This window comes from Choloepus didactylus, chromosome 8, assembly GCF_015220235.1.
Source record: "Choloepus didactylus isolate mChoDid1 chromosome 8, mChoDid1.pri, whole genome shotgun sequence".
In the NCBI taxonomy this organism is placed as follows: Eukaryota; Metazoa; Chordata; class Mammalia; order Pilosa; family Megalonychidae; genus Choloepus; species Choloepus didactylus.
The window spans coordinates 145,818,031-145,890,119 of NC_051314.1; the positions used below are offsets into that span (position 1 = coordinate 145,818,031).

A 72,089-nucleotide genomic window follows, 5' to 3' on the forward strand; every position below is an offset into this window, starting at 1 on the left:
AACAAACAAAAAAAAAACCAAATGGTAAGTTTCTGTTTGGAGTGATGGAAAAGTTTTGGTGTTGATGGTAGCACAAGATTGTGAATGTAATTAACACCAGTGAATTGTGTACTTGAAAGTGGTTAAAATGGAAAATGTTACATTGTGTGTATGTTACTACAATTAAAATATATATATATTTATATATATAACTGTACAACAGAGGGAACCCTAATGAAAACTATGAACTTCAGTTAATAAAATACTTTTAATTAAAAAAAAAAAAAAAAAAAAAAGAACATGGCCTTTTCTGGGTACATAACAGCGGCAAACTACCAAAACTCCCTATTCCCTATCCCCAACCCACCCCGTTAATGTATGTTCTAGATTCTTATTTTGTGTCTGGCTTATTTTCACTCAACATGATGTCTTCATGTTATCACAATTATCAGAACATCATTCCTTTTAATGGCTGCATAATATTCTATTGGGTGTAGGTACCACATTTTTAATTGAGGTTTAATTTACATACAGTAAAATTCATCCTTTTTTGCATAATTTCTGAGTTTAATATGCACCAACAATCATGAATCCACCACTAGAATCAAGATATAAAAAAATTTAACCCCCCCTAAATTTCCCTTGTTTCTCAATGTCATTGTCTGGTTTTGATTATTAAAGTTAGGCTGTCTCATAAAATTAATTCTGAAGTATTCCTCCTCTAAAATGGTTGGGTATCATTGTCATTATTTTTCCCTTAAATGTTCCATAGATTTAAGCATGAAAATAATTTGGGCTGGTGTTTACCATATGAACATTTTTTTAATTACAAATTTAATTTCTTCATTAGGCAATTCAGACTTTTGGCTTCTTCTGTCAGTTTGGTAGTCTGTATTTTAAGGAAAATTTCCATTTCATCTAAATGATTTCATTTAGTTGCATAAAATTGTTCATAATATTCCTGTACTTTTCTCTTAATGATTTTAGTTCTAGTTATGTTCCCTTTTCTCATTGACAAAACTGTTATTGTTTCCTATCTTCTTAATCTGTCTAGTTAGATGTTTATTAACTTTATTCATTTTTCAAAGAACTAGCCTTTTAGGTTTTTTCTACTTCATTTCAATTATTTCCACAGTTATCTGTATTATTTCCTTTCTTTTATTCTTTTAGATTTAATTTGCTTTGCTTTTTCTAGCTTATTAATGGAAGCCCAGAGCACACCCACCCTTCCCGCCTCTCCCCTAGAGGCCACTGTTTTGGGGCTTTCCCCTCAGCTGGTGGCTTCTGTGTGGGTTTGAGGTGCCCAGGGATCCCAGCAAGGGGTGGTCCAGCCTGGGCTCCACCATGGGCTCTCCCAACCCTGGGCATCCATTGGCACCCCCACCAGTGCTAGACCTGAGAGAAGGGACTGTGCCAGCACAGCTAGCCCCAACCAGGCCAGTGCCCTCCAGGGGCAGTGACTGTTCACAACACCACCCCGCCTGAGCCAAGGGAGGGTCTTGCCTCCTTCATGAATGTCTGGGAAGGTATTTTTTCTTTTAATGTTATCACTGTTTTGCTGAAGACAGACTCTGAAAACCAAAGTATAGAAGAAGTTTATTGAACTAAAGTAGCATTAATGTGAAACAGCAACAAAAGGTCACTGCTCAAAAGGCAAGTTTGGGGCAAACAGTATATGTAGCTGCTAGGAAAAAGAGAGGGTGTGGGGGAATAGGGAGGGCCAGCTAGGGACAGTGAGCTGCATGAGTTGCTTGGGGTGGGATGCCCTTGAGCTATGTTTCATTAATTTTGCAACTTGGACAGGCAGGGTATCTGTGCAGGTGCAGGGTTATCTAGTGAAGAAAAGTAGACTTGTTGGTGTCAACATGGCTTGTTTCTTTTCTGCAGGGGCAGAGGTCTTAGCACTGTGAAGGATTTTTGGTATGTCAGCCTGACTCAGTTGTTCTGTTCCTTCTTTGTAGTTTCCTGGATAAAAAGGAAGTTCAAGAAGATCAAAATGATTAGTGAAGCTATTAACCATTCCATTTTTACACTATTTTCTTAATTTATCCAGTTAGATTTTATTCCTTTTTCAAAGAACCAACTTTTTATATATTTTTTACCTTTATTTCAATGATTTCCAGTTATCAGTACTATTTCCTTTCTTTTATTTACTTAGAATAAATTTGTTTCTTTTTTTCTGGTTTCTTAATGGATGTTGGGAGCACACCCACCTCCCCTGGCTCCACCACTCAGAGCCTCTGGCGCTGCGTTTTGTGCCCAGCTGGCTGCGCGGTGCCAGAAGGAGGCACCCAGGATCCCCCAGGTGTGGCCGACCGGGTTCCGTGAAGCTTCAGTCCTGGCGTCCACAGGTGCCCCAGCCAGTGCGGGGCACTGCGACGGGGACTGTGCACCTGGCTGGTCCCGACAAGATCAGCGCCATCCCGGGCGGAGGCTGCTCACGATGCCTGCCGGCTCCCGGCCACAGAAGGGTCCCGGTGGCTCCTGCCTCTGGCACCTGCGTGGGGACGTGAGTCTTTCTTGTTTAATGTAAGCCTTTTTAAGCTGTAAAATATCCTCTCAGAACTGCCTTTGATGTAACCCAAAAGTATTGGTACATTGTGTTTTCATTTTCATCGCCTTAAGACACTTCCTAATTTCCCCTGAGATTTCTTCTTTGACCCATTGTTTGTTTAGGAATTTATTTCCACATATATGTGAATGTCGGTTTCTACCTCAGTGTGATTTCTAGCTTCATGTCATTCTGGTTAGAGAGGGTACGTTCTATGTTTTCGAATTTACTGACACTTGATTTTTGATCAAACATATGGACTATCCTGGAAATGATCCATGAGCACTAGAGAAGAATGTGTATCACGCTGCTGTAAAGTGTTTTCTCTCTCTCTAAATATCTGTTAGGGTTAGTTGGTTTACAATGTCTTTCCAGTCTTGTATTTCCTTACTGCTCTTCTGTATCCATGTTCTATCCTTTTTGAAAGTGGTGTATTGAGATCTTCTATCAATGTTAAGTTACTTCTCTCTTCAAATCTTTCAATATTTGTCATATCTTTTGCCCTTAAGTGCATACATAAGAATAATTGTCAAGTCTTCTTGTTGAATTAACCCCTTTATTATATATAGTAACATTCTTTGTTCCTTATAACAGTTTTAATCTGATAATAGTATAGCTACTCCATCTGTCTTTTGATTCCTGTTTGGGTGTTATATTTTTCTTTCATCCTTTCACCTTCAACCTACTGTGTCTTTCAATTTAAGGTGAGTTGTCTTATAAATAGTGTTTAGTTAGTCATGCTTTTTCATCCATTCCACCAATTTCTGCCTTTTGACTGGAGAGTTTAATACACTGAAAGTAACTACCAATAATGCAGAACTTTAAACTGCCACTTTGCTATTTGCTGTTTTTAAGACATATATTTTCTCCCCCAATTCTTTTCCTTAATGTCTTCTTTCTTATTTATTTGATTTTTTATTTTGTGTCATTTGAAGCCCCTTCTCATTTCTTTCTGTATATATTTATCATGTATTTTCTTTGTGATTATCAGTGAGTTAAATTTAATAAATCTATAACAATAATGTTTCATATGATACAAATTTAATTTTAATAGACCACACCTACAATTTCTATACTCCCCTCCCTTCACCTTTTTGTTTTACTTTTTACAAATTACGTCTTTAGATATTGTATGTCCAAAACCAAAATTGTGTTACTTTTTACACATTTGAATTATAGGTCCTATAAAAAGTAAGAAGTGGGGTTACAGTCCAAAAAATTCTTCAGTAGTAGTGACATTTTTAGTTACCCATATAGTTAGAGGTTTTTATTTCTTTGTGCTGTTTTGAACCACTGTTTAGTGTCTTTTCCTGCAAGTCTGAAAAACTTCCTTTAGTACTTCTTGTAGGGCAGGTCTTATGGTGATGAATGCCGTTAGCTTTTTTTTTTTTTTTTTTTTTTTTTAATCTAGGAATGTCTTAATCTGTCCCTCATTGATTAAAAAAAAAAAAACAGTTTTGTTGAGATATATTCACATATCATGCAGTCCACTCAAGGTGTATAAAATGGCTTTTAGTATAATCACAAGTTGTGCATTCATCACCACTATCAATTTTAGAATACTTTCATTACTTCAAAAAGAAAAACCCCATTCCCCTTAGTAGTCACCTCTCACTGTCTCTTTCCTTCCCCATCCCTAGATAACCACTGATATATTTCTGTCTTTATAGATTAAATTATATTTATATTTTATATAAATGGAATCATACAATATGTAGTGTTTTCTGTCTAGTTTCTTTCATTTAGCATAATTTTTAAATATTAATTTTCTTTTAATTAGAGAAGGTGTAGGTTTACAAAAAGTCATGTAAAAATTACAACATTCCCAGTACTCCCTATTGTTGACCCTTTGCATTAGAGTGGTACCTTTGCTACAACTGATGAAAGAATATTGAAATAGTACTATTAACTGTAGTCCATAGTTTACATTAGGTGTATTTTTTCCATATACACCCTATAACTAACACCTTGTAATAGTGTCATATATTTGTTATAAATTATGAAGGAACATTCTTACACTTGTGCAATTAACTCCAGTCTGTCACCCACAACAAGGTTCATTGTGTTATATGTTCACGTTTTATCTTCTTTCATTGTGCATATATGATGCAAAACTTCTCCTTTCAACCACATTCACATACATAGTTTGGTGCTATTATTTACACTCACAATAATGTGCACCATCACCACCACCCATTAGCAACATTTACAATCAAACTAAACAGAAATTCTTTACAAAATAAGCATCCACTCCCTTCCTCTACCTCAAGCTGTCACCTGGAACCTATTTTCTATATTCTATCTCTATGAGTTTGCTTATTATAGTTAGTTCATATTAGTGACATCATGCAATATTTTTCTTATTGTGCCTGGCTTATTTCACTCAGCATAATGTCTTCAAGTTTATCCATGTTGTCACATGCATCAGGACTTCATTCCTTTTTACACTTGAATAATATTCCATTGTGTGTGTATATATACATATACATATATATGTGTGTGTGTATATATATATACACAACACACACCATATTTTGTTTATCCATTCATCATTTGATGGACACTTGGGCTGCTTCCATCTGTTGGAAATTGTAAATAATGCTGCTATGAACATTGGTGTGAAAATAACTGTTCCAGTCCCTGCTTTCAATTCTTCTGGGTATACACCTAGTAGCAGGATTGCTGTGTCATATGGCAATTCTATATTTAGCTTCCCGAGTGTTCCAGTTTGCTAAAGCTGCCATTATGCAAAATACCAGAAATGGATTGGCTTTTAAAAAGGGGATTTATTAGGTTACAAATTTACAATTCTAAGGTCATAAAAGTGTCCAAACTAGGGCATCAACATAAGGATACCTTTGCTGAAGAAAGGCTGATGGCATCTGGAACACCTCTGTCAGCTGGGAAGACATGTGGCTGGTGTCTGCTGGTCCTTTGCTCCTGGGTTCTGTTTTCAAAATGGCTTTTCCCTAAATGTCTGGGCTTCTTTCTTAGCTTCTCTCTCTTGCTCCTATGCATCCTTGCTTATTCTCCCAGGGCATTTCTCTCTAAGCGTCTAAGGGCCCTCTCTTAGCTTCTCCAGGGCAAACTCTAGGCTTCATCTCTTAGCTTAGCATTTCCAAACATTTTTCTGCCTGCATCTCCAAGTGTCTAGATTGTTTCAGCTCTTGGCTTCTCCTGGGGGAAAACTCTGGATTACGTCTTTTAGGTTCTCTCCAAAATGTTTCTCTCAGCTTCTCTGAGCTCTTTGTTTATGTGTGAGCTCTCTTGAAGGACTCCAGTGATGTAATTAAGACCAACCCTAGATGGGTAGGGTCATATATCCATGGAAATATTCAATCAAAAGGTCACTCCACAAGATTGGATTAAAGGATCATGGCTCTTCTGCAGTCCATAAAAGTTTCAAATTGGCACACTGAGAACTGCTAAACTGTCTTCCACAGAGGCTGCACCATCTCAAAATCCCACCAAAAATGAATGATTGTTCCTATTTCTCTACATCCTCTCCAACACTTGTAATTTTTTTTTTTAATCATAGCCATGCTAATGGTTGTGAAATTATCTCTCATTGTGGTTTTGATTTGCATTGCCCTAACAGCTAAGTGATGTTGATAATCTTTTCATGTGCTTTTTGGCTGTTTGTATTTCCTCTTTGGAGAAATATCTATTGAAGTCTTTTGCCCATTTTTAAATTGGGTTGTTTGTCCTTTTATTGTTGAGTTGTAGGATTTCTTTACATATTTTGGATATCAAACCCTTATTGGATGTGTGGTTTCCAAATATTTTCTCCCATTGAGTAGGTTGTCTCTTTACTTTTGTGACAAAGTCCTTTGATGCACAAAACTTTTTGATTTTGAGGAGGACCAACTTATATATTTTTTCTTTTGTTGCTTGTGCTTTGGATATTTACCACCTCTGTCAGTGACTTATGTGTTCTTCTTTTAACTGAAATATTTTGGCCAATAATTGTTAGCATGAACTCAGGAAATATCATGGTGTGTGTGTGTGTGTGTGTGTGTGTGTGTGTGTGCGCGCGCGCTCATGGAGAGAGAGAGAGAGAGAGAGAGAGGAGAGAAAGAATTAAAACTCTCTTTAATAACCATAATCCTTCATCCACTTTGGATTGTCAACTCCCTGAAGGCTAAAGAACTGTGGTGCCCAGCACAGTGCCTGGCACAAAAACAGTCCTTAAACATCTGTCAAGTGAATGAAAAGATGTGGATTGTCATCATTCAGTTGTCCACCATACAGAGTGACTCATGTCACTGTTGCTCCACCCTTTGATTGTTAGTTTGGTCTTGTCTAAAAGGGTGTTTACGAGAGAATATCCTAAATGCTTGAGTGCTATTGTCCACAAGCTGTGTATTAAAATTAACAAACACCTAGACAGGTGAGGTAGCAGTGAGCTGAAGGAAATCGCTCACTCTTTGGGTATCTGTATATCTCTATATTGAGGACATGAGGCACTTTTGGTGAAGTTTGGAAGTGGAAGCAATGACTTGCTCCTTTTGGGCCATTTTCTGGCTCTGTTGGTAGCTTTAGCCTTGGCTTTATGTATGCCCAGTGGCAGCAGGTGAACCTGTTCTACACCTAGCTCAGGCCTCTTCAATTTCTGATAGTCTGTCTTGGCCTCCAGCCTGTGGGGACCTCTATCTGTTTCCTGGACCACTCTCTGGACAGGTCTCTACCCAAGCCACACCTGAGGAACTAATCCAGGAAGAGTCTGGTGTTAGTTGGCTGGCAGGTGGAGCAGAATGGATGTGAGGACATTAGGATATTATGGAGGGACTGGTCTGCTTCGAAGGGGCTAGGTTTCCTGCAGTTGTAGTGGGCTATTACTGGCAGTTTAGGGTTCAGTTCAGGTGTAGATTGTGGCTGGAAGCTAATGAAAGAACAGCAACTACCGAGTGTCAGAAATGCATATGCAAAGCAGAGGGATGACACAGCAAGTAGGGCTATAAGGTGGTGGCTGGAGGTTTAGGAAGCATGATGCCTGCTCATACTCTTGTTTCCATCCTGGACATGTCCAATGGAGCACTCTCTCTTGTTCTTGTCTCTCCCAAACTAACGAAGTGACCCTTGAAACAGCAGCTACAACTGACAAATGAGCATCCTGTATTGACAGTGACTAGTTTGGGGGTGTTCTGCAACTTGGAGGGCACCCAAAGCCTCCAGAGAGGTTGCTCTCCTCTTGTTTATTCTCATGCTTTGTCTTTACTGATGCTGCCGCCTCTGCCTGGACTGCCCTCTTGTGTCCTCTTCCTCTCTCCAAACCCCAGCCTTCTTCAATCCTATGTCCCAGGTCTACCACTGAAACTGCAGCCCATCCCGAAGCTCCTCACCCACACCTGGGAGTCAGTGATACAATTTCATTAGTGTGGTCTGTTTTCCATTGCTGGTCCTCTTGGTCACATGTAATATGATATAAATATTGAAAGTCAGTTTCCAGCCTTTTGCTTGCCTCTAACTCCACATCACCCCAGACCTAGAAGTGGATGATATTTGGGGGACTCATGGGTATTTTGCCCACTTCCTAAGATGAGACTGTGTTTCAGGGAGCTTTGGGGAATGCATTGGCCTATTTCTGTGACTAGACAAATTTAACAGCTCTGAGAAAGGGGCTGCATCATGACCTAATCTGCTTCATGACAGAGTCCAGAAGATCTCTGATTTCCGTCCAGAGTCTCAGAGCCCATTATGCTGGGTATTTGTTTATTTATAATAGTTTCTTCATGAATTCTTTAACATTTAATGAGTCTCCTCAGTATCAAGCTCTGGGCTGCTTCCTGATAGTAAAACAATAATTGAGACACATCTATGTTCTGCCCTAACAGTGCCCAGTTTAACGGAGGAAGCAGATAATTAAAGAAGCCAGTGCAGCACCTGGGGATGTGCTGTGATGGGGCAGGTTCAGAGCAGTGGTATCTATCTGGCCTTGGGGCAGGGAGATTTCCTGAAGAAGGGACCACTGAGTTCATGCCTTGGAGTCAAGAAGGTGTCAGTCATATGGTGACAGGAAATGGGAAGAAGTTGAGCAGGGGTGATGACAGAGTGCGATGTAGGACATGTGAAGGCTCAAGATAGCTGCTCAGGACGTTACTGTGGAATAATGGATGAATATGGCCAAGCAGAAGTTATTCTTTTTCCCAAACTGGCATTACAGGGAGTTTCAATTTCCTTATTTCCTTCTTTATACACCTAGATTTCAGGATTGTTTTCATCTTTCTTTCAGTTACTCAGATAGCTTTTTTTTAAAGTTTAAATTTTTTAGTTGGTGCTCTTTTTCCTAAAAAAAATTAAAAACCAGTAACACTCATATCAAAGACCCAAAAGCATGACACAAAGGCAATTAAAAAACTTTATCTTCATCTTAACAGAATTCTGTTCCAAAATATCCAACAGCTATCCACATTTTAATGAACACTTTGTGAATAAATTATTTCATTCAACAAATAGTGGCTGCATGTTTTCTAAATACCAGGAACTCTGCTGGGCAGTGGGAGGGTGAGCACAAAAATCATCAAGATGAAGATACTTCTGAGCATTGAGTGCTAAAGATAAATTATATATATATATATATACATACATACATATATACTTAAAAATTTTACTGCAAATGGTTTTATTGTATTAAAAAACTAAAAATTCCATTCAAAAACTATTTTAAATAAAATCTTAATAATACTTTGTTAAAAAATGAAAAATCCAGGCCCATGCTAAAAGAGACAGGACACCAGGCTGCCACAAACCAGAACAACAGTCACCCTAGACCTTGGAATAGGTGGCAGGAATGAGGCAGAGATAGTGTCCACCCTTGCTGCTCTCAAATGGTTTTCATTTCATCCAGAACCTTTGATCAAATGAAATCTAGTTTCATTCTTGCCCCTGCACATTTATGTCTGCCTGTGGATGCTAGCTTCTTTGTTTTTTAGGAACTAGAACATAGAGGTTATGAGCACCTGCTCTGGAGTCATACTGCATGGATTTGATCTGGTTTCACAGTTGACTATCTGGGTGGCCTTGGGCAAATTACTGAACATTTCAGAGGCTCACTCGCCTCATGTGGAGAATGAGGGGTCATCATAATATCTGTCTCCTAAAGTGAGGATTAAATGAGTGAATACACTTGAGGTGTCTGGGGCAGTGCCTGGCACACAGGGATAGGCTGGTGTTGACAGTTCATTGGTGTTAGTGTGAACTATGTACCAGACACTTTTGAGTATAAGCAGGGGTGTTCAAGAGCTGGATATAGCTCAAGGATTGGTGGTGCTTATATTGGTGGTGTTTTAAAAACTTTAAATTGAGAAAAAGATAAAAAAAAGTCAGAAGTTTCATATAAAAATCCAGATATCTGGCTTTTCTAGAAAAATCAGAATGCTACTGTGCAGGAGATAACCAGCTGCCCATAGCAGAATTCAGCTGCTCAGTCCCAACCACTCCCGACTGCTTCACTTCCCATTTGTAACTGCCCTTATTTTTTCCTAGCCAACAACTTCATCTATTCATATTGATGAGCTGGCCCCTTGTACACATTTGTGCCTGCAACCTCCTATGCAGTGATGAAGGAAAAAAAAACGTGGTCCCCACTCTTACAGGGCTTAGAGCTGCTGTCCCAGAATATAATGAGAGTAATGTCTAAGGAGGCCCTTTACCCAGAGACACCTGTAGAAACCTTGCTGGGTGGCAGAAAGAGTAATCCACACCCTTGCTACTCCAAGTGTGGTCACGAGGGCTCCATAGAAAACTCTCAGTCTTACCCCAGATCTACTGAGCTGGGATCATTTTAAGGAGCTCCCCAGGTGTGTGCAGAAAATTCTGAGAAGCACCGTCAGAGACCTCAGAGCCCTCCCTGGGGTAGGTGAGGCTGTTGACCATGCTGAAGTCGTACAAGGGCCTGGCGGAGTAAGAGCTTTAATAGGAGAACTCTGGCTGTAAGGTGTCTGGAGAAGCCTCCGAGCTGGAGCGGGGGAGGGGTGTGTGTGTGTGTGTGTGTGTGTGTGTGTGTGTGTGTGTGTGTGTGTGTGTAGGGGGCGGGGGCGGGGGAGACACGTGTTGTTGGGGGGCAGCTGGACTCCCCGGACCCCGTGTGTGTGTGTGTGTGTGTGTGTGTGTGTGTGTGTTGAGGGGGCGGGGACGGGGGAGACACGTGTTGTTGGGGGGCAGCTGGACTCCCCGGACCCCCAGGTGGCGGCTGCCAGGGAGGGCTTGCGGGGGGGGGGGTCTCTCGCTGCTGCCGACAATCAAGGTGCTGAGGCTGCTGAAGAAGGAGTGGAGAGGAGACAAGGGCTGGAGATGAGCACGGCTCCTCCGGGCGACTAGGCAGGATTCTTCGTGCCTGCGGAAGGCCCTGGGGACTGGGAAGTCCTCAGCAAAGAGGAAGGGCTGTCTCCTTCTGACCCCACGCTCACGCCAGCCCCCAATCCTGAGGAGAGCCCTTCTGACCAGGATGTCCCTGTGGCCACCGTGGAGCTGCCGCTGACCTCTGAGCGGCGCTTTCTCTTCGGCGGAAGTTCTCATTGTCCAACATCCAGGATCCAGTAATTGCCCTTCCCTGGGTCATCCTCGTCGTGGGACACCTTCTTGAAGCAGTCGGTGAGCGACAGATTGTGGCGGATGGATTTCTGCCAGCCGGCCTTGCTGCGCTGACAGAATGGGAAGCTGCCGGCCCCCAGCTGGTAGCTGTGGCCGAGTCTGAGCTTGCGCTCGGGCGCGCTGCGGGCTACCACCGCGATGAGCGCCGAGTGAGAGTAGGGCGGCGCGCCATCTTCACGAGGTCCTTGCGGCTGGCTTTGAACAGCCAGCTAAGCTCACCGGTTGCCCCGGGCCCTGCCGGCGAGGCGGGCGCGGGCTGCGCGAAGTGCCGCTGCGCGCAGCTGAAGGTGCGGGCGGCGGTCGGCGGCTGCAGGGAGGGCCCGGCCGCGCCCCGGGGCGTGTGCGGAGGGGTGCGGCAGCGGCGGGCGAGCCTCCCACGCCGGGCCGGCTGCGCCACAGGTAGGGACTGGCGGTGGTCAGCGGCGGCGTGGCGTAGTCCGCCAGCCAGTAGGGCGCCCTGGAAGCGGGAGGCGCACGCGGGGGAAGGTCGGGCTGCGGGTACACGCTGAAGCTGTTGCAGTAGAGGGCCATGTCCGGCGGGTGCGGCGCGTCGCGGCCCGGGCTGGGGGCAAACGGGGCTGGCCTCACCGCCCTCGTGGGAGCATCTCTCTGGGGGCCAAGCCCGCGCGCGGCCTCGCCTCGGCCCTCACTGGGTGCCGGCTGGGCCGGGTGCGCCGGATGGTGATTGGGCGAATGCCTGAGATAGCTTTTTAAAGGCCTTTTAGACTGTAACATTAAAATTTTGTAAATACATTCATTTATAGTTAACTTCCTATTCCTGTGCACAATTCATTTGATCATAGGCTTTCAGAGGTCATGCGTAAAAAGAAAAGTTCCCATTACACTTTGACAGTTTTATTACTCCTTTTTATCCTGACCTGTTTTTTATTGTTTATAATATTTATCCACTTTTTGCAAACACTTTATCTTCAGGTATCTCCAAGTCCCTTACAATATTTCCTGCATCTATGATAAGAAGAGAAATGTAAGAATAAGACTCAGGTGGTTTATTTTCCTGCTGGTTTGCTCACGGTAGGTAGTGGTGGCCATTAGGTAAGGAGTTGTGGTTGCCAACGCTGTATCTGAAGGACATGAGTCATCCATCGGAACAGTACTCTTGGATTTTCTCAGAAGAATGGGTGTGAATCCAAGATTAGAGTTGAAGAACTAAGCTTTGACTGTTCACAGACGTACTGTCATTAGCCTGTGTCTGATTACAAAACAGACCACCCATCTCAGAAACTACCAGTAAATACAGTAGTCTCCATTCTTGGCAAGACACTGTGTGGATTTTGGTTTAAGTACCAGGCTTCTGCACAGGAGCACAGGTGACTGTCACATAAGTTTGCATAGCATAAATTCCCCAAACTGTGCCCTGAAACAGGATCTCAGCATTGCTCTGAGAAGATTCTGATTTTTGAAATACAGAATTTATTTTATTTTCCCACATTCAATCCAGTCTGTGATTCTTGTGATAAACTCATTCTTTGCTCTTTGGTATGAATCCCAGCCCATTTATGTCATGATCTCTGCATCCTTACAAGGTCATCATCTTAATGTCTGATCACCTTTGGTCACATCAGGCCTATGGGCAGGAAGGAGGAGTAAAGTCCTAAGTGGATCTTTCTCTCAGGTTTCTCTCCCTCTCATTTCTGGTTCTTCTCATTTCAGGAAAGCCTCCAGTGATTTTCATGCTGGTCCAAATCATGCCTTCTGCTAATTTAGGAATCTACTTTAAACTCCATGGTGCAAGAGTCCAAAAATGGCTGACAAGACAGGATGGGCTGTAACTTCTTCATCCAGCCATCTTTTGATCTTGTGCCACTGTTCAGTCTTTAGCCCTTATTTCCTGAGCCATCTCATCCACCCTTCTCTGATGGATTTTCTCATTGTTAACTAAACAGCCCACCACCAGGAACTGAGGCTGCAGACAAATAATATCAGGAAACCTTCTCTCCAAAATATGACGTTGATTTGCACAAAATTGACCAAAGCAACCAATTCAGCACTCTTGAGGAGTTCAAAGGCGTACAATAGTCTTCTTAGCATTTATGCTTCCTAGAGTAGTGGGAGTCTGTGGCATCTGATCCAGGGTTTTTCCCATTCCCCTCCCCACCCCAGCTTGGTCAATGTGGAGGTCCTGACAGGGCAGGGAAAGCCATGATGACAAGGAGCACCTCTCCCACAGAAGACGTTCGTTAAATATGGGACAGTGAGTGCATCCATTCCTAGCAGGAAATTCAATGGAAGTGACAAACTCAGAGAGAGGAAGATGGGGAAGGCTAAGGATGCTATTATCCTGGGGATGTGTTGTAGGGTAAGTACAACTGAGGCTCCATGCAGGAACAGTGGTGGCCAGATAGGGCCCCAGTTATTCACAGGGTCCTAGAGGATTCTGAGGCTGCAGACATGCATTTAGGAGATCTGAGAAGGCTCACCAGACAGGAAAGCTCGTCTCCTGCTGTCTCCACCACAGCTGCCCTTGCCAGCAAGCCTCATCTTCTTTTTTCCCACCTATCACAATATTGTTTCCCTGCACTCTTTCCGTAGAGATTCTGCAAATAAAATCCTTATTTATCATGACCTCCCAAGGCCCCATGACATTTTTCTTCTGCCTGATTCTCCAATTGCATTCCCAATGACTCCCCCATTCTCTCTTGTTCCTTGAACTGAAAAACTGCTTCTCCCTCCTGAGCATTTGCCCTTCCTGTGACTGCTGCTGGGAATGCTCTTTTCTTAGCACTTTGCATGGCTGCTTCCTTCTCATTCTTCAGGCCTGAGGGTCACTTCTTCTCCTCCCTTGAAAGGAGGTCTATGTAAAATAAACACCCATCCTTTATCAGTGATCATAATACTTTTTTTTTTTTTAAATTGAAATTGTTCACGTACCAAAGATCCAAAGTATACAATCAGTTGCCCATGGTACCATCATACAGCTGTGCATTCATCACCACAATTAATTTTTTTTTCAATTTTTAGAACATTTTCACTATTCCAGAAAAGAAATAAAGAAAAAAAAAAAAAGGAAACTCAAATCCTTCTATACCCCTAACCACCTCCCCCTCCATTATTGATTCACAGTTTTGGTATAGTATAAATTGTAGTATATAGTTTGAAATAGGTATATATATTTTTCTTATACACCCCTCTATTATTAACTTATAGTTATGGTGTCATGCATTTGTTCTAGTTCATGAAAGAGGTTTCTAATATTTGTACACTTAATCATGGACATTGTTCACCACAAGATTCAGTGTTTTATACATTACCATCTTTTAATCTCCAGCTTTCCTTCTGGTGACATACGTGACTTTGAGCTTACCCTTTCTGCCACATTCACACACCATTCAGCACTGTTAGTTATTCTCACAATGTGCTACCATCATCTCTGTCCATTTCCACACATTTAAGTTCACCCTAGTTGAACATTCTGCTCGTAATAAGCAACTGCTCCTCATTCTTTAGCCTCGTTCTTGTATTTCATGTCTATGAATTTACATATTATAATTATTTCATATCAGTGAGAACCTGCTATATTTGTCCTTATGTGTCTCTTATTTCACTCAATATAGTGCCCTCAAGGTTTCTTCATCAATCCATTTTTTTAAAGACAGTTTTGTTCACACACCATATGTTCCGTCCTAAGTAAACAATCATTGGTTCCCTGTATAGTCACATATTTATGTATTCAGCACCATCACCACTATCTATAAGGACATCTCCATTTTTTCGACAAAGAAGGAGGAAATATCAAAGAAGGTAGAGAGACAAAAGAGAAAGAAAGAAGAGAGAGAGAAAAAAACATGACAGCTAGGAAGCAACAAAAGGAAAGACAGTATTAAACTAATGTAGAATAAGAAGTCAGACAACATCACCAATGTCAGGAGACCCATACCCTCCCTCTACCCGCCCCCCCCATATGCATTTAGCTTTGGTATATTGCCTTTGTTATATTAAAGGAAGCATAATGCAATGTTTCTGTTAATTATAGTCTCTAGTTTGCATTGATTGTATTTCCCCCCCAATCCCACCCTATTTTTAATACCTTGCAATGTTGACATCCATTTATTCTACCTCATGTAAAAACATATTTGTACCTTTTATTATAATTGTTGAGCACCCTAGGTTTCACTTAATTATACAGTCCCAGTCTTTCGTTCTGGTGTCTGACATGGTCCTAACCTTCCTCTTTCAACCATACTCGTAGTCATCTTTGTTCAGTGTACATACATTGCTGTGCTGTCTCCCAAAATTGTTTTCGAAACCTCTCACTCCTGTCTTTTCCTTTCTGTCTGCAGTGCTTCCTTTAATGTTTCCTGTAGAGCAGATACCTTGTTCACAAACAGTGTCATTGTCTGTTTGTCAGAGAATATTTTAAGCTCTCCCTCATATTTGAAGGACAGTTTTGCCAGATATAGGATTCTTGGTTGGTGTTTTTTCTCTTTCAGTATCTTAAATATATCACCCCACTTGCTTCTTGCCTCCATGATTTCTATTGAGAAATCCGCACATAGTTTTATCAAGCTTCCTTTGTATGTGATTGAGTGCTTTTCTCTTGCTGCTGTCAGGATTCTCTCTTTATCTTTGACATTTGATAATCTGCTTATTAAGTGTCTTGGCATAGGCCTATTCAGATCTACTCTGGTGTACGCTGTGCTTCTTGGATCCATAATTTTATGTCTTTCATAAGAGATGGGACATTTTCATTGATTATTTTCTCTGTTATTGCTTCTGCCCCTTTTCCCTTCTCTTCTTCTGGGACACCCATGACATGAACATTCCCGCATTTCATGTTGTCACTCAATTCCCGGAGATGTTGCTCATATTTTTCCATTCTTTTCTCTATCTGTTCTTCTGTGTGTAGGCTTTCATGTCTCTTGTTCTCCAGTTCCTGAGTGTTTTCTTCTGCCTCTTGAGATCTGTTGTATGTTTCCATTGTGTCTTGCATCTCTTGTGTTGTGCTTTTCATTTCCATAGATTCTGCCAGTTGTTTTTTTGAACTTTTGATTTCTACCTTATGTATACCCAGTGTTTTCATTGTACGCTTCATCTCTTTTGCCATATCTTCCCTAGACTTTTTGAATTAATTTAGCATTAGTTGTTTAAATTCCTGTATCTCAGTTGAAGTGTAAGTTTGTTACTTTGGGCCATAACTTTGTTTTTCTTAGTGTAGGTAGTAGTTTTCAGTTGTTTAGGCATCTGGTTTCCTTGGTTATCTCAGTCAGGTTTTCCCAGACCAGAATGCGCTCAGGTCTTAGAAGGAGGCAATAGTGTCTGGTTTCCCTGAGGGAGTCTTAGAAGATTGATACACCCTGTGAGGCCTCAAGTCACTGTGCTTTTCTGCCCAGCAGGTGGTGCCTGTCAGCCTGTAACTCCCAACTCGTGTAAGGGGGTGTGGCCCATGGCTGTTTTCCCCCAGGCTCTGGGGTCTGGTTCTGAATGGAATGTGCGTAGTAGAGCTTGGCACCACCTTCTTCCTCTTAGGGAAGATATACCCCCTAGAGAGACGTCATTTACATTTGAATAGTCTCTCTGACTCTGCTGTCTCTACCCTTGTCTGGGTCAGAGTGCTGGGAACTGAAAATGGCTGAAGCTTCTTCCACTGAGCCAAAAAAGGGACAGAAAGCCCCCTTCAGGATCAGTCTGCGGCCACCCTCAGTTTCACCCATTGGCCAGAGGTAGCACCTGGTCCTCTGGGCTCCCCCTACCTTCCGGAGAGGTCCTCCAGCTCTCCAAGGTCACTTGTCACCAAAAGCCTCTGTCTGCTTGTTGGGGATTCATAGCTTGTGTCGAGCAGTCCACATTTGTTAATTACAACCCCAGTTGGAGCTCAGCTGAGCTATATCCGCTTGCTGGGAGAGTGCTGCTGTCTATCACAGTGAGGCTTTGCTGTTCAGGCTCCTGCCTTGGATCCACAGTTTTTGCTTACAGATTTTATGCTGCAATCTTGGGCATTCCTCTCAATTCAGGTTGGTGTATGATGAGTGGACAGTCACATTTGTCCACCCACAGTTATTCCAGATTATTTACTAGTTGTTCCTGGTTGTTTATTAGTTGTTCCAGGGGGACAAACTAGCATCCACTCTTCTCTATGCCACCATCTTCTTCCACCGTAATACTCTATTTAATTCTTTCAAATCCCTGAGTGAAACCATGGCTATCTTTTCTTGCTTTAAACTAGGCCCACTGGGAATAAAGTAACTTCACTGTTGCCATGATTTACCAGAATGCCGGTTTCGCACTGTTCCTAAGTGTACAGCATTCCAGATTGTGAAGCGAGTATTAGGAAAGGAGATGAGATTCTGTCATGATCTTTCAGGGCTTGTCTTGAATAGGGTGAAGACATATTCACATAAGGTCTCAAATTCAGATCCTGCTTTTATCTCCAAGCGAGACTTTATATTCCTAAATTGCATGTGTGAAAAGATCATTTAAAAATATGCCTTTTAAATATGCCATAATGTTATCCTGCTTTTGTCATTGTTTATTTGTTTGGTGAATGAATAAGTTCTCTCTCTCCCTGGTGAACTTTCACCACCAGCAAGGAGAGGGAGTAAAAGGTATACTTGGAGGAAATGGGCCTGTGAAGCAGGGATTTCAGAGCTGGCTCCCAGTGCCTGGTGATTCAGGCTATGTACTTTGCACCCAGGGAGAGACCTCACTGGGGTCCATGTTCGGTGGTCACTGCAGGGACCTTCTGACATGAGGCTGGCAAGATTGTATAGGATCATAGGCAGGATGGAGTGGAGCGGGAGGTTTGTGCATCCCAGGAAGGGAAATCTGAGAGACAAGAGTTGTCTCATGAGAGGTGGGGCTTTGGGTCCAGAGGGAGCTCAGAACTGGAAAGGTGACCATAGGCAGCCACAACTGTGCTGGGTAGTGGGGCATGGGGGGCTTCCGTGCTGCCTGCCTCTGGTCTTCCAGCACCTGGAGTGCTCTGCAGGAAGGGCTGTTTGTGCATTTAGTTTTCACTTCCTTTTTCCTCCTTTTGTATGTCTTAGTCCAAAAAAAGGAAGGTGTAGGGGCAGAGCAACAGAGACACACAGTCTGCTGCCAACAAGTGTAGGGCCACTAGGGTGTCCATTATGCAATGGGCCTCCTGTTAATTACAGGGCATGCCCATGTGGACATTATCTACCAAATATAAATGGTTAGTGTTTACTGTTTCAATGTTGGAAGAAACACTCCATTGGAACAGAGAAAATTGCAGTGAGAGAGTCACAGTGCTTACTGTAGGATCATCCCTTTCCTCAGTTCCCCTTATATGGAATTTGACAGGGCACTTGATTCCTGGGTTCAGCCTTCCGTGAGCTCTGGATGTCTGCACAGAGCAGCCTCATGGCAGAGCCACTTTCCCCCACGCTGCATCCTGATTTTTGGGTTTCACATCCTGTACCCTGTGTTTTGGGTTTCACATCCACAACCCTGACTGTGTGATGCTGGGCCTTTCAAGGTTGGCTGCTAGGCACAGTCCAGTGTCCCAATGCAGTCTGGATCCAGCTAGTGTGAAGAGGAGGGGACACCTTCCCTCTTCTAGGGTTTGGGTGCTGTGTTCCTAGCCTTTGCAACATCCTACCTCAGAGGTCAACTGGACTGTATGGCTGGATGAGTAGAAAAATGGGGGCAAAAAAAAAAAAAAGGCGCCCAGTATTCTTTTTTACTTTTAATTGTTCTTCTCCACTTTAATTTTTATTCTTATTACTTTTGTGTGTGTGGTAATGAAAATGTTCAAAAATTAATGTTGGTGATGAATGCACAACTATATAATGGTACTGTGAACAACTGAATGTATGCTTTGTATGACTGCATGGTATGTAAATATATCTTAATAAAACTGAAAAAAAAAAAGAGATCAACTGAACTTGAAGGAGTCATGACAGATGCCAGGTAGTGACTGAGCAGCAGGATGGATGCCTGTACTGCTTCTGTATTTGCCTCTCTCCCCAAGGCTGCGGAACCCTGGGACTTAGGGGCTTCCAGGAGAGCCTGCCTTGCTGCACGCTTTGAAAATATCTAGCCTTAACCCTGCAGTGAATGAATTTCTAGGCAGATTAAAAACAGTCTAAATCATCAGGGTATTTTTTTTTTTTGTAAAATAGCCACTTGTGTGAATAACATTTGTAAAGAAGGAATGTTTTTACCCTGAATTTGAGGTTTCATATTAAGCAATGATCAGTTGTGGTTTTTTTTTTGGGGGGGGGGTTGGGGAGGCTGCTTATTGGTGACAGATCACTGGACCAGGCATCCCTCGGCCTGTCTGGGTTTCCTAATTGCCACTGACCTGGGACCTAGGCATGCGACTCATCGTCTTGTGAAACTTAGATTTCTTAATTGTGAAAATAGGAATTAACAATGCTTGAATTTCCTGTGGGATTTTGTTTTGTTTTGAATTAATCAGAACTGAAATAATACGGACTCCCTTAGAGGTACACCATCACGTGCCTTGCCCACTGATGTAATCCTACTTCTTATAAGTGTGCCTGGCACATGGGGACCCTCAAGGTATAGTGATTGAAGGAACAAAGCATTATAAAGGTAAACTGAAAAAAAGTTAATTAGAATAATGGTTACTAAATATTCATTCTTTATACCTAAATAATAACAAATTTAGTTTACTGGTAGACTTAAGAATTCACATGGCTGTGAGTGGATCTTCACATGGATGCTGTGTCTTTGTTAAAAGTTTTGTTAAACTCTGATATTTTTAATGAAGCTTTGCAGTCAAGGGCCTTCTGAATATCAAACTATAAGGTGGAAGTAATCAAGAATCTGAAGTAGCAGAAGTTTTATAGCGGTAAGATTTTCAGGTTTTTCCAATTCTATACACAAATATGCTTGGATGACATTCTAAAGCCTTTTGTACAGATGTTTCACCACATTCTTGTTTCCTTATTATTGTTAGAAATGTTTTATTTTTGCTAGGCAGGCAGCTAACTTCCCCCACAGTGGTTTGTTTTCTACAATAATCCGGTATTCTACGTACCTGATCTCAGGAGGAAATTAATTCACAGAGAATGCCAGCCTCCCTTAAAGAGCCACTGTAGGTGCTCAGGGAAGTGTCAGGGACATAATAGGGTTGTGTTGAGAGAGCTTAATTTTCCTGTGGTAGCAGCATGTCATGAGATATTTGGAAAGAAGTCAAGGAAAACTTGTACTGGTGATCTTTCTCATATCTCTGAGTTTTTTTTTTTTAAATGAAGCCTCATATTTGAAGCAGACATTGACCATATATTCACAAGTAATCTTTAAACCACTCTGTATATTTTGAGGTGTGGGAAATGCCACTAGTTGTTTGTTTGCTTTTGTGTTTTGTTTTTTTTTGTGGATTTCATTTATGTTTTTTCTTTGTTTTCCAAAAAATGTATTAACATTTAAACAGCATGACAATCATAAACAAAAAGACTGCTAGACCTTTTTTCAATTAGAACATAATAGTTACAGTGTCTAATTCTAAGTCCACTGAAATGGAATTACTCAGGACAGCTATATTAAGCAAATATATATTTGTATGATACAATTCTGGAAATTATAGTAATATTCAAGTTCAAATGAACATCACTGTAGCATTAATTAAATGACAGCGATTAAACTAAACTTAGATTAATCAGTATTACATTTAAAGAGCAAAAACCCCAGCATATTTCTTCCTGTAGTTAAGGATAATCAGGATTCAGTGGCTGTGGAAACCTTATCTATTCTCTAAGTTAATACCTAAAACTTACTAGCCAAGGTTTTCAATTAAAGGAAAAGACGGTTACATCCCTAACAAAGGTGGTGTAAGGAACTCCAAAAACTTGTCCGTACACTAAGCAGGCAAAAATTGCCCAAATCAGCCCCCTACCCCATACTGTCTACACTGTTTTCAATATGAACAAGTTAGGTGCTCACTGTCTAGACACCCCTGAAGATGGAGAAAGAGATTTAGTGAGAGGAAGGGTTATCAAGAAACAAGATAGGATTTACCAAAAGTCTATGAATACTGAAACTTTTATATATATATTTAGATGCTGGGGTGTTGGCATACCTGGAAGGAGGGAAATGACATGGTGGAATTGTAACCTATAACATCCTTTGAGATTTGCTCTATAGATACTTGTGAATTGTGCTTTGAAAGTCTTCACCTTCTTTATATACCCTATATTTCATAATCAGGAAAGAACTGAAACTGTGGGACTGTAATCCATAACAGTTTTTGAAACTACATCTATAACTGCTTGTTGAGGTATACATCAAAAGTTAACACCTTTCTGTATGTATGTTATATTTTACAATAATGGAAATAATTGGAGTTGTGGAACTGTGACCCATGATATTCTTTGAAATTTACTCTCTACTTGTTAAATCGTACTTTGAAAGTTATCACTGTTACATATATATATTAAAGTTCACAATTTAAAAAATGCATTAAAATTGCCCAAATCAATTTTGTAGGAACTCTGGGAACATAAAAAAAAGTGTAATAACCAGGGAACTGCTTAATGAAGAAGATGCTACTAAATTTTATTAAGATAGTGTGGAAGCATTTTTCATTGCTGCCCTAAGATCCCCCCATTCCCTTGAATGGAGGAGGCATTGGTGTCAGTGCTAGATGCTCCACTCCAGGATAAGGCTGAGCAGCCCTAGATCTCTAAGAGACTACTTCTTTTATAAAGATATAAAGATTGGATTAGAGTAACCGGGGTGGTGAGAATTGTAAAGATTTTCAAAAATAAAATAGAAACCAGAGAAAATTTCAAAGCTTTTGCCGTGTAGCACCAGCAGCTAGTTCTTGCACTTCTCTTCCCTGTCTCAGTATAGAAGATTTACATAATTCCATACATAATTCTATACATAACTTCTGTGTGTGGAAGATTTACATAATTGGGTCAGCTCTTTCTTCTTTACAAAGTCTCTGCTAGTACCAGGTTGTCACTTGGACAATAGGGCATGTCTGCCTTGGTCTGGTTTCTGCTGGAGGTCACATTAGGTCTTCTCAAGGACATGTATCTTTGTGCAGATCTTGAGGACAGGGCCCAGCTTGCTGTTCATGGCACTCAGATGTTCTTTTTCAAGTAATAAGAGGGCCTGTCCATCAATCTCCTGGGAATGAAACCCCTCTACAATCTGTTGGCAGCCTTGCAGAAAAGCAATGAACTCATACACCTCCTTTATATTCCAATGGCTAGGGTTATTAGACAGGAACAGAGGGTTGATGCTTTGTGATTCTGGAGTGGGTGGAGTTGTATTGGGATTGCCCAGGTCATGTTCTCCATGCACAGCTCTCACTGATGAAGGCCCAGGAGATATAGGGAAGAGTACTTTGTCAGAAGTGGAATTATCTGAACCCCAGCTACAGTGTTCTTGACCCTGGTGGCACTTCACCTTGGTCTTGGCACAGGCTGTGTCAGAGGAGCTTTGATGGGGGCCATGCCAGCACACCCAATCATACTTGGCTGATTTTCCTCCTCTTTACCTGGATCTAGTGGTTAAAGCTCATGTTATATCTCATAGCACAATTCATGGAGCAGAACCGCTTGGAGCCAAGGAACTGCTCTGCAGGGACATACTTCCCACAGTGCTCACAGTTCAGATTTGCCTTCTTATCCAGCTTAGTAGATGGGATGTCTCCTCCCAAGGGGCTACCTGACTGATTGTCACTCAACTCAGTTGGAAGACTAGTCTGGTGGTTTCTCCAACTCTTTCAGTAACAGAACCCACCGGGAAAGGTTCTGCTCCTTCCTGGATAACAAAGCCTTCAATTTTATGGGTTAGAATCTGGGGCTTCACAATGGCCTGTGGGAGTTTTAAATCACCCATCTGTCTGGACACCATGGCTAGCAAAGGAGGTGGTGCTGTTGGGACAGAGGTCAGGACTATTAGTTCACTGGCCATTGGTTCAGCTTTCTCTCTGAGCCTGCTCTTCTCCTCCATGGCCTCTGGGCTGTATGCTACTGGAAATGCCTTGGCAGAAAGGATTGAACCCAATGTAAAGGCACCTTTTCCCTCCTCCTCAGACTCAGCCTTGCATTTGATAGTCAAGGTCTGGGGTTTGTCCAGCAGTTGCACAGATAACATGGGAAAGGTAGCATAGACTTGGACTATAACAGGTGAAGAGGTGGTGGCCCCACCCATTACTACATGTGCTGTTCCCTGCACAAGGGCAAGGGTCATCCCAGGGGCCAGTGTATTAGGGCACTCCTGCAGTGTACCAGGTATCTGGGATGAAGGTGGCAAGGAGGCCAAATGAGTCTGACCAGCTGGTTGCACTGTAACTTGCCACCCCTGTGAAGTAGGTTCAGCAGCTGCTGGCTGTTCCAACCCCAAAGCTTGTGCTCAGGCTGTACCTATCAGGTGCCCACAACTTGCACAGGGATATGGGTTAGTGGTTTCTGGGTAGCTGAAATATTAGCAGCCCCTATGGGGAGACTTGGTAGGTGCTACAGGTGGTTTGGACAGGATGGGGAAGGGTGGCTTGGGTGTAGGGTCAGGTGGGAGGGACAAAGGTGAAGACAAACATGGGTTGAACCAGGGTTTGGGCTTGCTGCTGGGATTGGGAAGGTGCAACCTGCTGAATAGGTGGGACCTGTGCTGGTCTAGAGACTGAGGTTTGTTGCTTGTTGCTGCTGCTGAGCCAACTGAAGGCAGGGAGCTTTGTGGCACAGCTGGGATTGATGGGGCTGAAACTGCTGCTGGTGGTGGATGGCAACCTGCTGCTGGATCACCACCTGTTTCTGCTGAAGGTAGATCTGTTGCTGTTATTGAATCAATGAATTGGGCTGGATCTGTGTGTAGAGGGCTGAGTTTATAACGGTCTGGCTGAGAGCAGGTGTAGCTGTCCATTCCAGGTTCGTGTCCACATTCTGATCATGCTTCTGTACTTTGACCTTCTTGGCTTTCAGTCACTGTTGGGGCTGCAGGCAATAACTGTACCACTCCTGTCCCATTCCTGAAACAATTCCCACCACCACCCATTCCTGAGGAAGACAACTGACCCAGCCCCCCAGGTGCCTGGCCACCTCCTTCTGGACACATGGAGTCTGAGATGCTGTTCCCACTGCCTCCACTAGCTTGATTAAGGTTGAGGGACTGACCTGTGGCCCCAGAGGAAGCCTGAACCACAGCTAGGGCCTGGATAGAGGCCTGAGAAAGGCTAGAGGCAGGGGAGGCTCCAGGAGGAATGGCATTCTGAGTTGAGCCTTGCATTTGAGTCCTTGAACTGAGGACTTTTGGTTCCTCACTACCAAGTTCTGCACCTGATCTGCATCTGCGTGAACTCCAGGAGACGAGGGAGATGGTACCTCCTGCTGGACTGCAGTTGTTGCCTTGTTAGGCATCAGGATGAGATGAGTTGGGAGGCTAGAGGCACATTCTGGCCCAGGATCCAGTTTACTGCAATAGGTCTTCCAGCTGTGGTCATAGATATATCTTGGCCTGAGACTGCTTGAGGGGTGGGGAGGTGATGTTCCCCAGGAGCACAGATGGGGTCAAGGTGGTGGCACTGAGAGAGCTCACACTCTGGGATCAGCTGATGAGCTGGTTGGCTGATGTGGTGGCTAGGCGGTGGATGCTTGGGTAGTGGTAGTCTGCTGCTGGTGGTACTGCTATTTGGGGAGCTGGCCTGCTGACTGGCAGCAATTATGGCCTGCTGGACGGTAGCTAGACTACGCAGCTGGGCATGGTTGAGCTGCTGCTGGAGCATGACTGGTGAAAAATACTGAGCTGCATTGGGCTGCCTCTGCAATGCTCACAGAGTGTGTACTGCTTGCTGTTCGTACAGTGACATTTGAGCTGTCTGGGGTCAAGAGCTACCCCTAGTTCAGACTCCCATTGGTGGAGTTGGAATTTTGCTGACTCTCACTCTTCAGGATAATGATCCAGGGTCTCTAAGACTGGTGCTCCAAATCAAGACCTACACTCCTGCCTCTGCACCTAATATTCCTGGAGGGTGTCCACCTCGTATGCCTGTGGGCCCAAGGCACCAGCTTGGGCAGGGGACTTTCTCAGTCTCCACAGGGTGCTACCTTCACTTCCTCCCCTTCCTGGAGGGAAGGGGGCACTACGGGAAGGGTGGGAGATGCCCAGCATGGCCAAGGCTTCCCACGCCTCCCACTGTCCCATGCTGCCAGGCCTGCAGTACTCTCTCTGGGCGTGTCACTTCCTTCCAGGCCAGGTGGGTGGGGGTATTGGGCAAGGCTCAGCAATGACATTTTATGCACAACACCAAAAGCATTATTTTTTATAACTTTTTAAATGCAATTTTATTGAGATATATTCACATACCAGATAATCATCCAAAGTGCACAGTCAGTGGTTCATGGTATCATCATATAGTTGTGAATTCATCACCAAAATTTTTGAACATTTTCGTTACACCCAAAATAAAAATAAGAATAAAAATAAAAATAAAAAAGAACACCCAAAACATCCCATACCTTTTAACCCCCCATTATTTATTTATTTATTTGTCTTTATTTTCTTACTCATCTGTCCACACACTGGATAAAGGGAGTGTCAGTCGCAAGGTTTTCATAATTACACAGTCACGTTGTAAAAGTTATATAGTTATGCAATCATCTTCAAGGCTACTGGATTACAGTTCAACAGTTTCAGGTATTTCCTTCTAGCTATTCCAATACAGTAAAAACTAAAAAGGGATATCTATATAAAGCATAAGAATAACCTCCAGAATGACCTCTCGACTCTATTTGAAATCTCTCAGCCACTGAAACGTTATTTTGCCTCATTTCTCTTCCCCCTTTTGGTCAAGAAGACTTTCTCAATCCCACAGTGCCAGGGCCAGGCTTATCCCCAGGAATCATGTCCCACATTGCCAGGGAGATTTACACCCCTGGGAGTCATGTCCTATGTAAGAGGGAGGGCAGTAAATATATCTGCAGAGTTGGCTTAGAGAGTGTGCTAGTTTGAATGTATTGTGTCCCCCAAATGCCATTATCTTTGTGGTCTTGTGTGGGGCAGACATTTTTGGTGCTGGTTAGATTTGCTTGGAGTGTGCCCCACCCAGCTGTGGGCAATGATTCTGATGAGATGTTCTCATGGAGGCGTGGCCCCGCCCATTCAGGGTGGGCCTTGATCGGTGGAGCTATATAAATGAGCTGACTCAAAGAGAGGGAAGTGAGTGCAGCTGAGAGTGATGTTTTGAAGAGGAGCAAGCTTGCTAGAGAGGAACGTCCTGGGAGAAAGCCGTTTTGAGGCCGGAGCTTTGGAGCAGATGCCAGCTGCCTTCCTAGCTAACAGAGGTTTTCCGGAGGCCATTGGCCATCCTCCGGTGAGGGTACCTGATTGCTGATGTGTTACCTTGGACGCTTTGTGGCCTTAAGACTGTAATTGTGTAGTGAAATAAACCCCCGTTTTATAAAAGCCAAGCCATCTCTGGTGTTTTGCATTCTGCAGCATTAGCAAACTAGGACAGAGAGAGAGAGAGAGGCCACATCTGAGTAACAATAGAGGTTCCATGGGGGTGACTCTTAGGCTGGTCTCACATAGAAGTTGAAGTTTTAAAACACAGCCAGTATCGTCCTTTACCCTTTAGTCTGATTTGCCTTAGTCCTAACCGGATCAGCATCATTCATATCTCTAATTGGAGTCTGATCTCTTTTTCAGTTTTTTTTTAACAGTTATTGTATGGGGTAATGCTGACTTTCATAGCTGCAGAACCCTAGCTCTCAGTCTCAGGTGTCACACAGATACCCAATGTACCAGGGAATGACAAGGTTATACACAAAGATCCCAGCATCTCAGAATTTAGAAATAACTGTAACAACTCAGGAAGCCTTACAATAAGCCTTCCCCTGATAACTTATGCTCTCAAATTCTATTCTCAGAGTTTGCACATTATATTTAGTCCATATTAGTGAGATGTTATAACAGTGTAGGAGCACCTGGCCTGAGCAAGACAGGCCTGTGGAGCTAGGTGCACAGCAGCTTGCATAACCTAGGGCAGCTAATGTTTAACCTATCATCTTTGTGAACCAGTAGAGCAGGAATGTGATGCTAGACTCTGTACCTATAGAAGCCAGACCTCCAGTGTATAGTGTTAATCTGCAGTTTACCTCCTTCCTGAACTCCCTAAAATGTTATCACTCTTTTGGTTATCTATAAAGCCCCCACCCTATAATCCTCCTCTCTTTCCTGCACAACATAATTGATCCACCAGCACGATCCCATATCTCGAGACCCTGTTCCAGTGCTTATGCTCTCATACTCTTAGGAATGTCTTTGTCTCAAACCCTTATAACTGGCTTGGCCAGCCTCTTTAATTGTGTGGTTTGCCTGCCTGCTGAATGCTGCACCTGCCCAGTGAGAGAGAGTTGTTATGATCTCTACACCAACCCCTGTAAGTAAGCCCTGAATAAAGGTTCATGTATCAGAAAATACCCAGTGTCGTCTTTGGCCTCTCAACTGGCAAAGTCCTCACAGGTTGTGACAGTCTTTTCATTTCTGGCTTACGTCACTCATCATACTGTACTTAAGGTTCATTCACGTCATTGCATGCCTCACAACTGCCTTCTTGCAGCAATTCAATATACCATTGTATGGATACACCACAGTTTGCCCTTCTGTTCATGGGTTGATGTACCCTTAGGTCACCTCCATCCATTGCAAATTGTAAATACTGCCACCCTAAACCTTACTGTGCAAATGTCCATTCATGTCCCTGCTTTCAGAAAAAAACAGTATTTTTGAAAGATAAATCTGATGAGTTGGACTTCATTAAATTTTAAAACTGTTTTATGTAAAAGACACTATTACGGGGCATAGAGAGGTGTGTAATTTACTAAGTCCTATAGAGCAACTACTAAATAGCCAGGAACAACTAGTAAACAGTCTGGAACAACTGTTGGGGGATATCTGTGACTGTTCACACATCGTACAGCAGCCTGCAATGGATGGAATGGCTGACATTGCAGCATGAAAACTGTGAGTAAGGCTCCCCAAGCTGCAGAGCTGGTGCCCCTCCCCCACCAGCATAGCAGGCTGAGTTGAAAAACTTTGCTGTGGGAGAAAGACATAGTCTCTGCCAGGAGCAAGGGAATGTGGCTCAACCAAGCTCCAATTACAGTTTTAATTAATAAATTTGGACTACTGAGTGCAAGCTGCAGGCACAGATAGACCCAGAGCATGCAAGAATCTGGGGTTCCTCCCAGCAGAGAGGAGACAGGGCTGAAGGAAAAAAAAATTACATAACTAAATAAAAGCAGAGGCTTTTAGAGATGGCTGAGCTCAGAATACTGAAAAGTGGCTGTGTCCCAAGAGTGAGGGGCATGGAGGACTGGGTGCCAGCTTTGGTGGACTGGCAAGACTTGGGGGCTGGGGGCTGGCTCTGAAAAGGGGCTTTTGACCATTTTCCTTTTTTTCCTCTCATTCCAAGTAGCGCATTAGAGAAAACATTTTCAATTTTCAGCAGCTGACCCAGAGTCAGAGAGACAGGAGGAATTCAAGTGTAAAAGATAATGCCCTAAGATGTGTGTATCTTCCCTCAAAAGGGGGGTGGGGCCCAGCTCAAGTGGTGGCCCTCCCTCAGAGAATTCAGACCACAGGGCCTGAGGGTGAAAAAAAAGAAAAACAGAAACAACTTAAGCTTACCTTCTGACACCCCTAGCCCCTGGCTAGGACAGGGTGTACTGAGAATTAAAGGGATCACACATCATTACACCAGTGGGGAGCTGTGGGCTGACAAGCACCACCTGCTGGCCAGGATAGGAAAAGCACAAAGTCCAGAGGCCTCCCAGGAAAGTCAGACAAACTGCTGGGTTTCATCCTCAGGGAAATGTGATACTGATTACACCTTCCTCCTGAGACCTGGGCCCATCTGGTCTGGGAAAACCTGGGGTAATCAAGGAAATCAGATGCCTAGACAACAAAAAATTTTGAGTCACTCTAGGAAAACTGAAGACATGGCCCAGTCAAAGGAACAAACTTATACTTCAACTAAGATACAGGAATTGATACAGCTAATTATTAATCTAACAAATCTAAACTAATCCAACAGTCAAATCAATGAGTTGAAGGATGATATGGCAAAAGAGATGCAAAATATAAAGAAAGCAGTGGGCGAATGTAAGAAAGAACTCAGAAAGTGTGGAAAAACAATTGGCAGAACCTCTGGGAATGAAAGGCACAATACAAGAGATTCAAAACACAATGGAGACATGCAACAGCAGATTTGAAGAAGCAGAAGAAAAGGTTCATGAACTGGAGGACAGGACACCAGAAATCCTACATGCAAAAGAACAGATAGGGAAAAGAATGGAAAACTATGAGCAGCGTCTTGCAGAACTGAATGACAACATGTGTCATAGGTGTCCCAGAGGGAGAAGAGAAGGGAATAGGGGCAGAAACAATAATGGAGGAAACAAACACTGAAATTTTCCCATCTGTTATGGAAGATATAAAGTTACATATCCAAGAAGCACAGCATGCCCCAAACAGAATAGATCCAAATAGACCTATGCTGACACTTAATAATCAGATTATTAAATGTCAAAGACAAAGAATTCTAAAGGAAGCAAGAGAAAAGTGATCCGTCACATACAAGAAAGCTCAGTAAGACTATGTGCAGATTTCTCAGTAGAAACCATGGAGGTGAGAAGGCAGTGGTATGATATATTTGAGATACTGAAAGAGAAAAACCACCAACCAAGAATCCTAAATCCGGCAAAAATGTCCTTCAAAAATGAGGGAGAGTTTAAAATATTATCAGATGAACAGACACTGAGAGAGTTTGTGAACAAAATACCTGCTCTATAGGAAATACTAAGGGAGCAATACAGACACAGGAAAGACAGGAGAACCTGTCTTAGTACTCTTTGTACTGCCATGCCCTGTGATTAAAGTCAATGGAAAACTGCAACAACTCAATCGAGGCAGGACTACCAATGGCCAAGAAACTTCAGGAATGAAGCTTTGGGTCACCTCACCTGGCAAAGAACCATGGCCAGCTGAAGTGCTTGCTGAGGGTAAAGGGAACATGGAATGGGTAGTGGAAGAAGGTAGTGATAAATATGAGCTATGACCACATGACCAGTTACAAAACTGAGGACTATGATAGCATGAATTTTTCCTCATTTTCTTATGATATTTAAGTTAAAGGAAGTCAATTTTAAGAGTTAATGTCACCCAAGGACTTGCACCCTATTCTGGAGAGATTTAGTGTGTTTCTGGTTGTATGCAGGACAGTGGAATATTGTTAGGTGAAATATATATCTGTTATTGTTCTCTACTTAGAGATAAAGTATGGTTTAAGGCAATGTGCATAACTGCCAAGTTGACAAGGGGTGGACTGTGATGGTTAGGTTCATGTGTGAGTGAAATGTTTGATTGAATAATTTCCATGGAGGTGTGTTACCCTGCCCATTCAGGGTGAGTGTTAATTAGATCACTGCCTTCATATAAAGGAGTTCACAGACAGAAAGAGCAGAGCAGCTGCAGCTGAGAGACACATTTTGAAGACAGCCACTGGAAGCTGACACATTTTGGAGAACACCATTTTGAAACACCACCTGGGAGCAAGCAGACACCAGCCATGTGCCTTTCCAGCTAACAGAGGTTTTTGGACACCATCAGCCATCCTTCAGTGAAGGACCCCTATTGTTGATGCCTTACCTTGGACACTTTATGACCTTAAGACTGTAACTTCATAACCAAATAAAGCCCCTTTATAAAAGCCAATCCATTTCTGGTGTTTTGCAAAATGGCAGCATTAGCAAACTGGAACACAGAGGAAACAACATATGCAGAAGCCCTGAGGTGGGAGAAGGTTTAAAGAAGCAAGAGAAGGTACACAGGGACCAGACCTTGAAACATCAGTAGGCCATTTATAGGATTTATGCGTTTCCTTTTAGAGAAATGGTACATTATTGAAGCGTTTTAAGCAGAGTGTGGCAAAATCAGATTTACATGTTTTTAAAGGTCACTAGTGAAAAAAATCAGAGAATAATGGTAACTAATTTTTATTGCTTTTCACAATTTAGAAATGACGATTTGGGTTGCCTGAAAAAAAATGACCAAGCATAATCAGCTGGTTCTGTTAGACTACAAGTGCAAGGAAGATTGAGCACTCCAGGAATCTATGGAGAGAATGTGCTTGGAGGAGATAGGGGATAAACCTCTATCAAGAATAAATACAATTTAGATAGGCAAGGTTAGATTAGAAGATATATAAGGCCCTGTCCACATTAAATCTCCATATTTGCCTGTGTTCTTGTTCAGTTTGTCTTCTCCAGACAGGCAGTCTACCTGGAATTTCTAAACATGGCCTGTATTTTTCCATTTTGCTTAAGTTGTTCACCATTTGGCCTCATCACCTGTTGCTATTCTAATGTCCAGTTCAGATGATCTGTCTTATGAAATCTTTCCTGATCCCCACAGAAATTCACTTCTCTTTTTGTTGTATTCCTATACTACTTTTTTTGTGTGTGCCAGGAATATATGTTCTGTTCTTTTTATCTCTAGATTGTAAGCTCCTGGAGAGTAAGGTCAGTGCCTTTCTTTAGTGTGGTTTCTAAAGAGTAGCCACTCAATAAATATTTGTTAAAAGAATGAAAAATAATAATAAATGCTAGAGCATGTAAGGAAGTTTAAATGTAGCACAAAAAGCCTTTCTGGAGTGCAAATTTTGAATTTTTTTAGCAAAATGTAATTCAGTGGATTAATTGAAAGAAAAGAAGGCACCAGGGAGACCCAAATTAGCATCCAGGAAAATGAAAGGGAAGAAATATCTTGAAGCATAGAGCAAAGATAAAGAGATGGGAAGCAAGTGGAAAAGAATAAGCAGCAAAGAGAACAGATCCTAAAACCCTGACATGTGAATAGCAGCAGCAGAAAAAGAAAAAGGAACCAATGGGGGATGGGCAAGTATTGTACTAACATAAGAAAATTTTCCTAGACTGAAGAAAACCTGAGACTGAAGTTAAAAGTATTAACCAGGTTGTAGACTGATATAATCAGGAAAAGCATATGCCTTGGCATATCCTAGTAAAATTACAGAACTCTAAGGTGAAAGAAAAAAATCATATTAGCATCTAGGCAGAAAGAATTAGGAAGAAGGAAGAAGTCAGACTTGTCCTGGACTTCATGATTGACACAGATGATCATGCAAACCTCCCTGAAAATTCTTTCACTTGATCTTGGTTGCTACTCTGTCTCGGTGTTCCGTCCTTCATCATTTTTTAACAGATCTTTATATATTCTGCATATAAATATACATATATCCTTTGGCCCACAATTTGTCCTTCTAGTAATCTAATCCATAGAAATAAAAGCACCAGGATAGAATGACATGTGTGAGGATGTTTCTATTGGAAAAACTTATGGTAAATGACTGGAATACTTTTCAAAGAAATGGTCAAACAAATTATGGGATATTTTGAAGTATTATAAAAACATTAAAAGGGATGAGTAAGAGCTAAACAAGTTGATCTGATGACACTGAGGGGAAAAATGAAGATTCAGAGAACTGTCTAATATGTTCACAGCCAAATGGAACTTTTTCTTTATAGTACATGTTTATATACATGTAACACTGGAAAGTAAACTCAAATACTCTGAGGAATTTGTTTATTGTTCACCACTTTTTTGCCAGTGTTATGAAGAGCAGTATAAGCATGGAGAAAAAAATTAGAAAGGGTGTGATGGTCAGCTTCATGTGTCAGCCTGGCCAGGTGATGGTGTCCAGGTGTCTGGTCAAGCAAGCACTGGCCTAACCATTACTGTAAGGACATTTGTGGCTGATTAATAAACAAGAAGGCTGGTTTTTTTAAATCATCAGTCAGTTGGCTGCAGCTTTGATTACATTAACAAAGGGCATGTCTTCCACAATGAGAGAATTCAATCAGCTGGATTTAATCCAGTCAGCTGAAGACTTTTAAGAGAGACAGATAGAGGACTTTCACTTTCTTCTTTGACTAGCCAGCAAAGCATTTCCAGAGGAGTTCATCGAACAACTTCATCAGAGTTGTGAATTCACTGCCTGAGGAGTACATCGAACACCTTCATTGGAGTTGCCAGTTTGCTGCCTGCCCTATGGAATTTGGACTCGTGGACACCCACAGTTGCATGAGATACTTTTATAAAATCTTATATTTAGATATCTCTTTCTGATTCTGTTTCCCTAGAGAACCCTGTAATACAACTTGGTACTTGGAGTGGTTCTTGAAAAAACAGAGTCTTAAAGTGGGATTTAAAATTGATTTTCCTCTCTGATTAGATTCAAAAGTCCTAATGACTCCATTTCCAATAATCAAGATGTCACTGACAGCCCATGGCATTAGTTGGCAATGGAGATATGCAAAATATCACCATTTGATTCTCCTAACCATACTCTTGTATGAAGCAAGGCAGTGGGTGACAGTGTTTTGGACATGTTAACAGAGTTTTGCAGAGTTAAGAAGTATAATGATGTTGGCTGGCTGCTGTTAGATATGCTGGATAATGTTATAAGAGAAAGGAATGAGTTAAAGGCTTCAAATTTGAAATTTAAGCACTGTATGACAGATGTAAATGTTTCTATGTGTGCCTGGAAGAAAATCTTATTTCCTGTGGCTGCTGACTTGAGATTTCTGAAAGCCAGACCCAGATTCTCATTGTGCGAGTAGCAGATTTACAGCCTAAACTAAAATCTCAACCTCACAGGGTATCCACTGTTAAAGTAAAGGCATTGATTGGAAAAGAATGGGATCCTGAAACTTAGGATGAGGACACGTGGATTGATAATAATGGCAGTGAGGAGATTGGAATCCTGGATTCTGCTAAGTGTTAGATATACCCGTAGTGGTCTCTCCTGAGGAAACAGCTTCCCCACCTCCAGAATCTCTGCCTCACTAAGAATCTCTACCTCACTAAGCAGAGATTCTGCATTCAGAGTTGTAGCTCAAGTGGTTACAAAGGGTGTTAACAATTTGTTTGCATGGTTGGCTGAAATGTGGATCAAAAGGTGGCTGACATTACCTGAGGCTGAAATGCCAGAACTGCCCTGGTATAATGTAGAGGAGGGGATTCAAATGCTAGATACATTGGAATGTTGGAGTAGATTCATCATGGAGGACCTGCTCACACACCCCTGGAATGTCCATAGGACACACCTTTTACCAGGACTGTGAGGAATAAATTTGTGAGACTAGCTCCATCATCCCTGAAGAGCTCTGTAGTCTCCCTTTTCTGTAGGTTAGATATTACCGTAGGAACTGCTGTCACTGAACTGAAATCCTTGAACACAATGGGGATAATTGGGTCCCGAGCTGGCAGAAGCCAAGTGGCTGCAGTTAATCACCACAAAGTGGGCATGGCTACCATAATGGGAAACAGGCTCAAAACAGCAGTTAAAATAATCTGACTCTCAGAGACTTATGGTGTTGACTAGTAGATCATGGAGTACCTAGCAGTAAAATAGACGGGCAGTCTACTAAATTCTTGTTTGAATGATATAAGCGGAAGAATTCTAGGTCAAGTGAACAAAAGTCTACCTTGAATTACAAAAACAGAGAGTCTTGGCCCCTCAATCAACTCCCAGACTTGAGACAGTTTACAGATCCAGAGCCCCTTGAATGAGGGCAAGGCTGGGTACTCTTGGGGAAGGATGCTGTTACAGTGCCAAAAATTTATACTGTTAATCTTCCAGCCTTCCCCAGTGGAATCAGCAGCCTTTTACCAGGGTAACTGTGCATTGGGGAAAAGGAAATGTTCAGATATTTTGGGGATACTTAGACACTGGTTCAGAAGGGACATTAATTCCAGGAGACCCAAAACATCACTCTGGTCCACCAGTCAGCATTGGGGCTTATGGAGGTCAGCTGATTGATGAAGTTTTAGCTCAGGATCATCTCATAGTGGGTCCAGTGGGTCCCCGGACCCATTCTGTGGTTATTTCCCTAGCTCAGGAATGCATAATTGGGATAGAAATAGTCAGAAACTGGCAGAATCCTCACATTGGTTCCCTGACTCATGGAGTGAGGGCTATTATGGTGGGAAAGGCCATAAGGAAGCTGCTAGAACTACCCCAATGAGCAAAATAGTAAACCAGAAGCAATACCAGATTACTGGAGGGATTGTCGAGATTAATGCCACTCTTAAGGACTTGAAGGATGCAGGGGTGGTGATTCTCACCACATCCCCATTCAACTCTCCTATTTGGCCTGTGCAGAAAACAGATGGGTCTTGGATTATCATAAGCTTAACCAGGTGGTTACTCCTATTGCAGCTGCTGTTCCAGGTGTGGCATCATTGCTTGAGCAAATCAACACATCACCTGGTACCTGGTATGCAGCTATTGATTGGCAAATGCTTTTCTCTCAATAGCTGTTAGTAAGGACCACGAGAAACAGTTTGCACTCAGCTGTCAAGGCCAGCAGTATACATTCACTGTGCTACTTCAGAGGTATATCAACTTCCCAGCCCTATGTCATAACATTATCCACAGGGATCTTGATCATTTCTCCCTCCCACAAGACATCACACTGGTCCATTATATTGTTGATATTATGTTGATTGGACCTAGTGAGCAAGTAGCAGCAACTACTCAAGATTTGTTGGTAAGGTATTTGGGTGTCAGAGGATGGGAGATAAATCCAACAAAAATACAGAGGCCTTCCACCTCAGTAAATTTCTAGGTGTCCAGTGGTATGGGGGCATGTTGAGATATCCCTTCTAAGGTGAAGGATAAGCTGTTGCATCTGGCCCCTCAGATGACCAAAAAAGAGGCACAACACCCATTTGGCCTCTTTGGATTTTGCAGGCAACATATTCCTCATTTGGGTTTACTACTCCAGCCCATTTACCAAGTGACCAGAAAAGATTCTAGTTTTGAGTGGAGACTGGAACAAGATGAGGCTCTATGACAGGTCCAGGCTGCTGTGCAAGTTGCTCTGCCACTTGGGCCATATGATCCAGCTGACCCAATGGTGCTGGAAGTGTCAGTGGCAAATAGAGATGCTCTTTGGATACTTTGGCAGGCTCCTAAAGGAGAATCACAATGCAGGCCCTTAGGGTTTTGAAGTAAAGCTTACTATTCTCTGCAGATAACTACTCTCCATTTGAGAAACAGCTTTTGGCCTACTGTTGGGCCCTAGTAGAGACAGAATGCTTAGCCATGGGCCACCAAGTTACCTTGAGACCTGAGTTACCTATCATGAGCTGGGTGTTGTCTGACCTGCCAAGCCATAAAGTTGGGCATGCACAACAGCACTCCATCATAAAATGGACATAGTATATATGAGATAGGGCTCAAGAAGGTCCTGAAGGCACAAGTAAGTTACATGTGGAAGTGCCCCAAATGCCCATGGATCCCACTCCTTCCACCTTACCTTCTCTTTCCCAGCCCACACCATGGCATCTTGGGGAGTTACTTGCAATCAGTTGAATGAGGAAGAGAAACTCAGCCCTGGTTTACAGATGATTCTGCATGATATGCAGGCACCAACCAAAAGTGGACAGCTGTAGTACTGCAGCCCCTTTCTGGGGTTTCCCTGAAGGCAGTGGTGAGGGGAAATCTTCCCAGTGGGTGGTACTTCGAGCAGTGCACCTGATTATACATTTTGCTTGGAAGGAGAACTGGACAGAGGTGCATCTGTATGCTGACATTGGGCTGCGGCTAATGGTTTGGCTGGATGGTCAGGGGCATGGAAAGAACATCATTGGCAAATTGGTGACAGAATTCTGGGGAAGAGATATGTGGATAGACCTTTCTGAGTCGGAAAAAAACATGAAGATTATTTGTGTCCCACTTGAATGCTCACCAGAGGGTGACTTCAGCAGAGGACAATTTTAATAATCAAGTGGATAAGATGATCCGTTTGGTGGATACGAATCAGCCTCTTTCCCCAGCAACTTCTGTCCTTGCCCATTGGGTTCATGAACAAAGTGGTCATGGTGGCAGAGATGGAGGTTATGCATGGGCTCAGCAACATGGACTTCCACTCACCAAGGCTGCCCTGGCCACAGCCACTGCTGAGTGACCAATCTTCCAGCATCAGAGACCCACACTCAGTCCCTGATATGGCACCCTTCCCCAAGGTGATCAGCCTGCCACCTGGTGGCAGGTTTATTACATTGGACCACTTCCATCATGGAAGGAGCAGTGACTTTTTTCTCACTGGAATTGACACACCTTCTGGATATGGCTTTCCCTTTCCTGCAATGTTTCTGCCAAAACTACCATCCGTGGACTTATGGAATGCCTTTTCTACCATCATGGTATTCCACACAGCATTGCTTCTTAACCAAGGAACCCACTTCACAGCAAATGAAGTGAGGGAATTGGCACATGCTCATGTAATTCTCTGGTCTTACCATGCAGCCCCATCATCCAGAGGCAGCTGGGTTGATAGAACAGTGGAATGGCCTGTTGAAGACTCAATTATGGTGCCAGCTAGTTGGCAATGTCTTGCAAGGCTGGGGTAGTGTTCTCCAGGAGGCTGTGCATGCTCTGAATCAGCATCCACTCTATGGTGCTGTATCTCCCATAGCTAGGATTCATGGGTTGAGAAATTAAGGGGTGGTAACAGGAGTGGCACCACTCACTATCCTAGTGATCCACTAGGAAAATTTTTGCTTCCTATCCCTACAAGCTTAAGTTCTGCTGGTCTACAAGTCTTAGTTCCAAAAGGAGAAGTGCTTCCACCAGGAAACAAAAATAATTCCATTGAATTGGATGTTAAGACTGCCACCTGGCTACTTTTGGCTTCTTATGCTTCTGTATCAGCAGACGAGGAAGGGGATTACTGTATTGGCTGGGGTGATTGATCCTGAGTATCTAGGGGAAATAGCACTGCAACTACACAATGGAGGTAAAGAAGAGTTTTCCTGGAATACAGGATATCCCCTATGACATTTCTTATTACTACTGCACCTTGTGATTAAAGTCAATGGAAAACTGCAACAACCCAATCCAGTCAGGACTACCAATGGCCAAGAACTTCAGGAATGAAGATTTGGGTCACCCCACCTGGCAAAGAACCATGGCCATCTGAAGTGTTTGCTAAGAGTCAAGGGAACATGGAATGGGTAGTGGAAGAAGGAATTGATATATATGAACTATGACCACAAAGTCACAGAAACGAGGACCATGATGACATGAATATTTCCTCCTTGTTTTGAGTATGTTTTTATTTGTAAAGCTAAATCTTTGTTTTCTTCTCTATTTTATCCTCTAATCATATGACATAAGCTGTATTTTTCATTTTGCACTATTTAAGTTAAAGGAAATAAATTTTAAGAGTTAATGTCACCCAAGGACTTGCACCCTATTCTGGAGAGATTTAGTGCATTTCTGGTTGTATGCCAGACAGCAGAATATTGTTAGGTGAAATATATGTCTGTTATTATTCTCTATTTAAATAAAGTATGGCTTAAGGTAATGTGGGTCACTGCCAATTTGACAAGGGGTGAACTGTGATGGTTAGTTTCATGTGTCAACTTGGCCAGGTAATGGTGCCCAGGTGTCTGTTCAAGCAAGTATTGGCCTAACCAATACTGCAAGGACATTTGTGGCTAGTTAATAAACCAGAAGGCTGGTTTATTAAATCATCAGTCAATTGGCTGCAGCTTTGACTGATTACATTAATGATGGGTGTGTCTTCCACAATGAGAGAATTCAATCAGCTGGATTCAATCCAATCAGTTGAAGACTTTTAAGTGAGACAGAGGACCTTCACTTTTTCCACTAGCCAGTGAAGTGTTTCCTGAGGAGCTCATCAGACACCTTCATTGGACTTGCCAGTTTGCTGCCTGCCCTATGGAATTTGAATTCTTGCATCAGCACAGTTGTATGAGATACTTTTATAAAATCTTATATTTAGATATCTCTTTTTGATTCTGTTTCCCTAGAGAACCTTAACTAATGCAAAGGGAGATACTACATTGATGGTTTATTATGTGTGTAGTGTTAGGGCAGAAGGTGGCCAAGAAAAATAAAATCCTATCCTAACTCAAAAAGCATACATATCATTCCATTTATATATTTGTTTAAAAAAACCATGTGTATGTATGGTTGAAGGAATGTTTCAAAGTTTGTCAGTTCAAAAAAATTGTGCAGACTTTTCACTCTACCATTTTACACTGTTATGTTATACATAATATTTCTGTTAATTTTAATTCATAAGAATTTTTCAATAAAATATTTACAGTAAGCATGGGGAACTCTCAAAAAAGATTCTCAGTTTGGTGAGTGGATATTTGGTGGTATTAAAGGATTATTAATTTTTAGTTGTGGTAATAATGTTTTGGGTATTTAAAAAAAATAACCACCTTCTGATCTTTTAGAAATATGTACTTAAGTATTTAAGAACATGATAGGGTGTTTGGGATTTGTCTCAGAGTCATCCAATCTGACTAGGTTGGGATAAAATTGGGGTGCAGATGGAACAAAATTGCCCAGGTATTTACAAATGTTGAAGCTGGGTTATGGTACAATGGGAATTCATTATACTGAGGTAATTATACTACTGAAAATTCCCATATAAATTGTTCCAAACTTAAAAACTTGCAGGTAGTCTCAATGACCAACTCCATTCATCTCTCAAATTTACATTTTATAGCAATTCTCTGTCCTGGAATGTACTGCAAACCTTCATTGTTTGTTTTGTAGTTACTTCAGATTACTATTTGGAATATTACTATTACTTCAGAATATCAAAAAAATCTCTTCGATAGGTCAAATGTGTGAGTCACCCTTATTATTCAGGTAAAAATGGATTGATTTACCTAATTCTAGTGTTACACTTTGTCAAGATTCTTTTATCTGTTCCAGTTGAGGATAAATAATTCCATCCTAAGTTTCAAAGCTGTGACCACTGTTTACCTGGCTCAATCACTTCTATGTGAATGGTATAACAACCTGTCAAAATCACTATCTATTCTCTACAAATTTCTTATAATGCTGCATATTCAAACAATTCTTTTTGTTGTTTTACAAAGGTCCTCCCCGTCCCAGTAACCAAGTGAGCAATCACCCAATAAGGGAACCAATTCATCAGTCAATGAATTAGCAGTATTTTGAGGGACAGAGAGTCAGAAGACAGGATGTCTCCTAAGAAGTTACAGTGTAGCCAAGGAGACGAGTGAAATTAACAGTCATACCAGGTCTGATGTATTTAAGGGCTAAATTCTGTATAGAGATTGTGGATAGTAAAGCCAGTTTTGGTGAGTTTGAGGGTATCAGATTTGTTCAAAGAAAAGACTTTGGACAAGGTAAAATGAGAAGGAAATTCCTCCCAGTAGGCCACCTTGCAGAGATAGTGGCATGATGCTATCAGCCAAAAATGGAGAAAGTACAGGAACTCCCAGGGAAGTGGAGAAGCAGAGGGGACTTATGTGTCTAGGTGATGTCAACCAGCAGCATGGTGGGGAATCTCTGGGTCAGAGAGCTCCAAATGATGGTGGCAGTTTAGTCTTATAGCTATTGGCTTTGTCTTATCTATGGTTGACTGATATTGTGTGCAGGCTTGTGGAGATCTGCAAATTTGGCAGTCTATAAATGGCTAAAACAAGCTTATTTGAGTTGCATTTAAAGCCAATGGGTGCATAAAATATTGAATTTGGTGCTGGCAGGCTTTTGGCTAATGGTCCTATCCTGCTCTGAAGAAGTGAGCAGCATAGGAGTCAATATACAGGTACATTTTTGATATATATATGTCCTTTAATAATTTCCTGTCTCCCCACCCTTTTGTCCCCAAGATCAGATGGTTTCCCTCAGGCATACTTTCATTCTTGATGCTTAGGATGGTCTGATAGGGATGTGTGGCTGGAAACTAATAAATAATTTCCACTTCCCCATCCTTAAATTGAAGGCATCATTAAAACTGATGTGTGGACACCACAGCCATGGCTGCTGCTGCCTGAGGAGTGGGCTTGGGAAGGAAGTGACCACAGCTCTCAGAGCTTCACTGGGAAGTGCCTGTGCCTCCTGCAGTTCTGCACAGGAATGATTATGGATAAAAGTGAGCTGGTACAGAAAGCCAAGCTTGCTAAACAGGGTGAATACTATAATGATATGGCGGCAGCCACAAAGGCAGTCACTGAACAGGGGCACCAACTTCCTAATGAAGAGAGAAATCTGTTACCTAGAAGACTGTGGTTGGGGTCTGTCACTCTTCCTTGCTTGTGATCTCCAGCATTGAACAGAAAACTAAGAGGAGTGAGAAGCAGCAGCAAATGAGCAAAGAGTACTGTGAGAAGAAAGAGGTGGAGCTGTGGAACATCTGCAATGATGTTTTGGAGATGTTGGACAAATATCCTATTCCCAAATGCTACGCAACCAGAAAGTAAGGTGTTCTACTTGAAAATGAGAGGAGATTAGGTATCTTTCTGAGGTGGCATCTGGAGACAGTAAACAAACCACTGTGTCAAACTCCCAGGAGGCTTATCAGGAAGCATTTGAAATAATAAGAAAAGCAGCCTACACACCCAGTTTGAATTGGCCTGGCATTTAATTTCTCAGTCTTTTACTATTAAATTCTAAATTCTTCTGAAGAGACTGGCAGCCTGGCAAAAATGGCATTTGATGAGGCAATTGCTGAATTGGATACACTGAATGAAGTATCTTATAAAGCATCCTGATCATGCCGTTACTTAGGGACAGTCTGACTCTGTGAATGTCAGAAAACCAAGGAGATGACAAAGATGCTGGGGAGGGAGAGAACTAATGTTTCGTGCTTCCTGATCTATTCAGTGTCACTCTGTACCTTCCACCTAGATCCTTTTGTGCAATTAAAAAACAAAAACAACAAAAAAAACAGAATTATATGTCGACGTTTGGTTTTTCACAGCCTCAGTTTAGCAAAAAAAGTCTGTGAGACAAACAACTGGTATTTCTGCTTAAAACCCAGATTGGTCATGTCACATATATGCCACGGTGTTCTGAATGTTTTGAATTTGATTTACATTGACAGGAGTACCATGTGCTTAATTTTTTTAAAAAAAAACTGAACACTGTTGACTATGGGATTTGGTAATTTAGCAGAACTCTTACTGGTAGAAAAGATAGACCTGAATTATGTGTAACTTTTTGGAAAGTTTAACCTGATACCAAAATAGTCACTGAGGCCTCTGGACTTCTCTGGGGCCAGCAGCCGCCCAACCAGAGGCCCTGGGCCATGGGCTCAGGTGACGACCTTGGGCTCCGTGTCCAACCAGCTCTTTGCAGGTGGCTGCGCCAAGGCAGTTGCAGAGGCAATGGAGAACGCGGCCGGGGAGGCAGAGGAGCCGGAGCTGTTGCACAGTGCTGGCATCGGTAAGTGGTTCAAAGTGCGCATGGAGTTTGGCTCCCTGATGGTGACGGCCGGCTCCGGAATCGCACTCGACCCCCCAGTGGACGTCTTTGTGCATCTGAGTAAGCTGCATATAGAGAGCTTCAGGAGCCTGAAGGAGGGTGAGTCAGTGGAGTTCACCTTTAAGAAGTCTGCCAAGGATCCGGAATCTCTGTGTCACTGGATCTTGTGGGGGTTCTGTTTGGGGAGTGAGAGGTGGCCAAAGGGGAAGAACATGCAGAAACGCAAAACAGGAGACAGGTGCTACAACTGTGGCGGTCTAGACCATCATGCCAAGGAATGCAAGCTGTCACCCAAGCCCCAAAAATGCCACTTCTGCCAGAGCATCAGCCATATGGTGGCCTCATGTCCACTGAAGGCTCAGCAGCCCCCAGCTCACAGGGAAAGCCCTCCTGCTTTCCGGAGGAAGAAGAGATCCACAGCCCTGTCCTGCTCCCAGAGGCCCAGAATTGAGCCACAGCATATGGGGGCAATCCATTTGAGATCAGGAAGTTCCAAGGAGCAGGCATCAATCGGCAGAGTGGAGAAAGTGGGAGAGGGTAGATAGGGGGCAGGTTGCACTGCCGGCAGCATCGCCCTGTCTTTCATCTTGGCGGGGGGAGGGGGTGAGGCAAAGGAACGCTAACCATGCTCTATCCAAATACAAGTGAGGGCTTTCAGGAGAAATACCCCTAGAGCCTGCATGAAATACCCTAGAATCTCTAGTTTTTTGACAGTGGCCTGGATAGGGAAGTTTTCCTTTGAAAGAGGATTTATAAAAATTTCTCATGCCAGAGTGAAAAGATGAGAGCAGATTGATGGACCCAAGCCAGGAGCCACTACATTCTGTGGGAGGGAATCTCTCAGAGGTCGGGCAGGGTTTTTCCATGTCTTGTTTCATAACCTGCTCTTGGGACAGGATGCTGGGAACTGTCCTAAGCAGTGAGTTGTGATGATAGGCAAAAGGGGTGGTTAGTGGGACCACTGCAGATGGAGTGTTCCTAAGCTCACTCCTACTTCATTCTGGGCCAATACAATTTTATTTGCTCCCTTGAATAAACTGCACCTTGGGTCCCACTTTCTCCAGGATGCCAACTGCACTAGCTGTGTGCAGATGATGTGTCTTGTGCATTTTAACTTTTTTTTCTTAATATAAATATTCTGGTTTTGTATTTTTGTATATTTTGCACTAAGGCCCTCATTCCCACACTGTGTTCTCAGGTATATGAGCAATGTCAGGGATAAGTTGGCAGCAGCTCCAGGTGTGCACAGCAGGAATACATTTTTATTGTTGCTTTATCACCACAAAGAACAACTACTTGAACTACCTCATTTTTGCCAGTTAGAGCTGGCTTTTCTGCCATAGTGTCCTCTTGAAATCCCTCCCTTTATAGGAGACTAGGTTTTAATTGGGTCACCCTATGACTTGATCTACTGGAAGACTGGAAATTAGTTTAAATGGGAAGATGATGCAGAGAGGTTAGGAGAGGCTGGGCCAGGTTAAAGATCAAGAGAAGAAGCCAAGATTAGGTGAGAGTTACCAACATATGTAACAAGGGATTCCTGTTCCCAAATTCTTAATCCTAGGGCACAGGACTTACTTGGTACACCAGATCCACCCTTCTCTGGATTAGGCTGGGCCTGCCATGCACATTGGCGGGGGTGTGTGTGTGTCCGAGGATAGATGTATGAAGCAAAGACTAAAATCCTTAACCTTTCAAACTTCTGGACTTTTCCTGCTTGGTTTCCAGAGAGACCATAAATGAAGGCATCTTTGTGGCACCCAGACCCAGTATCCTACCCTGCTGCAGTAGTGATTATAGTGTCATAGTAGCTAAAGGAGAAAGGGGTTTTGTTTATCTGTTATGGACCTACCTCACTGTGTTGAAATGGGGCAAATGCAATAGCATACATTGGGTGATGTGTGTCTGATCCTGGGTTCTTGTCTCCCCCACATGCTGCTCTCCCCTTTAGTTATTGTATTTGTCTGGGCTTTGTAGAACTTCATGGGTTGCTGATTTGGTGATTGCTGTGTGGCCTAATTTGTGTAAATATAATGTGTTGGTCTTTCTCCATGTTCTTTTGGGGTTTTTATTGTTTACAAACTTCTTTTTTTGTGTGGTGAAAGAAAAATAGCCAAAGCATCTTTGACAGAAGATTCTGCACCAGGCAAAAGGATCTGAAACATGCTTGGGAACCCCTCTTTGAAATGGGGATCTTGAGCCATCCTTTCTTTCATGTTCTCCTTCCCTTATTTCCTATTTTGGACTAGATCTTCTGTCCTAAAAACTTACCCCATCTCCCCTTTCCAGCTCCCCCTCTCCAACCCCCCATAGACATATAATTTTGGGGGTATCTCCACAACTCTTCAGTGACTTATGCAAAAGACCTGAAGAATCTAGGAACCCTCCATCCCTCATTTCCAACCTTCTGAGTTAAGACAATTTCTCAATGTGATTTATGCCAAAAGATTTATGCTCCTTTACTTGGATTGACCAAACCTACTTAATCATCAATCCTAGGATAGAAACAATGGAGGTGGTGGTTCCATGTAGAAAGTGGAGTTAAGAGATCCAAAAAGGGAAGGATAATGTATATCCAAGCTACTCAGAAACTTGTATGCAGGTACAAGAAACTTATGTCAAAGTGGCCACAAGATTGTTCAATAGGAGACAGAAGAATGTAGCTCCATGTTTGCTGCTAGAAACCAAAGCTTTGTGTGGAATCTTGAACTTATGGGGATGAAGGGAGGATAGGAAAGTGTGTACCTGTCTGCTTCCCTAATCCCTTTCCCTCATTCCTGAACTGCAGGAGACTGAGACCCCTTGGGCTTCAGTGACCCTATCCTTGGGTATGTTTATTTGATGGTTGATTTGTACGGGGTGCTTCCTTTCCCTTCTGCTGTCATTTTGTAACACATGCTGACCCTTTCCCCTTCCCCCATTTTCCTGGGATAATACAATGAATAAATACTTATTGGTACTGAAAAAGTCACTGAAATGAAATCCCATTGTAAAGTTGTGAATTATAGAAATTATATTGTGCTGCTGGGACTTGGAGTGAGACACCTATCATTTGGCATTCAGGATGAATAATAAGTCACAGTAGTTCTGTTATTGTTCAGGAGTTGTAGACAATTGACCAGTTTGGGCTGTTGCCACTCAAAAGCTCCTAGACTTCAAATGTCCACCATGTCTTCCTCTGAGGAAACTTAAAGACTGAAATTGACATTCTTTGTGGCAGATAACTATGTTATGACTCCACAAAAAGATCCAGTGCTCATATAACCCATGTAACTTAAACCCCCTTTCCTGGAGCAATGTGTTACCAATTTGTAGTTTGTGCTTCAGTAGTAAAATCCATTTCCCTTATAACTACCAAGCTAAAGAAGAAGAAAGCCTGCGTCTAAGAATGGCCTTATCTGCTTACTGTGTAATACCTTTAAGAATGTCCTGCACAGATTAGATTGCCTTTCACTTGAGGAGTGCTCAAATATTAAACTTTTGAAATCTCAACATTCTTTCCCACTGTCCTTTATGAATGTTAACTTTGGTTTACTCTTCTCTCTAGACTTCTGTCCTTCTGCCTCCTTTTATTTTTTGAATGCTCTTTTTGTCTTTTGTTCACTGTTTAATACTGTGTGTGCAGGGAGAGGGGGCCTGTAGGGGGTGAGAGAAGTTGGTGAGCACCTGGGTGAGCAGGCCTTGCTGCAGAATGGAGAAAAGCTGCCAGCACTGTGGCTCTATCTTCCTCTAGTGATTGCTCTTCATTCATACCAAGATCTAAATTTTAAAAAGTATTTGTAAATATCCATAGTTTCTCCCTGTAATGCAACAAGCCCTGATAATGCTTGTAGCACCTGTTACCAGATCTCCCAAGTGTGGTCATCCAGCTGAGTTTTCAGACACATTTAAACAAGGCCCTATGACAGGGAAGTTTCATGAACACAGCAGTGGAAAGAATCAGGAATAGCCAGTCCTGTCAGTCTCACAGTATCAACCCTTTGCCTTTTAACATTCCATGCAGCTGTAGAGTCCATCTGTCTATCTGTGGAAATGAGAAAAGAAAAATTCATACACTGATTTAAAACAAACCAAAAAAAAAAAAAAAAAGAAAAAACAATTTTAAAAATTCCTCTTTTTTAACTGAACAAGAATGTACAGTTAGACTTGATGCTTGGTAAACATAGTTCCTTACCAATATTCTGCTTAACTCTTGTTTTGGTTATACTGCCTAGCAAGCACCTGTGGTTGTGAAAATAGTATAGCTCAAAAGAAAAATCCTTGGTTATTGATGTGCCTAGATGTGTGTATGTCTTTTAAACAGTTCTAGTTTCACCTTACACAGAATAATCAGGAAAAGTGTAAAAATTCCAAAGTGAAATAAATTTTATCAGTTGGAAAACAAAACAAAACAAGAAAACTGATATGCCTCTGCTGAGTATGCCACATCCCCCTTGAGGGACTGAGGAAAAATGTGGTATTAAACTTTCTCACATGGGGAATTCCTGATATTCTTGCAAGCTTTGGGGACTACCAGTCTAGTAGGCTGACCCCTGATCTTTGGGCTTGACCTTATGAAGCTTGTTGCTACAAAGGAGAGGTGAAGCCTAATTATAATTGTGCATCAAGTCACCCCCAGAGAACCTCTTTTGTTATTCAGATGTGACTTCTCTCTCTAAGCCAACAATGCAGATAAACTCACAGCCCTCCCCCTACATGGACATGACTCCCAAGGATGAGCCCTGACCTGGCATCATAGAATGGAGAAAGCATTCTGGACCAAAATGGGGAAGAGAAAGGAAACAAAATAAAGTTTCAGTGGCTGGGAGATTTCAAATGGAGTCAAGAGGTCATTCTTGAGGTAATTCTTATGCATTATATAGATATCCCATTTTAGTTTTTAATATATTAAAATAGCTAGAAGGAAATACCTGAAACTGTTGAACTACAACCCAGTATCCTTGATTCTTGAAGATGATTGTATAGCTATATAGCTTACGTGGTGTGACCATGAGATTGTGAAAACCTTGTGGCTCACACTCCCTTTATCCAGTTTATGGACAGATGAGTAGAAAATGGGGACAAAAAGTAAATGAATAATTGCTGGAAGGAGGGATATGGGATATTTTGTGTGTTCTTTTTTACTTTTATTTTTATTTTTATTTTTGGAGTAATGAAAATGTTCAAAAATTGATTGAGATGGATGCACAACTATATGATGATACTGTGATCAATTGAATCTATGCCTTGGATGATTTTATGGTATGTGAATATATCTCAATAAAATTGCATTTTAAAAAAGGGATGTTTAATTTTGTCACATGTTTTTTCAGCATCAAGATGATCATTTGATTTTTCCCTTTTGATTTGTTAATGTGTTGTATTACATTGATTGATTTTCTTCTGTTGAAATACCACTGCATGCCAGGAATGAACTCCACTTGGCCATGGAGTATAATTCTTTTAATGTGCCTTTGGATTCAAATTGGAAGTATTTTCATGAGAATTTTTCATCTTTATTCATTAGGGAGATTGGCCCGTAGTTTTCATTTCTTGTAGTATCTTTATTTGGTTTTGGTATTAGAGTGATATTAGCTTCATAAGATGAGTTAGGTAGTGTTCATTTACTTCAATTTTTTCAAAGACTGAGCAGGAATGGTGTCAATTCTTCTTGGAAAGTTTGGTAAAATTCCCTTGTGAAGCCATCTGGCCCTGGGCTTTTTATGTAGGTAGATTTTTGATGACTAACTGGATCTCTTTGCTTGTGATTCATTTATTAAAGTCTTCTTTTTCTTCTTGGGTCAATCTAGGCTGTTCCTGTGTTTCCAGGAGATTGTGTTTCCTCTAGGTTGTCTAGTGTGTTGGTGTACAGTTGTTCATAGTATCATCTTATGATTTTAAAAATTTCCTTGGAATCCATAGTAATGACCAACTCTCATTCTGATTTTGTTTATTTGAGTCTTTCTCTTTTTTTTTTTTTGAGGTTTTATTTATTTATTTATTTATTTTTAACTTTTTCCATTTTCATTTATAGCATTTCTTTAATGTTAAGTCCTGGGTATAAAAGTTTATTTTATTTTATTTTATTTTTATTAAATTCAGTTTTATTGACATACATTCACACACCATAAAATCATCCATGATATACAATCCACTGTCCACAGTATGATAACATAGTTACGCGTTCATCACCACAATCTATCTCTGAACATTTTCCTTACATCAGAAAGAACCAGAACAAGAATAAAAAATAAAAGTGAAAAAAGAACACCCAAATCATCCCCCCATCCCACCCCATTCGTCCTTTAGTTTTTATCCCCATTCCTCCACTCATCCATACACTAGATAAAGGGGGTGTGATCCACAAGGTCTTCACAATCACACTGTCACCCCTTGCAATCTACATTCTTATATAATTGTCTTCAGGAGTCCAGACTGCTGGGTTGGAGTTTGGTAGTTTCAGGTATTTACTTCTAGCTATTCCAATACATTCAAGCCTAAGAGGTGTTATCTACATAGTGCATAAGAATGTCCACCAGAGTGACCTCTCGACTCCATTTGGAATCTCTCAGCCACTGCAACTATTTCGTCTCATTTTGCATCCCCCTTTTGGTCAAGAAGATACTCTCAGTCCCACGATGCCAGGTCCACATTCATCCCCGGGAGTCATACTCTGCGTTGCCAGGGAGATTTACACCCCTGGGAGTCGGGTCCCACGTAGGGGGGAAGGCAGTGAGTTCACCTGTCGAGATGGCTCAGTTAGAGAGAGAGAGGGCCACATCTGAGCAACGAAGAGGTACTCAGGGGGAGACTCTTAGGCACCATTACATACAACTTTAGTGAGTCTTTCTCTTTTTGACCTTGTCAGTCTAGCTAAGGGTTTGTTAATCTTGTTGATCTCAAAGAATCAACTTTTGTTTTTACTTATTCTCTCTATTGTTTTTTTATTCTCCAGCTTATTTATTTCTGCTTTAAACTTTGTTTCTTCTTCTCTTCTACTTGCTTTAGGATTTGTTTGCTGATCATTCTCTAGCCTCTTCAGTTTTTCAGTTAGGTCTTTAGTTTTAGGTCTTGCACCCTTTTTGATGTATGCATTTGGAGCTATAAATTTCCATCTCAGGACTGCCTTCATGGCATCCCATAAGTTTTGATATGTTGTATTCTCATTTTCATTCATCTCTAGGTATTTATCTATTTCTCTTGCAATTTCTTCTTTGACCCACTGGTTGTTTAGGAATGTATTGTTTAACCTCCATGTATTTGTGAAAGATCTGGTTCTTTGGTGGTTATTGATTTCTAGTTGCATTCCATTATGTTCAGAGAATGTGCTTTGAATAATTTCAGTCTTTTAAAATTTATTAAGACTTGTTTTGTGCTCCTGCACATGACCTATCCTGGAGAATGTTCCATGAGTGCTAGAGCAGAATGTATATCCTGGTACTTTGGGATGTAACAAACTGTATATATCTGTTAAGTCTAATTCATTTATCACATTGTTTAGGTTCTCAATTTTATTATTGGTCCTCTGTCTATTTGTTCTATCTGTGGAAGATTTCTTGGTGAATTGTTCCTTTTATTAATATATAGTGCCCTTCTTTGTCTCTTATGACATCTTTGCATTTAAAATCTATTTTGTCTGATATTAGTAAGGCTATTCCTGCTTTCTTATGGTGGCAGCTTACATGGAATATTTTTTTCAATCCTTTCACTTTCAGTCTCTTTGTATTGCAGGATCTAAGATGAGTCTCTTGTAAACAGCATATCAGTGAGTCATACTTTTAAATCCATTCTGCCTTTCTGCATCTTTTAATTCAGGTGTTCATTCCATTCACATTCAAAGTTATTACTATTACAGCAGTTCTTGCACCAGTCATCTTATGTCTTTGTTTTTAATTGTCAGATCTATTTTTCCTCCTTCTCTCTTTTTTCCCTTAAAGGTACCCTTACTAGTATTCTTCAGTTCTGTGCCCTTCTCCAGACCTCTCTCTCCTTTTTTGCCAGCTGGTAGAGTTCTCTTTAGTATTTCTTGCAGGGGAGGTCTACTGTTAACAAATTCTTTCAGAATTTGTTTGTGAAAATTTTAACCTCTTCCTCATTTTGAAGGAGAGCTTTGCTGGATAAAGGATTCTTCACTGGCAATTTTTCTCTTTTAAAATCTTAAATATGTCATATCACTGCCTTCTTGCCTCCATGGTGTCCACTTAGTAGTCAGTAGTCTTATGTGGGTTCCCATGTATGTGGTGAATCGCTTCCTTTTTGCTGCTTTCAGGACTTTCTCCTTCTCTTCAGCATTTGAAATCTGATTAGTATATGTCTCAGAGTGGGTTTATTTGGATATATTCTTTTTGGAGTTTGTTGGGCCTCTTGGATTTGCATATTTATGTTGTTTAGAAGGGTTGGGAAGTTTTCCTCAACTATGTCCTCAAATACTCTTCCCAGCACTTTTCTCTTCTACTTCTGGGACACCAATAACTCCTATATTTTCATGCTATGTGTTGTCCTTCATTTCCCTGAGATTCATTTCAATTTTTTTTTTTTTATTTTTGCCACCATTAGTTCTTTTGTGCATTTGCATTCAATTGTCTGTCCTCTAATTCACTTATTCTTTCTTCTGTCTCCTCAAATCTGCTGTTCTGTGTCTCTAGTATATTTTAAATTTGATCTTCAATACACTTTGTTTCAGTAAGATCTGCTATTTTTACTTACTCTTTCAAATTCTTCTTTATACTCTTCTAGAGTCTTCTTGATGACCTTTATGTCTTTAGTCAACCCATTGAAGTTGTTTTGAGGACTTGTATGTACTTCTTTGATTAGTTTCTCCAGATTCTGTCTCCTCTGGCTTTTTAATTTAGTCATTTGGCTTGTCCATATCTACTTGGGTCTTCATATGCATTGTGATTTTCTGTTGGATTCTGGGCATTTGCTTATCATGGTAAGGTTATTTTGAATTATGCAGGATTACCTGAGCATTTATATATAATTTGGCAGAGCTACAGCTTGCTGGAATACAATTTCCCTGTCCTCCCAGCAGATGGCACTCTTGAGCCACCTCTTGTTCTCAAGCCAACTTTCCCCCAACTTCACCTATGTGTGGTGTGGGGTCCAAACCTGGTGGAAATAGAATCAGTGCACCAGTTCTCTATGTTCACTGGGAACTGCCAGCCCTGGGGTTGGGGAGTGGGCCCTGTGCAGCTTGGCAGGGAGTCTGCTTAAGTGTTCAGTGTGTCTGGTAACTCCCATGCCTCCAAGTGGACCACTCTTGAGCTGCAGGGCTATTTGTCTCACCTCCTAGCTCAAGTGCACCCTGGACCCTCTGCCACATGTCCACAAGCCTCTGGGTTGGGGAAGGGCTCCTGGCATTTCCATGAATCACCCTCACCTCTCCCTGCCTCTCACCTATGCACACCTTGGGCTTCCATGGAGGAAGAGTAAGTGCAGTCACAGGAGATTGAGAAAGACTTCTTGGACCAGAAGGGGAAGAGAAACAAATTTTGAGTTCCCTCATGGGAGCTCCTGGCTGCAGGACTGTGAAGGGTTCTCTCTCCAGCCAACTGCTGAAATGGGTGCACAGGGCAAGGAAAGCTAATCCCTCCTACACTTGGCATCTGGCTCCAGCCACCAGTTTCCAGCAGTGGTCCTGGTCAAACACACTCACCCCATCCTTTCAGGTACAATGCCTCCACCTCCTCATTCAAGTCCCCACTGTGCATTGAAGAGTTCCCTCTCCAGCCAGTCACACCCTTGAACCACTGTTCTGGTTGGCCACCTGCTGCCCCTTCTCTAGTACCTCTCATGGAGAAGAAGTTTGCTGTCTCTCTCCTGTCCGGCGCCTTCTCGCTCGGTCCCGCGCGTCCTGTCCTCGGCCGGCAAGGAGAACAGAGGGAAAGAGGGAGAGACGCAGACAAACTGACACTTGAGGTACGCAATGGCAGTGAATGCAAGCCTTTTACTGGAGCCAGGAAGAAAATTTTCTCTGTTACATATTCCACACGAGGCCCTATACCCCGTGGGAGAACAACCTCTATGCGGCCGTCAGGCACGGCTCCCTGTGGGCTGTCTCCCCGAGGCTAGCCCGGGTAATTTCTTATATACAATAGTTACAACCAATGTGCTGGCAGTACGCAAGCGTGTACAATAGGCTAGCAGCAACCGCTGCCTCATGCGTCATATGCGGAAGCAGGATACGGGCGCCATCCTGGCTCAAACGATGGGCGGGGGCTACTCTGGAGCAGGTCGCGGCGTGTCCACTAGGCCCTAACCCGGAAAGCGGCTCCCCACATCTCCCCCTTTTTTATATATTTCAACCCAGTGTCTCCATTGATGAGTGTACTCCCGTGGGCCTGAGTGACCCACTACATGTTTTGGTGCTTTGGGGAGTCTGGACTAGGCCCCTGCCATTTTACGGCGGAACCTCTGGCACCGACCAGAATGCTTACCTCATATAGAGACCGGAGAGCCCGTGAGCTGGAAACAACGTGACTCTCCCTACAGTACTTTGCCTCGTAACTGGGGAAAGACGGTTGGGGCAGGAGAGTGGCAACCAGCGTCAAAGGCGTCACTAGGCGTCTCTGTGCAATGGCCAGAGTCCAGTCTGGCCACAACTGGGACTCCACCTAAGAGACTCGCCTGAGACAAAAATTAAGACTGCTGGAGTTATATGTTATATCCGGGATACGGCCATGGACTTTGCCGCGAACCTGGCCCCAGAGCGCCCCACCCCGAGTGGCCGGGACGGGGATCGATCAGTATAGAAGCTACTGTCAGAAGTACTACAGGTTGAAGACATAGCCATCATAGTGGTAACGCGCAGTTGCTGCTGTGCTTGAAACAGGCGTTCTAGCAAAGATTTAACAATGACTAATCCCACCAATGGTCCCACCATCAAGAGAATCCAATTAGTCAAATTGGGCCAAGAGAACCAAGAGGTGACTTGGTCCCACAGATTTTTTACAGTCTCGCCCAGTGTGGAAAGGTCGAAACTAACAGGCTTCAATTTCCTAATGTTCTCAAGTCCCTGAAGGTCGGATTTCACTTGGTCGGAGAGATTGGTGAAGTTGGGGAGATAAGTGTCCTTGAGCCACTCGGCGACATCTTGCTGCTCCTCTGTCAAGTTCACCCTAACCGGGGTGACACAAAGCCTCCCGAATAACCATCGGGTATCACACGTCTGCTGGAGAACTCTCCAGAGTCCATCTATTTCTAGTCCAAGTTCATCTATCTCCGCTAGGAGTTTCTGAATGGCCTGGAAATTTAAGTTCAGCATCTGATTGTGGCGGCGTAGCACGTCTCGGGTAAGGTATGCCTCTTGGACGCCTAGACTTAGAGAAGGGGATATTGTTAAGTGAAACAACTTGAGAAACAGGGCCAACCCAGTCGGTTGCCTTGACGGGGAGCCAGACATAACTTGGGCGATACACTAGGATAGCGGGGCGGCGAGGCATCCGGGTCTTTGGAACGGTTGCAGACTGTAGGAGCAAACCCCGGGAGGAAAAGGCACCTTTGAGTCTCATTTTTACTCAAGATCCCTTCACAAGACTGGCGGCTCTTCCCTGTAACGTTAAGAAATTCAAGCAAGACTCCCTTACTTAACTCGCCATTACCAGTTTCACAAGTAGCATTCGCCGCAACTGTGGTGTTGACAACCTTGACAGAGAGGTTAGCAAAAGAGAGGATCAGTGTGTACTCGTTGAAGCTTGTGGAGGAAATATTTCTGTCAGAAGGCAGGTGGTGGAGACCTAGAGACAGGGTACGAGTGAAAAACACAGGAGAGGCGGGAGACCCAGCAGAGAATGGGGCCAGGGTCGGGGGATGATGCCACAGGCCCCAAAGACCACTCTCCTGCGCTACTACAGTTCCACTAAAAAAAGAAAAAGGCAGATTAGAAGGATTGCTATAGGAGAGCAAAGAACAGAGTTACCGATCCTCTTTTTGGGCAACCGCGGGGTGGTCAGTCCTACTATTATCGTCTTGTCGGTCGTCGCCATCATCAGCAGGGTCGGAGGCTTGGTCTAATGGTTCAGGTTGTATATTCGTTGGCGTTTCTGACAGCTGTTCCTTGGCTTCTTCAGGTGATGTCACGGTTCTCACCAGTCTTTCCGGAACCCACACTGGTTGACGTCCTGGTTCCTGGGGAAAAACACAAACAGAGCCTCTGGCCCAGCTGAGCACCGGGTCAGGGCCTTTGTACTCGGGCGGGGGGTACGGCAAAGGTTGCCCCTCCCCTGACCGGCCCATCGGGGTTTCCGGGTCTGGCAGCAAAGGATAATTACATTTACTGGGCATGGCCACTAGAGGGAGCTCTCGGCGAGGTCCTTTGGTGGGACCGCCCAAGGCGTCAGTTGGGAGCTGGGGTGTCCCTGGGGGTGCAGCGGTAGACATTGGCGGGGCGGAAGGCCGCACGGGTGTGGCGGGAGGCTCCTCCCACTCAATTAGCGGGGATGCTTCCGCCTCCTCGTCAGTATCGCTATCTGACTCTGAGTCAGAGTCACTGGACTCCGGCGGTTTGCCCTTATAGGAGCCGTCCGCTGACGAAACTGACTGGGTTTCTTGGAGCGCGCACCGTGCTTCTTGCAAGGCAGAGGACGGGCTTAGGCCGGCAGCCGATTCTAGTTCAAGGACCGCACGGACGGTCTCCCATATGGGTACTAGAATCGGGTCCATACACACGCCCGTCTGGCGCGCTCGGTCTATGTCGCGACCGAGCTTCATCCAAGAGGGTAGGCTAAGGCTGCCGGTGCAGGCAAACCAAGGGGCAAAAGTATCAACATCATCAAGAAAACGCTGAAGGGAGCTTTTCCTGACCGAGATACCCCGTTGTTTCAAAAGGTTCTTTAAGGGAGCTAAGAGAGGTGAACTTCCGGACTGCCCCATGATTGCAGTCGGCACTATACTTCAGTCACTCGGAGAGCTCTTCCGAGTCCCCCGGGGCCGCCTGAGAACCCACGGGCCCTGACTCTCACGTAAAAGAAACACTCACCTTCTCGCGCTGATCAGGCGCGGGAAGTCCGCTGCAGTGAAAAAGGAGCGAGGCGAAAGGTATGTGCCCCGTACGGTTAGCTCAGTTGGTTAGAGCTTGGTGCTGATAACGCCAAGGTCGCGGGTTCGATTCCCCGTACGGGCCACCACTTTTCCGGCGCCTTCTCGCTCGGTCCCGCGCGTCCTGTCCTCGGCCGGCAAGGAGAACAGAGGGAAAGAGGGAGAGACGCAGACAAACTGACACTTGAGGTACGCAGTGGCAGTGAATGCAAGCCTTTTACTGGAGCCAGGAAGAAAATTTTCTCTGTTACATATTCCACACGAGGCCCTATACCCCGTGGGAGAACAACCTCTATGCGGCCGTCAGGCACGGCTCCCTGTGGGCTGTCTCCCCGAGGCTAGCCCGGGTAATTTCTTATATACAATAGTTACAACCAATGTGCTGGCAGTACGCAAGCGTGTACAATAGGCTAGCAGCAACCGCTGCCTCATGCGTCATATGCGGAAGCAGGATACGGGCGCCATCCTGGCTCAAACGATGGGCGGGGGCTACTCTGGAGCAGGTCGCGGCGTGTCCACTAGGCCCTAACCCGGAAAGCGGCTCCCCACACTCTCCTATCTCTGTTTTTTTTAAATTCAATTTTATTGATACATTCACAAAACATACAGTCATCCATGATGTACAATCATTTGTTCATAGTACCATTATATAGTTGTGCATTCATTATCACAATCAATTTTTGAACATTTTCATTACCACAAAAAATAGAATAAAAAAAGAACACCCCATCACTCCTTATAATTCATTTACTTTTTGTCCTCATTTTTCTTTTCATCTGTCCATATACTGGATAAAGGGAGTGTAAGTCACAAAGTTTTCACAATCACATGATCACACACTGTAAGCTATATAGTTATACGATCATTTTCAAGCATAAAGGCTACTGGGTTACAGTTCAACAGTTTCAGGTATTTCCTTCTAGCTATTCCAAATCACTAAAAACTAATAATGGATACATACATAATGCATAAGATTAACCTCCAGAATGACCTCTCAACTCCATTTGAAATCTCTCAGCCACTGATACTTTATTTTGTTTCATTTCTCTTCCCCTTTTGGTCCAAGAAGTCTTTCTCAATCCCATGATGCCAGGGCTAAGCTTATCCCAAGTCATGTTCCACATTGCCAGGAAAATTTAGACCCCTGGGAGTCATGTCCCACATAGAGGGGAGGGCAGTGAGTTTACCTGCCAGATGGACTTAGAGACCGCATCTGAGCAACAAAAGAGGTTCTCTGGGGGTGACTCTTAGGCATATTTACAAGTAGGCTTAGCTTCTCTTTTTGCATAGGTTTTGTAATTTTCTTTCAAATGTCCTGTAAATGTGAAATTATTTCAAAATAAACATTTAAAAAAAACTGGAAAAGGGACTCAAAAGAGTGGACCAGAGAGGTAGCAGAATAAGGGCCCAACATTGCTGGCTTGAAGATGGACAGATGGGGAAAAGAACCCAGGAAAGTGGATAGACTCTAGAAGCTATAAAAAACAAAAGAATAAATGTGTCCCTAGATCCTCCAGAAGGAAAGCAGCCCTGCTGACACCTTGATTTTGGACCAATGAGACCCATTTTGGACTTCTGAACTTCAGAACTGAAAGATAATGAATTTGAGTAATTTTTATTTTAAAACATTAAGAAAAAGTAAAGAAAAACAAACTAAAAACACCTAAGAGAAATCAACCATGAATTATTTATTTTATATGTAAAATTTTAAATTATAAAAGAAGCCAGAGCACCATTCTGCCAACAAAACACAATATAATGAGTACATTATATTACCAACCACAAGTTGTTATAAGAAGGGGGCAGTGTTGGTCATAAGTAATCCCTTTGTCCTACAGGGAGGGATTTACTGCAGCATTCAAGAAAGGATAAATGTGTATTTTATTTGCAGTCGGGTTCACCATAAGGTAGAAAAGATCAGGAGAGTCACCATAAGGAGCAAATCCTCAAAATGCTTTGGCATGTCCCAGGGAGGTGGCTTCTGGGTCATCTAGTGGCTACCATCAGTTATTACCCTCTGGTGGATTTGCAGCTCCATATGGAATAGAGAAAACAAAGAAGGTGTGTAACCCTATTAGAAATACATAAGGCCAAGATGAGATTCCCAGTACTAGGAAAATGCTGAGCTTTCAAAGAAAACAGTCATTTTCCAAGGGGTTCTGGAAACTCAGGGCCATATCTTCTCAGAGCTGGATCTCATCTATCTCACCAGATCTCAGACCTCATCACCCCCAGCCCTACCTAAGGGACAGAGCCTCCCCACTTCCTCCAATGCCACCTCACTGAAATTTAGAAGCTCTTTCTGTCCCCTGAACCTTAACTTTCCATGGAATAGGTTGCTGGAGAGCTAGTGGCACCATTGACTAGCTCAATACTAGATAATAGTGGGTAATACCCACTCAGGGAACAAATGGTGGGCTCTGCAGCTTTCCAAAACAGGACCACTGAGAAAAGTATCCTTTCCCACCATTAATCCCCCATAGAAGCTAATAGCATCTGTAGCTGCCCAGATGATTCTCAGAGGATTTTACCTGGAATGCACTTTACTCATAAGTCACCCTGTCCAGGAAGCCTTGCAAATTTAGGATTGCTGTCCACCATTTGGAAAACCCACCTGTGAAGTTTCTGATAAGCACAGCCATTATCCACCAACTCTAAGCATCCAGGGACCCACTTCCACCACCTTAGATACAGACACTCCTGAACCCGAACCTATCTGGATGAAGAGCAGCAAGAATTCACCAACATTTAAGGATTTTCACTGGCCATAAAGAATGTGACAATCTGATTAAGGGAAAACAATAATTCAGAATAGTCTGTAATTGATGAACAGAAGATATCCCACAATTCCAAAATGCTCGACTCAAAATCCAGTCTTCAGTACACATAGTTCAATGATGCCTGAATAGTCTTGATTTCTATATACATATACCTTGAACATACACACACATATGGTGTGCTGGTAAATAATAACTCACTCTCCAGAAGGAGGAGGAAAAGCCTTGGTTTGTAGCATTTGACAATATATGTGGTATATATAATCCTACCATAGCCAATTTCAAGTTACCAACCCAGTGTCATTAAACATGGAACTGGAAAGTGATATGCACCATCATCTACTGCAAGTTGGTACAATCCAGTTCCAGTGAACCTTATCCCCTTTTATATGAACATGTGCACTTGCACTCTGAGTACAAACCCATACTTTTGCCCCAAATATATCAGCAAAATCATACAAATTTCCAGAACATACAACCCCTCATATAAACAGAACACACACACAAATACAACACATGTATAGACAAACCACTTCTTTCTACCTAAATTTTACAGAGAAAAATCTCCATACACTAAATATGTACATACACACCTATAGCTATATACATCACACACACACATTATGCCTGCTTACAAGCAGTACAGCCAACACACTACCATTACCTATACATGGAAAACCTATACAAACACAGTCTCTCTAAAACTTTCAAATAAAGAGTTATCTCATGTACCACACCAGCATGGAACCACAATCTCACAGCAATAATACATGTACTCCAAAATTTATAAGTATACACTTAACCTATGCAACCTCCCAGTTTCCAAATGCATATACTGCAACTCTCACATTCTCTAAAATACACAGTCCATAAACTCAATGAAACCAAATACACATGCAGTCACATACAACCTCCACACACCAAATACACACAAGACCACTTTTCAAACTCTTAAAACACATCTAAATCTCACTGCCCCAAATTCTTCAAGTATTCCAGAAGAGACACAAAATGATCTTTAACAATTGCAGAAATCTCCATATAGTCACATCTATAAAGTATCCGTGATTATACACCCCAATCCTTAGACACAAAAACCACAGAACACCAACAATCTCTGCACTCTCACCAACACACACACACACACACACACACATAAATCCCTCAATATATGCATCACTCAAAACACTATTCCTCATCCTCACCTCTCCAGTATAAAATCTCCCTATCACTATCTTCATAATTCTCCAACACACATACAAAATTGCTAGCATTTTCTGAAGAAATACACTTTTGACACTCCTAGCAATCCCACATCCATTTATAAACTTATATAATTCATTCATCTACATGCAAACTATCCACACATATATTAGTGTACACTAGGAAGACAAAAATATCTCCATGAAATGTCTTCCAAGTCCCTAATCCCACATTCACAAACTCCCACATCTCCTTATACTCCTCCATAATCATATCACATACTTCCATTGCATGCACATGCAATTGTCCCCATCCCTGTATAAACATACAGCCAAAACCTCCCATCAGAAACACACATACTCTTATCCCAGAATGAATACTAACAACTTCCTACTGAGAATTTAAATACACATCCAAACTCCCATGCACCCTGAATACACACATAAATTCAATTCAAATGCAAATGCCTCAAATATATACTCATCACAATACAAATATGCTAATATACCACCCTATATCCACTAATACATATCCAGCCTCACAGTAGTTGCATATATATAATCCCACTCTCCCAAATACTAACACAGAAATAACTCCACTATCATCCAGAATACAGAATCATACAAAACCCACACCACACAATCCTTTCATCTGAATATGTACAACATCCTGCCAACTAAATAGAATTCATACAGCTACCCTTAAATATGAAAATAAGTATACACAACTTCTGAAAATCACCAAAGAAACATCCATTGCCATGCACTGTGGTCTGAATAAACTCAAATGAGCACCCAACAACACATTTCTCAAATATTCAAAACATATGGACCATACAACCAAACTAACATATCAAGCACATTCCCTAATTCCTGTAGGCACATGCAGATATTGCATCCAAACCCTCATTTAAGCACACACAAATCCCCAATATTCATGGGGGCAAAACCACATGAATGCAAAACATTTCAAAATCCTCAAATTACAAATGCATAACCTCAACTCCTTGAGCATATATTCCCCACGTCTCAAATGCTCCAAATAAAATCACTTAACATCTTCACTCATAAAAAAACAATCATGACCTCCACTTAACCTGAAATATGCACAGGGAGACCACCAAACTAAACTACACATTTGAATACACACATCACATTCCTACCAACCCATTAATATACAAACTCCAAGCTATCAATTCATATAAACACATTTCTAACACACACAAAACTAACCGCACCATCTGAAAACCTACAATCTCCAAGAAGCCCCCAAATAACCTTATACAACATCACATTTCCAGAACCACACAAACAGCCAATACTTCCTGGCCCCAAAATCAAGCACAGAATTTCTCATATGCTCAAATACACATTTCCAATCCCTAACAACATATGGTTGCACACACATGGTCCTAAAATTCCAAACACTTACTCAGATACATGACTCTACTCCCTAGAATACAAATGTAAAAGCAAAACCAATCCTCATAAGTAAAAATAGTCATTGATATATCAATGGATAGGTTGAGCTATCCAGTGAAGTTTTTATTTATGAACAACTTCTTATATTTATTTGCTGGATATTAGGAACTATATATGCGCTATACAGATTTTTATTATATATTGTATTTCATGTGTTTAACAATAAGGGATAGGTATCACATTCCTTTTTTCCCCATTTTAACATTGTGAAGTAAATAATATCCCTGAAGTAATGAGCCAGGGACACACCCCTGAACTCACTCTCCCTCTTATGCCCAAGTCTATGTAATCATTTAACCATCCTGATGCACTCTGAATTAGAAGATGTATAATAACTGTATTACAGGGAAACTTGTGAGTTTATACAGAATAAGGAGAAAAATGCAATCCAAAGAGAAGGAAGGTAGGAATGAGACTTCTAAGGATCAATAACAATGTGTGGTTTTGAAAAGAAATTAAAAATCATCTGATTTTAGGTTATGCCCAATAATGACAGTTAAATACGATCAATGTGGTCACTGAGAGTTGTTTTTGGTATTTAATGAAATTTCTGCTTGAAAGACCTTCTCTTCTTCATGTAATTGAAGATTACAGAAGAAATATTCATAATTGAAAGGATTATTTTAGAGAGACAATTAGCCAAAATGTAGTACAAAAGTGCTGGAAATTCATATGAAAATAAATGAAAATTAAACATTATTATTATTACTATTAGTAGTAGTATCTACTAAAATGCTGGGCATATACTATTTTATAATTACAAATAAATTGTATATCAAGTATTAATACAAATATAATTTATACTATTTTATGCTTATTACCATTCCATTCTATCTTTTTCATATATAAAATTAAATAGTTCTGAAATGAGATCCTTCAAGGTAATTAGATTTAGAATGGAAAGTATAATTAAGACTGAAATAGGGAGTTGATATGACTTGGTATATTTTGAGACAAGCACAAGTAAAATAGTTGTGGTTGCAGTAGTTATTTAGAATGAGAAGATTTCGGTAAAATATGGAAAAGCATGTAGGCAAGAAACCTGGACAGAAATTTAGGTCATCATCAAATACTGGTATCCATGACTGACAGAAGGAGGATGCTTTGAAGAGGAGTAATTTCAGGTGGGATGATTTTCTTAGACACTGTGCAGGTGAGACAGCAAACTTGAGAGACAGCAAGGGCACTCTGGTACACACTGCCACAGGAAACTGTAATCAATTAGAATCTAATAGAATCAAGTATTTTATGGATGTTGCTGTAAAGGAGGAAAACAAGGGCTCACACTCATGTCTTACAGAAAACCTGAAATGAATGAGTGGTGATACATAATCTGATCACCTCTGGATTAAAACCATTCTGAGAAGAATCTCAGAAGCATTCATTAACTGTGTTACAGCAACTGATTTTACATCAGCTGGCATAAGACTGGGAGATACAAGGAAACATCCTAGGAACCTGGTACATGAAGAGAATAGCTATTCAATGTTCAAATGAGCTGATGCAGAGGCTCTCTTACAGAGCATATCTGAGATGATCACTTGCTAATCAAGAAAATGAGAAAATAATCACTGGATATGTTCAGGCCAAGTTTGAAAAGATATTTTACTGAATGAGTATAAATATGACTCAATAACTGAGAGGTTTATGGGCCTCATGTTAAATCATTTTATATACTAGATTGTTCATATGAATGTTGATATTAACATATAAGAGCAGGTTAGGAAAAATAAAGTGAATAGGGAAATATGTGAACTCATTGGTTTCAAAATACTTTTGTCCATTTCCTGAAAGCTCAATTCTTGAGAAGCAACAAATAGTGCTGGTGACATTTTATTTGTGAGCAATATGGATCATCTGCACTGAGTTTTTAGTAAATTCTTATAATATTTTAATTTGACTACAGGGAGTTGGAAACATAGAAAACATGGATATCTCACCATTTTTACAGAATTCCTCCTTATGGATATCTCAACCTCCTGAGAGCTCCAAGTCCTACAAGATCTGCTGTTCCTAGTGATTTATCTGGGACCCCTAACTGGGACTCTGTTAACTATTAATGCCATTGTAGCCAACCCACATCTGCACTCTCCAATAAAATATAGGCAATCTATCTTTCTTACACCTTTGCTGCATTTCAGTTACTCTCCCCAGATTGATTGTAAATTCTCTGACAGGCAGTAAATTGATTTTTCTCCCAGCATGTGCTGCTCAGATTTTCTTGTTTATCTTCTTTGGATCCACAGAACTGGCCTTCCTTGTGGTCATGTCCTATAACTGCTATGTTGCCATTTGCCACCCTCTGCACTATGGGCTCACCATCACCCCGCATCTGTGCATACAGGCAGCTGGTGGCTCATAGGCAAGTGAGATCATCCATTCTGCCATCCACACAGGCAACATGTTTAGGCTTCCCTTCACGGAGACCAATGTGATCATCAATATTTCTGTTATGTGCCTCAAATTTTGAGGATTGTATCTCCAGATACTCAGTTTTCTGGGTCTATGACCTTAGTTCTAAGTGCTTGTATTGCATTGGTATGTTCTGCCTTTTTGTTTAAGTCCTATGTTGATGTATTTTCAGTGGTGCTTAGGATTAATTCTGTGGAAGCCATAACAAACCACTATTCACTTGTACCCCACAGTTGGCAGTTCTTTTGTTTGTAATTTCTGGGGTGACTACTTTCTTAGGTTCCATTGCAAATAAAGCTTCTCTTAAAAATCTTTTCTCAGTCATGTTCTACTCCATGGTACCTCCATTCATGAACCTCATCTTCTATAGCCTGAGGAACAGAGAAATTAACACTGCTCTGGGCAGAATGTTTCACAGATATTTTGTGTTCTCATACAGGGTTTTACTTGATTAAAAAATCCTAAAAGATATTTGAATTAAGTTTGATTTATATTTGATATGTATTCTTAATTTGAATCTACCCATGTTAAATACCCAGGGTTTTAAATTCTGTATATCTTTTGTGGCTTCATATGTGATATGAAGCTATATATCTGCTTCCAGTTTTTCCAACTCCATATATTTGTGTAATTCAAATATTCTTCTGGAAAAGATTTTCCATATTGTCAAAGTGTTTTGAATAATATTTACAATAATTTGGAGCTATGAAAAAGAATGATACCACATGGAGGATATCACTAGTGAGTACCATATTAAGTGCCCATAAATTTGAGAGAACTTCAAGTTACAGGATACTGCCATCCTAGAAGAGAATACTGAGTGTTTTGAATTAGAGAATTCCATTCAAATTGCTCTCTTTGTACTCACCTTTCTACAATGTCTGCACAAAGTAAAAAGGTGATTAAAATTGAGATACCACTTCAGAATAATTAAGGAAATAATGAAGACATAGCACAGAGAGCTGTTTTAAAGTTGCTTTCCTCACTGAAAAGTGTACTATAGAAGCCTGGCCCTCAATACAGAACATACTTTCTAATCTTTTTCTCCCTTGCTTTGATCTGGCTGAACATGTACACATCTAGCTCAATCATTCAGTATGTGAAATAGTATGGGAATGACTCTGACTCTGATACTGTGTACCAACAGTGTGTTAGGTGCCAGAAGGAATTTTTGGAGAAGTCACAGTAAAGCTGCATCCATTCATTGCTGAAGGCCAGCAATGATTAACATCTTGACAGTGATGTTCTAGGTTTTTCAGCATGTTAAAAGTATATTGCTTCATAGCCCAAGGTCACAACTTCTTTTTCAATTGACTTATTGTTTTCTAACTTAAATAATTGTAAATGGAAATCAGTGTTGTGTTTGGCAGAAGAATTAATGAAAATCTTTGATTCAGACAGTTTACAGGGTATATTTAATGTTCTTAAACTGGACTGCTTATCTTGCCCCAATTACAAAAATAGTGGAACAAAGAAAATAGTACAACCACAAAATATAATGTTTTGTAACAACCATTTCTTGCCAGTGTTTAACCTTAAGGTACTAATCCAGTGATGGCTAGCATTCTAATATGCTTAATTATGATCTTAGTAAGTAATTAAAACATCACTTTCAGGCCCAAGTCAATATCTGAAACCATTGAGACTTTTAAATAATCTACCTCTTTATTAAGTCGATATGTATAACTTGATGGACAGATGTCCTCTGTTCACCTATACTACCTCTCTTATTACCCCAGGGCCTTTTATTGAATTAGATATCTTTAGTCATAGGAGTTTGCAATATTGAATGGAAGTATTTTGATTCACACATACCCAGAGTGCACACTTGTATGTTAGAAGGAGAGAAGAGAGAATGATTTATGGAATAAACCTTTAGCATTATTCTTAATTTTGTTCATCTGGTTTATTTCATGAAGAAGTCAGTTTTTGGCTCCCATTTGGACCACCTTGCCTCTGAAAATTTATATCCAGAAAGGACACTGCATGCTGTTGCATCTTATGCTGACTTTGACAGATGTGTCTGTTTCAATGCACATATAACTCAAATATTACATATTGGCTTAGATGGGAAAAATAGTTTAAAAAGCTTGAAAAAGAGAATTCTGTTATGTTGAAGTCCTTAAATAATATGTTGTGTTCTTTTATCACTGTTTCATTTATAGGACAATATAGGTAATTTCTGTGTGCTTTGAGATAACATTAATTTCAAATTCATTTGGATATATATAGGAAACTATTTTCAAAATAAACTGGGAAATATAAAAATATAATTGAGATAACAAATCTGGTGTCTACCTGCTTTTTTATTGACAAATGAAAAAGTATTAAAAGTCAATGCTTTTATTTTCCCTTTCAAATGATCTGTGATGTTACATGAGCATATTTATCTTCAGTGTTAGGAAGTAAAATGATGAAAATGAGCATATTGCTTCCATATATAATAATGTCTAATTTCTGAAAGATGTTAGAGATCATTGTAGCCACAATGTGCTATATTCTGTGTATTTGCCTGTTACCCTTGTTAGTGGAGTATGATGGTTTCCTCATTTGATTCCAGCTTCCCTCTCTTCAGACTTATACATGGTAATGCCCAAGTTATGCCCCCATGTAGCACAGTTAGGTAATTGGTCATATTAATTTGCTAAACTTCTGCATTCATATTGATTGGAAATCCTAAGAAAACTTAAAAAACAAATACTCATCCAAAGGCTAAAAGAATATGATGTTTTAAAACAAATAAATGATGTGAATCAGTTGAGGCACTTATTTCTCCTGGGGCCCATGTGGTATGTATGGAACATTTATATCCTTCTTAACTCGCTTGTGCCTGAATGTTTAACTTGTCCCTTATGATTACAGTTACCTTTCCTGCCACTCCACCAAGGAAGTATGAGGAGACAAAAACTACCACAGTGATGTGATTACTGCAAGATTTGGTAACCATTTGTCTAGCTCCACAATAATTTCAGTGACCTAATGGAATTACTTGATGACAGTGTTACTTAAAAAACTGTTCATAGGAGATCAAAAAAATTTGAATCTGATCATGGTACCCCAAAAATGTAAAAATGAAGAAGAAAAGGTCAAGTAATTAACTGCAATTAGAAAACAGAATTAAGAATACTTCAAAAGTTACACCCTGCCCTGTCATTTCAGTAATTGCTTAATAAACCTCAAAGAAAGTTCTTTTTTCTCTGCATTTATGTTTATAGGTAAAATCATATATTTAACTTTTACATAGATGTGCCAGTTTGGATGTATTATATCCCCCAAAATGCCATGTTCTTTAATGCATGCAGTCTTCTGGGGGCAGACATATTAGTGTTGATTAGGTTGGAATCTTTGGATTAGGTTGTTTCCATGGAGATGTGACCCACCCAATTGTGGATAATACCTCTGATTAGATTATTTCCATGGAGGTGTAGCCCCACCCATTCAGCATGAGTCTTGATTAATTTACTGGAGTACTTTAAAAAGAGCCACATGGTACCAGATGCTTGCTGATGCTGATGCTTTGACATGCTTGGAGATGCAGACAGAAGGACATTTAGCTAAGAGATGAAGCCCAGAATTTGCCCCAGAATATGCTAAGACAGGACCCCTAGGTGCTTAGAGAGAAACATCCTGGGAGAAAGAACCAAGAATGCACAGGAGCTGAGAGAGTAGCTGGAACACAACCTGGGATCAGCAGATGCCAGCCACATGCCTTCCCAGCTAACAGGTTTTCTGGACACCAATGACCTTTCTTCAGTGATGGTATGCTCATGTTGATGCCTTAATTTGGAAACTTTTATGGCCTTCAGACTGTAAATTTGTAAACAAATAAACCCTCTTTATAAATGTCAATCCATTTCTGGTATTTTGCATAATGGCAGTATTAGCAAACCAGAACAATAGGTATTTTAAATATTGATCCTTAAATTAATTGTCATATATTAATGTCAAGTTTGTCCTCATGGTTATATCCAGACAGTTTTACCTGTTTATAAGAGATTATATGAACATAGAAACTCGTTGCTTTGCTGAATTCAAGTTAACCTTTTAAAATTGGATCCAGTCAGATGAGTTTAAAATATATCTACTTGTAAAAATCTGGGACCATTTAGAAGTTTTATGGTCTCTTAGTTTGTGTTTTCATAATTGCAAAATCTTGGGAAATTCAGAGATACAAACTTATTTGGAATATTTACTCCCAGCTCAAGTCCTGTCAGGGCCTATCTTAAGAAATCTTGTCACTGCTATGTTATGGCCTCTACTGTTAAAAATGAACTTAATTATCCATTACAGGGACTTTTAGCCTTTTAAGTTTCACTTATTTATGCCTTATATATTCTGTAACATTCTGTTAGTGAAATGATCTCAGTTGATTTGTAGATCAGGGATTCCCAACAGTGAACTTATTAGAGAGGAAGTAAAGAATCACCTTGAAGACAATTCATTACAACAAACACTTCAGTTATTGTTTTTATTTATAGCATTTACATATTGCACAATAGCTGGAGTACTTTTACATTTATTATACAAAAACAAATGAAATTAGCCTTGACATGTTTGTTCACAGATTAACACTGCACTGTTTCCAAAATATGACTGATGTTTTGCTTTTCATTCATGCAATTTCAAATATTACTCTGGAAATTTATTTTTAAAATACCAAATCATACCATACACTATATAAAAATATAGTTCAGGTTCTGCATATGTTTCTAAAGAAATATTCTCTGCAATTTCAACTAGTCAGGAAAAAGTATTTGTAGAACTATACATCAAGCATGGAGTGTTATCTCTTTCTAAAATAAAAAGTAGTATTATTGTAAGGTATACTAATGTACAGACATATATATGCAAACTTCAACAACATACAAAACAAGGAAATTATGGAAGAGTGTCTGCAAAAATAAATCTCTTACTCACAAGGGAATTATGTTTATAAAGTTAAGATCTATTCCTCTTTTGGTTTCCAAGGCACTTCTCATGGTTCTTGGTGTGTTGTTTCTTTACTACTCACTGCTGAAAATAAAGACATTGTATGTATGTATGTATATATATATATATATATATATATATATATATTTAAAGCCTACTGTCATCAAGAAATAATAATCATGGCCTATAAAAGATAGTGGAGTGACACATCAGGGCTCTGTCTCCCCTCAAAACTTTGAACAACTATAAAGAACTGATAGAAATACCTTTCTAAAGCTCCAGAAAAGTTAAAGCAGGAATGGGATGAGTACTAGAACAAGTAAAAGGAATATAAAAAGAGGTAGGATCTCATGGCACCTTGCCTGGTCCCTCAACCACCCCTCAATGGCTAGGCATGGAGCTGACTTGAGCTCTTAGGGTGGATCTCTGGCCCTGGTTCTGGAGGGAGCAGAGTAAGACTTGTGCACATCCTGGAAGCTTTTATGTCTGGACCAATCTGTTGGGTGGTGGCCTGAAGGACTCTACATTTCAAAATTTTTCCTTCATTTACAAGAAATTTAGAGATCACTGTGGGAGAGCAGTCAAATTGCACTGCCTGGGACAAGGGATTGCTGGCTGTAGTACACACAGTGCAGTGCCTGGGACTGTGAGGGAAGGGGGACATTTGTAACCCTGTAAATGGGGAAATCTTAGCCCATGCTGAGGTCAAGATGCATGCACAGAAAGGATCAGGGCAACACTATTCTTTGGCATCAAGCTATTCCTTAAACCCATTGTATGATAAGCACTCAAGGAATATACTTCCATAAGACAGTCTGCAAAGACTACGGAAGGTGTTTTGTTTTTTGCATTTTTTTTTTGTTTTTGTTAATTCCTGGCATTCAAGGAAAGCTCTATCATAACATTAGCTATATACAAGCTTATAGAGCAGATGCCTCATAATCTAAATTCCACCAAACTCACTAAAGTTTAAAAATATCCAGGCTTCAACTAAAGGTTACAACATGTATAAGCTAACAAGAAGTGTTGGTCCAGGCAAAGGAAAAGTTTAAAGCATTAGTAACCATCGATGAAGCATACCAATCTTGGGTAATACCTGACAATGACTTTTAAAAATGGTACTAAATATGCTCAAGGGGCTAAAGGAAAATATGGAAAAATAACTAAAGGAAATAAAGAAAATGATAGATGACTTCAAAGAGAGTATCACTAGAAAGATGAAAATTATGAAAAGGAACCAGAGCTGAAGATCACAGTAACAAGTTAAAAATTCCTTAGATGTGTTCAATAGCAGATTGGAGCTGTCAGAAGAAATAATCAGAGACTTGGAAAACTGAAATCATTCTGTGTGAGGAGCAGAAAGAAGAATCAAAAAACTGTACAGAGCCTGTGAAATATTTGAGTCACCACAGCAATGAATGTTCTGTGGGAATCCCAGGAGAAAGGGGATGAGAAAATTTTCAAAGAAACAATGGCTAAGAACTTCTCAAATTTAATGAAAGACACGAATATACATGCATGGCACTGATCAAACTTTAAGCAGGATAAAGCCAAATAGACCCAGGCCACAGAAAATTATGATAAAACTTTTGAAAGCAAAAGATAAAGAAAGACTTAGCTAGCATAGTCAAAACAAAACAAAACAAAACAAAAAATTACTAGGAGACAGGGATGAGTGGGTGATGTCATCAGGGGGATTTCCATTTTCTTTGTCATTTTTATCCACTGCTCTCAGTCAGCAAGATATTTATTACAGGATGGGAAGGGACATATTTTGTTAAAAAAAAATCCCAAGTTAACATAAGGACATGAAGTGTATCTCTGTGGGAGATGAGATAAATGAAAGTGAATAAAAAGTTATTCTGAAAGAAAAAGATACAGAAAGAATTCTGGAAGCCACAAAAGCAATGTATCATATACAAGGGAGATTCAATAGGAATAAATGCCAATTTCTCAACAGAAACCATGGAGGCAAGAAGACAATGAGACAAAATATTACAAGACTCCAAAGAAAATAACTGGTCACTAAGAATATTACATCTGGAAACACAGCCATTCAAAAATGAGGGAGAAATTAAAAAATTCCAAGATAGACAAAATCTGTGGGTAGTCTGTCACCACTAGACCTGCACTATAAACAATGCTAAAGTGAATTCTTCAGACTGAAAGGAAAGGACACTAGAAAATAGATAAAAGCTGCATGAAACAATAAGGATCTCCAGTAAGGTTAATGACATGAGTAAATACAAATGCCAGTACTACTGTGGTTTCAATTTGTAACACTGCTTTTTACTGCCTACATGATCTAAAATAGCAAGTGCATAAAATGCAATGATAATGCAGTTGGTTTGGACTCATAATGTATAAACATGTAATTTTTTAGAAGAACTGCATACTGTTGAGAGACAGAGAGGTATAAGAACATAACTTGTGTAAAAGTTGGTATTTATGGAAATGAGTATTGCAGATTTAGGATTTCACTTTAAGCCCCATGGTAACTACAAATTGAATATTGAAAAATATGCAAGCACACAGAGAAAGGAATTAGAATTTAAGCAGCAAAGTATGGGGGGCATAGGGGTAAAGGGTTTTAATGCATAGTGGATGTGGTATTGGAATATGATGAGAGTATTAAAATAGATTATGTATGAGAGATCCCACTGGATGGTGTTCTTGGGAGTAGTTGACATGGGAAAGTTTATGTTGTATATATGTTCCCACAATTAAAAAAAATAGATCAAACAATTAAAAGAGACAATGAGAATTAAATTCAATACATAAATCTGGATAGAATGTAATAAGATAGGAGAGAGGACCAAAAAGGACGGTTTTGAGACATGGGGAAAATGGAACTATAAACTTTAAGCTTTAAATCAATGTTAAATTTCTTGAAATTGAAAACTGCACTTGGGTGTTTGCATAAGTGAATATTGTTCTTAGGAAATGTGCATGGCATTATTAAGTATTCAAGGAGCATGATATATATAACCTACACTCATGTTCAGAAAATGGATTGGTAAATGGATGGACACACAGATAGATGGAAGACAGAGGGATTGATAGCTTAATGGATACACTGAAAGATGTGGAAACCATAACAAAATGTTAAAATTGGTGGACATGGGTATAGGGGATGGGCTGTGTATGGAGATTTATTACTTTTGTTTACTGTCCTGTAAGTTTGAAAATATTTCTAAATAAAAAGTTTAAAAAGTAATAATCTGGGAAAGAAGCTAAAATATGTAATCCAGAGTTTACCCCTGGGAGAAGCTAAGAGCCGACAACCCAGATGCTTGGAGACAGAAAGACATTTGGAGATGCTAAACTAAGAGATGAAGCCCAGAGTTTGCCCCAGACAAGCTAAGAGAGGACTCCCAGATGCTTAGAGAGAAACACCACAGGAGAACCAATCAGAGAGCTGAAAGAAGCTAAGACAGACAAGCCCAGCGACATTTTGGAGAAAGCCTTGTTGAAACCAGAACTGGGGAGCAAAGGACCAGCAGATGCCAGCCACGTGCCTTTCCAGCTGACAGAGGTATTCCGGATGCCACTGGTCTTTCTTCAGTGAAGGTATCCTCTTGTTGATGCCTTAGTTTGGACACTTTTACAGCCTTAGAACTGTAAATTTGTAACTTAAATCCCCTTTGTAAAAGCCAAAAAAAAAAAAAAAAGTAATAATCCTAGTAAAAGTCTGAATGTGTTCATTTCCCTCCAATGCCTGAAATATGTTCTATATTTTCAATTAATATATTTCAATATAACACAGTCATATTTCTTTTAAAAATTAATTTGCTACTCTCCAACCCACTAGCCTTGAGTCTTGAAGATGATTGTATAACAATGTAGCTTACAAGGGGTGACTGATTGTGAAAACCCTGTGGATCACACTCCCT

At 41.3% G+C, this 72,089-nt stretch overlaps 4 pseudogenes; 2 read left to right on the forward strand and 2 right to left on the reverse strand.

The window, feature by feature from the left end:
• Nucleotides 1-10,294: 10,294 nt before the first annotated feature.
• On the reverse strand, nt 10,295-11,653 carry LOC119542968 (annotated as a pseudogene).
• Nucleotides 11,654-22,084: 10,431 nt separating this feature from the next.
• On the reverse strand, nt 22,085-24,960 carry LOC119542503 (annotated as a pseudogene).
• Nucleotides 24,961-41,033: 16,073 nt separating this feature from the next.
• Nucleotides 41,034-41,754, forward strand: LOC119541823 (annotated as a pseudogene).
• Nucleotides 41,755-42,049: 295 nt separating this feature from the next.
• On the forward strand, nt 42,050-42,831 carry LOC119542969 (annotated as a pseudogene).
• Nucleotides 42,832-72,089: the final 29,258 nt, after the last annotated feature.